This window comes from Microtus pennsylvanicus, chromosome 5 (assembly GCF_037038515.1).
Source record: "Microtus pennsylvanicus isolate mMicPen1 chromosome 5, mMicPen1.hap1, whole genome shotgun sequence".
Classification (NCBI taxonomy): Eukaryota; Metazoa; Chordata; class Mammalia; order Rodentia; family Cricetidae; genus Microtus; species Microtus pennsylvanicus.
This window is the reverse complement of record NC_134583.1, coordinates 38,102,224-38,174,312: the sequence shown is the minus strand read 5'-3', so window position 1 is coordinate 38,174,312 and position 72,089 is coordinate 38,102,224. Positions and strand designations below refer to the sequence as shown.

General features: G+C 34.3%; 1 protein-coding gene and 1 pseudogene across 1 annotated transcript; both read right to left on the bottom strand.

The window, feature by feature from the left end:
* Positions 1 to 29,681: 29,681 nt before the first annotated feature.
* LOC142850748 (large ribosomal subunit protein eL39-like) lies at positions 29,682 to 30,029 on the bottom strand. Its single transcript, XM_075974660.1, has one exon. The coding sequence runs from the start codon at positions 29,981 to 29,983 to the stop codon at positions 29,828 to 29,830; it is 156 nt and encodes a 51-aa protein (XP_075830775.1). The 5' UTR covers positions 29,984 to 30,029; the 3' UTR covers positions 29,682 to 29,827.
* A 10,714-nt stretch (positions 30,030 to 40,743) lies between these two features.
* On the bottom strand, positions 40,744 to 41,010 carry LOC142851243 (guanine nucleotide-binding protein G(I)/G(S)/G(O) subunit gamma-11 pseudogene; annotated as a pseudogene).
* Between the last annotated feature and the right edge of the window lie 31,079 nt (positions 41,011 to 72,089).

Genomic DNA, 72,089 nt, shown 5'->3' with positions numbered 1-72,089 from the left:
AGGGTCTTCTATTCAATTCCATTGGTCGACTTCTCTGTTTTTATGCCAATACCAAGCTGTTTTCAATACTGTAGCTCTGTAGTAGAGTTTGAAGTCAGGGATGGTAATGCCTCCAGATGCTCCTTTGTTGTATAAGATTGTTTTGGCTATCCTGGGTTTTTTGTTTTTCCATATAAAGTTGATTATTGTCTTCTCCAGATCTGTGAAGAATTTTGATGGGATTTTGATGGGGATTGCATTGAATCTATAGATTGCTTTTGGTAGAATTGCCATTTTTACTATGTTGAGCCTCCCAATCCAGGAGCAAGGAATATCTTTCCATTTTCTGGTTCCTCTTCAATTTCTTTCTTCAAAGACTTAAAGTTGTTGTCAAATAGATCTTTCACATCCTTGGTCAGAGTTACCCCAAGATATTTTATGCTATTTGTGGCTATCCTGAAAGGTGATGCTTCTCTAATTTCCCTCTCTGTTTCCTTATCCTTAGTGTATAGGAAGGCCACTGATTTTTTGGAGTTGATCTTTTATCCTGCCACATTACTAAAGGTGTTTATCAGCTGTAGGAGTTCTTTGGTAGTGTTTTGGGGGTCATGTAGCTTTTTGAGACAAGCTGATACCATCCTAAACAAAGTGTCAGGATATGTTAATGCTGCTTTTCTCTTTCTATTGTAATTTGGTAGATCCCCTGGGGAAGAGGTGTTAATTCAGTCTGTGTGACAGGGCAGCCATAGTTGCCAACCTGACCTAAGTCCCCCTACCCAGGAAAGGAACACTAAAGAATTTCTCTCTCGGTTTACCTTTTGATATTTTGGATAATAAACGCAGGTGACTTTCAGCATGTGAACTCATTATTTCATGAGGGATCCCTGAAAACATTCTCCCCAAAAAGTCATGTAAATTGTGCCTTTATTTCCACAACTCCACTCTGGATTGAGAAATGATTTATGTTGGGGCTGGACCCTGACACAGAGGGAGAATACCACTGTGCCCTTCATGTGCTATAGAAACCCCACAGTCTACTCCCAGTGACATAACTCCTCTAACAAAGCCACAAGCACTCTAACAAGGCTATAGCAACCAAAGTCTCCAAACAGTTCTTCAACTGTGTGCCACACATATGAGCCTATGGGAGCTATTCCTATATCAACCTCAATAAACAGAAGTAAAAGTGGGTGGGTGTTAGTTTTCTATCTGTATCACCCTATTTCTTGTCTCAAATCTCCTTGACTCATTGGAAAGCTCAGTTTATAGCCAGATTTTCCACTGTTTCAGAATGATAGTAGACTGTTATCAGCAGGAACTAGGCACAAGAGTAAAATAAAAACATACATGCCATATGGCAGATGCCATGAATCCCTCAGATGCCTACCAAAGGACCCATGCCATATGGGTGATGTTGTATAACCCTGCAATACCCACCTATGAAAAAGAGGTGGAACTTATCAAAAAAAAAGGCATTTCTGCAGTGGGCATGGTTTACCTTTGATTAGAGAAGAAGACTGAGTCTCAAGGCATTTGGTGTGTGAATGTACATGATATAACGTTTTCAAACATGAAGAAGGCGACCTTTGCTGTGGTCTTGGAATTGACCAGATTGGTAGGCAATGTTGGAGGTGAGAGAATGAATCGATATGGTGGGCCCCACAGGCCTGTAATAATCCCATCAGATTGTTGAGTCAGCTTGTGTGGCTACAAAGTAAGAGGTCTAGAGTTCTAGAAAAGAAAAAGAGGGAGAAAAACTTGTGACCAGAGGGAGTGGTCTTGATCTTAATTTTTTCTGAATTCTTTTTTATTTTTTATTAATACAGTTATTTTAAATCTCTAGAATTTTTTTCTTGTTCTCCAGAGATACTTTAATTTATTAAAAAATAGAATATAATAGGATAGAATTAAAGTCAGGATATCAAAGTTAAACAAGGCAAACCAACAGGAGGAAGAAATCCCCAAGAGAAGGTACAAGAATAAGAAACCCATGTGTTCACACACTTGGGAGTGCCATAAACATACTAATCAAAAAGGTATAATACATACACAGAGGATCTGACTACCCTGTGCTTACTGCCTCAGCCTTTGTGTGTTCATATGAGTTTTACTCAGTTCACTTAGAGGACCTTCTGGTGTCCTCTCTCACCTTTGGTTCATATACTCACTCTTTTTCCTCCTTTTCCTTTAGATTCCCTGAGATCTAAGGGTTGGGATTTTATAGAGAAATCCTGATTTCATGCTCTGTGTTCAAGGATATCTCTCATTCCCTGCATGATGTCTGGCTATCGGTCTCTCTATTTGTTCCTATCTGCTGAAGGATACAGCCTTTTCTGATGAGAACTGAACAATATACTGAGCTATGAGTATAATAGAATATCATTAGTGTTTACCGTTCCTTTTTCTTTTTACAAGGATTATTTGATTTTACACTACGTCTCAGGGATATCTGGTCTATGGTTCTCAGTCACTTAAGCAGTGTCAGGTGGGCTTAAGCCAAATTAGACATTGGTTGGTTACCCCCACAAGCTTTGTACCACCATTGCTTTGGTATATTTTGCAGGCAGGACAAAACCTTTTTGTTGATTAAAGGTTTTGTGGCTGACTTGGTGTTTATGTTTTATTTTTGGTACCTTACAGAGCATCTTCCAGCATCAAAGGCACTAGATCTTGGGGCTGAAGGTTTTGTGTAGGTACCAGCTATACATCTCCAAATTCAATTAATTATGTACATGTTTTTCTGTTTTTTGTTTTTGTTGAACAAGTATAAAGAGAATGGAAAAAACCTTAAATTATTCTTGATTTCAGTGAAATTGTTTTTAATTTTTCTCTATTAAATTCATGCTGGGTATGAGATTGCTGAAAACTGCATTAATTATGCTTAGATACGTCAACTGTATTCCTTGTCCCTGTATCCCTGATGCAGGACCTTTATTATGATGGGTGTTGAAATTTGCTAAAGGATTTTTTTCATTATCTAATGGGATGATCATGTTTTCATGTCCTTCAGTTTGTTTATATTTCTAATAATATGTAATGCCTGGATTACTCTCTCTCTACGGTACAGTTTGCACTACTGTACTTTTCCTTGAGTGGGGTCATTCATGAGAGAGAATGCCGAATGCCTTTATTTAAGCTTAGAAAAAAACCTTATATACCTAGCTGCTGCACAATGGAATTTCCCCTAGGCAGGTGGGAAATTAGAACCTTCAAGAGTATACAAAACCCCTAAGCTAACCATCAGTGGGAGCAGCAGGAGCACAGGAAGCAACTGGGTGTTGAGCCGAAATGCAACAAGATGTTTGGCCAGAAACTGCAAACTATCCTCAATATGAACTCCGGGAGGAGGGGTAGATCTGTGGGACCTACAATAACATTTATTGATTTTAATATATTGTATTATCTTAGTATCTCTGTAATGAAACCTTAATCATGGTGAGTGATCTTTTAATGTATTCTTGAATTTCATTTTCATTTTGAGCATTGAGGTAAATTGGTCTTTATTTGTTGGATTTCTGTGTGATTTGTGTATCAGGTGTACTTTGACCTCATAAAATAAATTGAAATTTTTCTTCTGTTTCTAGTTTGTTAAATAATTTGAAAAATATTGGCATCAACTCCATTAAAACTATGGTAAAATTTTATGCTAAATATATCTGGCCCTGTTTTTGTTATTGTTGTTTGTTTTGTTTTTGTTTTTTGTTTTGCTTTTTTTAAGTTAAGAGATTTTTAGACCAGTTCTATTTCACTAGAAGCCTATTTAAATTGCTTTTCTGATCTTGATTTAACTTTGATAAATAGAATCAATTGAGAAAATGATCTATTTCTTTCATATTTTCCAGTTTGTTGGAGGGTTTTTTTATTTTATTTATTTATTGGTCGATTGATTGATTGATTTTTTTGAGAGAGGGTTTCCCAATGTAATAGTCCTACCTGTCCTGGGATTCATTTTGTGTATCAGGCTGGCTTTAAACTAACAGAGATCTGCTTGCTTCTGCCTCCCAAGTGCTGGAATTATAGACATGTGCCACCATGTCCTGGCCATTGGAGTTTTTTAAGCATATAAATTTGATTGTCTGGGTTTCTTCTCAGTCTTTTGTTATGCCCCCTTTTAATTTTTGATTTGGTTAATTTGCATAAACCACAGTTCAGAGCAAAGCCTCTTACTAAGGCTGACAGTTGTATGTATAGGAACATAAGCATAAATATTTAAAATAAATTTGATATTATAACACCTTAGCTAAACAACAATATTGACTCTTGCATGGGACTTATGATTTCCTCTGTATGCTTTTTGGCCAAGGTTATAGCACCAGGCATTTAATTACTCCTGGGACATGTTTAAAAAATCCAGTCAGAGAGTAGTTGTTGTCTGAGGTTTTCTGTCCTGCCTGGTTTCGGTCCTCCCCCCAGGTCCCACAGCGTTTTAGCCTTAAAGAAATTACACAGAGGTATATATTAAATATAAACTGATTGACCCATTAGGTCAGGCTTCTTATTAACTTTTATAATTTATATTAATCCATTATTCTTGTTTATGCTAGCAACATGGCTCAGTACCTTTTTCAGCAGGGTAGGTCACATCTTGTTTCTTCTGTGTCTGCACAGGACTGCAGAATGAGCTTCCCTTTTCCCAGAATTCTCCTGTTCTTATTGACCCTCCTTTACTTCCTGCCTGGTTGTCCCTCCTGCCGGGCTACTGGCCAATCAGCATTTATTTAAAACATAATTGACAAAATATAGACAATTGTTCTACACCAGTTAGTTACTGTTGTGCCCAAGTTGCGATCCCCAGAGAGACAACACCAGAATCTAGTCAAGTCCAGAATTCAAAGGCAACATTTATTCAGTGCACGTGCACAAGTTCAGCTAGCTGGGAGCTCAAAGCCCCCACTCATGACTCAGCACAGTGGGTCCTCCTCATGTGTGGTTGACATATATAGGTGAATACTGCAAGCCAGGTTTACTCAGAGTGAAGAAGGTTGATTTTGCTAAGTACAGTGTATGGATTATTCTGCATACCCTCTCCTCTTTTAAGTGGCACCTTCTGCTTCTGTGCATGCCTCCCGCCCTTTTGCAAAGCAGTTATTTTCTGCTCCTGTCTAGACCAAAAAGCTGGGTGTCCAGAAGGGGCTAGCTGTTAGGGACAGTTGGTCAGCACTTTTACAATGGTTCCTGCTTCCATCTATCTCTTAATGCTGCAAAGAGCTTAAAGCATGTGTCTTAACCAGCCCCTAACCAAGCAAAGCTTTTTAAAATTTGGTATGTCTTTTAGTACTTCTACAACAGATATGTTAACATTGCACCAGTGAACAGATTTTGTCTATCAAGATGATCTCATCCATCACAGGTTTCTCAACTGTATAAGATTATTGATTCAATTTCCCCCCAAGTTGCTGTGTAATAACTTCCAAGACTATGGAAGCATTCCTGATATGAGGAAGCTTTTGGCTCAGTTCCATATTTTTTAAACTGTATCATGCAACCAAGATTTTTGACAATTTCAGTAATAATATTCCAATTGGCTTTTGTTAATGATCCAAACAAAGGCAGATTTGGGTAGATAAGAATCTTTTTTTATTGATTATATTGAGCTCTACATTTTACTCTGCTTTCCTTTCCCCTACTCTCCCCTCCCATTCAACCCACTCCCATGGTCCCCATGCTCCCAATTTACTTAGGATATCTTGCCTTTTTCTACTTTCCATGTAGATTAGATCTATGCAAGTCTCTCTTAGGGTTCTCATTGTTGTCTAGATTCTCAGGGATTGTGCTTTTTGGGATGGTTTTCTTTGCTTAGTGTTTAAAAACTACTTAGGAGTGAGTACATATGATAATTGTCTTTCTGAGTCTTGGTTACCTCACTCAAAATGATGTTTTCTAACTCCATCCATTTGCCTGTAATTTCAAGGTGTTATTATTTTTTCCTGCTGTGTAGTATTCCATTGTGTAAAGGTACCATATTTTCCTTATAATTTTTTGGTCTAAGGACATTTAGATAGTTTTCAGGTTCTGGCTATGACAAAAAAAATGATGCTGTTAATATAGCTGAGCACATGTCCTTGTGGCATGGTTGAGCATTCTTTGGATATATAACCAAAAGTGATATTACTGGATCCTGTGGAAGGTTGTTTTCTAATTTTCAACTGGACCTTGGAAACTCGGTTAGTGCTCTAGAATCATGAAGTATAGGCACAATGTCTTTTGTTTATGACTAGTATCCACTTATGAGTGAGTACATACCATATTCATTTTCTTGGGTCTGGGTTACCACACTCAGGATAGTGTTTTCTAATACCATCCATTTGTATGCAAAATTCAAGATGTCATTGTTTTTTACCACTGAAAAGTACTATAATTTGTAAATGTGTCACACTTTCATTATTCATTCTTCAGTTGAGGGGCATCTAGGTTGTTTTTAGGTTCTTGCTATTACAAATAATGCTGCTATGAACATAGTTGAACAAATCTCAGGCACTAAAGAAGGTGTAGAGGAGATAAACTCATTATGAAAATTCTTTACACAAAACATTCAGGAAATATGAGATATCATGAAAAGACCAAACCTAAGAATTATAGGCCTGTTATGTTTATTGGTTTCAATTCACAATAGCTAAGAAATAGAAACAACATGATTATTTTTATATGATAAGTGGATAATGAAATAAACCTTTTCTTCCCCGTGTATGTGGGATTCCTCTCTGTATGCTGTGATTACCATTAATGAATAAAGAAACTGCTTTGGACCTATAGCAGGGCAGAACTTAGCTAGGCAGGGAAAACTAAACTGAATGCTAGGAAGAAGGCAGAGTCAAGAAGAATCCATGGAGCCACTGCCAGAGACAGACATGGTGAAACCTTGCTGGAAGGCCATGAGCCTTGTAGTGAAATATAAAATAATGGAAATGGGTTAAATTAAGATGTAAAATCTAGCCAATAAGAAATTAGACCTAGTGGACCAAGCAGCAATTTAATTAATACAGTTACTGTGTGGTTATTTTAGGTGTCTGGGCAGCCCGGTAGCAAATAAGCAGCCTCATACTACACAGAAGAAATCAAACTAATATATAAAGGTCATTTATTATATCCCCCACTGTATTTTTATTTCAATATCAAAATTTGCAACAACTGTTAGATAAAATGTTCATATTTTTAAAATAGTCTAAATGGTTGTCTCACTTTCCAAACTTATTCTGTATTTTTTAAGAATTTATAAAGCAATAATATGATAGCAAAGTTATTGTAAGTTATTGATAGCTATATTTTTATATGACATTATATTTTAAAGACCAAATTTGAAGAATTCAATCCTTGACAATACAATTTAATGCAAATAAGTAAACATTGTTAATTGACTGTATAGTAAAAAAAATCTAGATAAAATTGGTGATAATACTTCAACTAATATTATAAAAAATATTGTAACACCTTTAACCTGTGAGAACCAACATTCCCTGGTCTCTTGAATTTTACATATACACAAGCAACGCAGAGAAAAAATAGTGATAGAAACTCTAGAAATCCAAATGAATTTTCACGTAAGATAACAACTGTAAATGTGACAAAAACAAAATATGTGCACCTGTGCACTCTCTCTTTTAAGGATAAGTGTAAAATATAATATGCATTGAAAACTTGTCAAGAGTTCCATATGCTAATAAGAAACCTGATATTTGCCAAAAATATTTAATTTCAAAATTAAATATACTGTCATGTTTGTATTATGTGCAAAAAAATTAAAGATGAGAAAATTATGAGTTTCTATTTCAAAAATATTTTTGTAGAGAATAAATGAAAAACCAAATCAGATTGTTAATAAATCTGCAGGGCACAAAGAAATTATATTTATTTGGCTTCATTTAAAGGTACATGTTGAAACAAGGAACTGAGACCATTGTGATATACATGTTCAACTCTATGATTGTGGTTATAATTGGTTATTGTAATAGTGAATTCCCTAATACCTGGAAACAAGAATAAATGCATTTCAGCAAAATAAATAAAATAGACACCAATAAATAACAATACATTGGTAAATGAACAGCAAGGATTCATATCATGTTATTTTAAAGTAATTTCAACTATGCTAGCTTCACATTTGCTTGTGTTTTTTTTTTTCAAATATATCAAGGAACAAACACACATCTCACTTGATACAAGCCCCTACTTACTGAAAAATTATTTTTACCTATAGAAATGAAATTTTAGTTTTGATTTGCCAGATGAATTTTACTAGTTTGTCATTAATCATTGTGAAGGATTTGACACCTGGGAAATGATTTAGTGGAGTTTAGAACATTCACACATAACAGAAAAAAGGTTCTATTCATATGGCTTTGTGGTTGCTGAAAAATATTTCACTACATAATAGTTTTGATGCTTAATAATTTATCCAGAAATTATGATTATTAAGCATATTACTACCATACTTTGTTCAATAAACTCATGTTGCTCCCTTGATAATTATTAAATATAGCATAATTTAGCTTTTAAATAGTCACTGTTCCTTATATAATACTGAGCATTTAAAAAGTGTAGTTTAATTTTATTTCATTTCCATTATTAATATTTTAACTACCTTCTTGCCAATAGAGAAATTTCCTTTTCATAAATAATTTAAGTGCTAATATTAAATTGTATCTGGATAATAACATTAATATAGTTAACTTTATAACTTTATGTTTTACATATAGAAATGTAAAGACATACTTGGGTTTTTATCATGCATTTTACTGTGATTTTTATTATTAGCAATGACAACTAATTAAATATTATATTGCAAACTGTATGGCATGGCAATAAAATTATAATGAAAATAATATAACAGTAAAAATTTTTTACTTGAATCTGCATTAGCCAAGCCCTCCCAAAAGACTCCCAAAAGAGTTTATCTATGGTAACATTACATGTTAGCTATGTACAACACAGTGCTAGCAAACTTCTACTTTGTAATACTGTCTGCTCTTGAAGCGGAGAGGGCAATTACTGACTAAAAGTGTAGAATTGACAGTAATTTTAAACAATACATGCATTTAATTCTAGAAAAGAAATTTAAATATTTTATATACTGACTTCTCCTTACTATCCTGCTATTAAGGAAACCAAATGTTATTACTGGCAATGGCTCAGATTGATCATGCTAACCCCAATGTCACTGTTGTCCTGCATATGTTACTACCAAGATATGTCCTAATAAATGGCAATTGTTCATCATTCTATTATCTTAATATCCCCACACACATCGCATTCCAATTCTCAAAGCATGATAACATAGTAATAGAAATAAAGAGTATGAAAATTTTAAAACAGGCTAGCCGTCAGAATAAATCACTGGGCTGCATTTCAAATTTTAATAATAAAACATCTTTAGATTTGCAAAAAATGTCTCTTGATAAATTACTTTAATTTTTTACTGTAATCTTTTAAAATGTTTCAATAGTTTTTGAAAATCCCAAACAATGTATTTTGATCATATGCCCACAAATTCCCAAACTCCTACCATACCCACCCTCTCCAGCTGTCTCTTCCTACCTTCACAACTTTGGTTTGGCCTTCTCACCTCTGTCCCACAGAATCCAGTTCACCTGAAACTTGGTGTTTTTATTTGGAAACACTATTTTAAATCTAATATTTTGTTAACAAATCTTAATTATGGCCTAGGTATTGAGCAGACTTAGATTCTCTTTTAGATTCAGAAAATTAAAAATACACAGTTTGAAACTCAGCTGCATCTGAGGTGCCCAAGTACCTGAATTGATTTTGTCTTACTTAGCTATCTTCTATACTAGCTGCTTCTCATCTGATATTTAATGTTTCTAAATTTTAGTTTCATTTTCTTTGATAGTTTCATACATTTATTTAGAATGCTTTGATTTGATTAATTAGAGTGTATAGATGAATCTACTGCTTCGTGGGGTTTTTGTCACTTGTATTACTGTTTAAGAGTATTGTTATTTTAATAACTATTCCATACTATTTATTAGTATTTTTATCTTATTCCTGTTTATGTATTACTATCTTTTAATTTTGTGTTGTGAAAGTATTTTTTATTTATTGCACTAACAAAAGAATAATGGGCTGTTATTGTTTCACTTGTACATCTTTGTTTAATGCCAACATTCTCCTGAATTATTGTAATATTTCATTAATTAATAAAAAATTAATAAAATACTCTTAAGTCTGAATTGTGTTGAATTTTATTTCTGTTAGTTTGGTCTTTCAACTTTAGCATCTAGTGTGCTCTAATTATTTGGTGTCTTCTTATGATATGCTCTATGTTTCTCATTTTATTTTAAATTCCTCAAAAGTGATTTGTTATACAGTTTATATCCATTTAATTCATTGGAATTCTGAAAACTACTACTAATTCTTCCTTTCTTCTTCTTCTTCTTCTTCTTCTTCTTCTTCTTCTTCTTCTTCTTCTTCTTCTTCTTCTTCTTCTTCTTCTTCTTCTTCTCCTTCTCCTTCTCCTTCCTCTCCTTCTTCTTCTCCTCCTCCTCCTCCTTCTTCTTCTCCTCCTCCTCCTCCTCCTTCTTCTCCTCCTCCTCTTCCTCCTTCTCCTCCTTCTTCTCCTCTTCCTCCACCTCCTCCTTCTTCTTCCTCTTCTCCTCCTCCTTCTTCTTCCTTATAATCTATATAAATTCCCTGAATATGTTTGCTTTCACTTACTTTCTGGAGATAGCATTTTTTCTTTAACACTTACAAACTGATATAAAATAAATGGAAATTTGGCATGAGAACTACTGTACAATAATGAAATAAAAAAGATAATTTAAGTGGATTAAAGAAAAAGAACTGTTTGCCCATCCTTCTCCCTTATGTTGTTTAAGAAAATAACATATTGACTATTGGAGGCAAGGCAGACCTCATAGAGAATAACCTTTTAATTTTTTCATTAAGGGTGGTATTTCCCTGGAAGAGACTCTGACAGGAAAATAACAATTAAGTTTTCATATCTTGAAATTTTGGTTGCTTACTTCAAAAAAAGAACCAAGGGAAATATTCTTAACTAAATTGTGAATTGTATTGTATTTCTTTTCTGTTAGGTTGGTCTTTCAACTTTATCATCTAGTGTGCTCTAAATCTTTGGTGTTTTATTCTTACCTTGTTTTTTAATGACCTTAACATTTTAAAGCCAAGGGATCAGTAATTTTATAGAAATATCTCTTAATTTGGTTTTGCCTGATATTTTCTCATTATTAATGTGGGCTATAGATTTTTGAGACTAATATCCTAGAGCTAAAGGAACCTTTTTATCACATTATGAGAAAAGTTATCTGGTATTGGCATGAATGTTGAATGGCGTCACTAGCCTGATGATATGCTGAAGGCAGCATCTGTAGTTTCTCTAATGCAAGCACTGTCCAGGTTGTATCAGTGTTAAGCCATTTTTCTTTGAGTTTCTGAGGTGATAGTCTGAGAGGATTTTTACATACATAAAAATATATAGCTCAATAAAATCAATAAAAATAAAAAATAAAAAAATGCTTTTAAAACACATTCATTTGCTCGTGCTCCCTCTCCTTCTGCTCCTAATTTGGACCTTGAGATTTCTGTCTGGTGCTCCAATGCAGAAGGAGAAGGAGCACGAGCAAGGAACTCAGGACCGCAAGGGGTGCACCCACACACTGAGACAATGTGGATGTTCTAGCGGGAACTCACCAAGGCCTGCTGGCCTGGGTCTGAAAACGCATGGGATAAAACCGGACTCCCTGAACATAGCGGACAGTGAGGACTACTGAGAACTCAAGAACAATGGCAGTGGGTTTTTGGTCCTACTGCACGTACTGGCTTTGTGGGAGCCTAGGCAGTTTGGATGCTCACCATACTAGACCTGGATAGAGGTGGGTGATCCTTGGGCTTCCCACAGGTCAGGGAACCCTGATTGCTCTTTGAGCTGATGAGGGAGAGGGACTTGATCGGGGGAAAGGGAGGGAAATGGGAGGCGGTGGGGGGGGAGGCAGAAATCCTTAAATAAATAAATAAATTTTAAAAAAACACATTTATTTGTGCTGGGATTGAGTAATACTGTTTTGTTTTCTATTTATATAAGGCGAAATTTTGCTATAGAAAGTGTTTCTTTTTCTTCTTCTGATTCATTCACATGCTGGTTTGTAAAGATTTTGTTTTTTCTTTCATTTTGGGATGTATTTTTAATAAGAATGTGTAAAACTGCTTATCAACTTGCTCTTCCCAATTCTTTGCTACGGTCAGATGATGTTATTCTTCCTTGAATGTGATGCATTGTGAGACTCTTAAACCTCTCTATTTTCCTTCTTTCCCATCAGTGCACACTACTGATCTGATATTTCTCCCTTCTACAATTTCTAGAGAGTGTCACTTTTCCAGCAGAGTCCCCTGAAATTTTAGAATTCTTCCAACTTAAAACATTCTCACCTCCAACCTATTTAATGGATTCATGGGTTTGGTTCTGGTAAGTTGAGTTCATTTTCTACTCAGTTTGTAATTTCACTTTTCTGAATTCCTTTTCTAAGACATAAGCGTGGGTATTTGTGTTCCTTTTTCGTGTTGTTCACTGTGATATTTTTGTAAAATGTACCAGAAATCTCAGATGTAGAAGACTGCCAGTGTAAGCTTCCTTTACTTATCATCATCCTTTATTTTCTAACAATAGGCAATCTTTGAGGACAGAAGAAGTATTATATTAAAAATAACAATGGCATATTCTGGCATTTTAAAGACAGTAATTATGAAGACAGTAACTTAAAAACAGACTTTAGGGAGCAAATTCAAAGAAAGAGAGTCTGATTTAACCTTGATTATTTTTTATATTTCAGAGGTAAATCATTAATACATTGTGCTGATCTTGTTCAATCAAGATTCTTTATTCATCAGAATGTTTGGAGGTTTACTGTCAGGATTCAAAAGCTAGTCATGAGACTTGAAAATAAAAACTCTGAATTATCCTGCAGTTCATTTGTTAGGTCACCATACCATCAGGCACTATTGAAGAAGCCTGATTTTGTGTGTTTTGGTATTTATTTCTTTCAATCTAGTGTTCTACAAGTTTGGTTGTTGTGGGAACTCCTAAGTCTAACAAAACTATGATTTGGAAAGAAAATACCTTCCCTCTTTTAAAACTCTATCCGTATTAGTGTAATCAGTGACCATTAAAAGGTCTCAGAAAATAACATTAAGGCTTTGGTACACTTGAAGATATCTAGACCTGATTGACAGATGTGCAATGAGCTGGTTCAAGAGTATTTTGGCTTATTAATTACAAAGGGTTATTATACTGTTTATGTTAATTATGGAAAATTTTTTCTAACTTGGGTAGCACAACATATATTTCATTACTAAGGCATTAGATTTCTGTTATTGCTCAAACATAGCATGTTAGAAGTTCCTTTTCCATTTATTTAATGAACATAAACAACATTTTTTCCACTTGCTACAGAAAACACGATGATAAATAAGACAGTATTCCAAAATACAGGACTAATGAACTCATAATGTTAATGTAAGATGTTTGATGTAGTAATCTAAAATATATTAAAAAGAAAAGGGAGTTTCAGAGATTTCAGTCATATATATATATATATTCTTGGAAGATACATTTGTTTATTGTGGATTGGGCACTCTGATAATCACAAACTGAATAATGTTGCTCTATAAATAATGAATGACATTGGGCAAAGAACTTACTTCTCAGTGAACTTAGAGAATAAAACTATAGCAGCAGAAGGCCCTAAAAATTGCTATGTCTTCTCAGAGAAGATTTATCAATTCTGGGGTATAATCTTTATACAATACTTCCAGGAAGCATAAATGGGTGACACAAAAGGCTCCTCAGAATAAACAACAAGATACATCTGTTGATGAGACCTCTGAGGACAAGGAAAGTTGAGCTGAATGCCCAGAGAAATAAATCATTTACAGAACATTATAGTTTCAGCTTTACAGGTTGTTTTATATAGGTGGCATTATTATGGAAACAGGGTAGAGTTCCAGGCAACAAACAGTAAATCAAGATTCAAAATGCTCATGAGTAGCAATTTTTACTATATTGAGAAAAGTGGATGAGAGATAGGATATAAATATAAAAAGTAGAACAATTAAAAATCATCCAGAGAGGTAAGATGCTGTTGACAAATATGTTTAAAAGCAGTATAGATACAAGATTCACAAACTATTTTAAGTATAAAAATCAATTTAACTGACTATATTTACTAAAGTTATGTATGTATAAAATGTAGGAGGTGTGCCACAGTGTGCAACAGAGGTCTTCTGTATGACATGCACTATTTTTCTCATTTTATTTTAAATTCCTCAAAAGTGATTTGTTATATCCAGGTGAATATAATACATTGGGATTCTGATAACTACTACTAATACTACTTCTTCTCCTTCTCCTTCTCCTCCTTCTTCTCTTCCTCCTCCTCCTCTTCCTCCTCCTCCTCCTCCTTCTTTATTATAATCTACATCAATTCCCTGAATATGTTTGCTTTTACCTACTTTCTGGAGATAGCATTTTTTCTTCAGCACTTACAAGATGATATAAAATAAATGGAAATTTGGCATGAGAACTACTGTACAACAATGAAATAAAAGAAAGTAATTTAAGTGGATTAAAAAAAAAGAACTGCTTGCCCATCCTGCTTCCTTGTGTTGTTTGAGAAAATAACATATTGACTGTTGAAAGAAGAGCAGCCCACCTAGAGAATAGCCTTTTAATTTTTTTCATTAAGGGTGGTGTTTTTCTGGAAGAGATTCTGACAAGAAAATATCAATTAAGGTTTTGTATCTTGAAATTTTAGTTGCTTACTTCAAAAAAAAAAAAAGAACCACAAGTAAAGACTGTCTGAGGAATTACTTTAGTTGAATTGTTAACCATTGAAAATAGAAAGGATTTCATTATGTATTCTTATACACTTAAGTACATTTTTTTTCTAGTCACACATTTTCATGGCCTAAGAAATGAAACAATGCAAGACACAGGAAACTGGGATGCAGTGTGACTTTTGTTGAGTCATATGGATCACAGACTGGAAATCACTGAAATTAATCAGAACTGAGTAGATATCTCCCCTGTAAAGAAGGGGGTGTGAGTGCATTTATACTACTTTTTGTTTGTCAGTGGTAGCCGGTACAGTTCTATACTCAGGCTAGTCATAAAGTTTGCACAGAGCTTTCTGTATATAGAGCATGGCTTTCTCAAAGCTAGATGTTAGATCTGCATTCTCTTGCCACAGTTTTCAATAATTACTGAAAAGGAATATGGATTAGGCTTTCAGAGCGTCAAGATATTTTATCTTTCTCTTCTTCTTCTTCTTCTTCTTCTTCTTCTTCTTCTTCTTCTTCTTCTTCTTCTTCTTCTTCTTCTTCTTCTTCTTCCTCTTCTTTCTTCTTCTTCTTCTTCTTCTTCTTCTTCTTCTTCTTCTTCTTCTTCTTCTTCTTCTTCTTCTTCTTCTTCTTCTTCTTCTTCCTTCTTTTTCTTCCACATTTTTACCTCCTCCCCTCCTGCCATTTCCCCCTCCCCTTCCCTCTCCAGTCCAAAGAGCAGACAGGGTTCCCTGCTCTGTGGGAAGTCCAAGGTCCTCCCCCCTCCATCCAGGTCTAGGAAGTTGAGGATACAAACAGACTAGGTTTCCACAAAGCCAGTACTTGGAGTAGAATCAAAACCCAGTGCCATTGTCCTTGGCTTCTCAGTCAGCCCTCCATTTCAGCCACATTCAGAGAGGCCAGTTTGATCACATGCTCCCTCAGTGCCAATCCAGCTGGCCTTGGTGAGTTCCCATTAGATCAGCCCCACCTTCACAGTGGATGGGCGCACCCCTCTCAGCCCTGACTTCCTTGCTCATGTTCTCCCTCTTTCTGCTCCTCATTTGGACCTTGGGAGCTCAGTCCAGTGCTACAATGTGGGTCTTTGTCTCTATCTCCATCTTTCGCCAGATGAAGGTTCTATGGTGATATGCAAGATATCCATCAGAGTGGCTATAGTATAGGGTCAGCTCAGGCGCCCTCTCCTCAGCTGCTCAAGGAACAATCTGAGGACATCTTGGACACCTGGGAACCCCTCTAGAGTCCAGTCTCTTGCCAACCCTAAAATGGCTCCCTTAATTAAGATATATACTTCCCTGCTCCAATATCCACTCCTCCTCCATCCCAACAGTCCCATTCCCCCAAGCTCTCCTAATCCTCTCCTTCTCATTTCTCTCTCCCCATCTCCCCTTACCTCCATCCCACCCCACCCCCAAGATCTCAATTTTTTGCCTGAAAATCTTGTATACTTCCAATATCCAGGAAGATAACTACATGTTTTGTTTTGTGTGTGTGTGTGTGTGTGTGTGTGTGTGTGTGTGTGTGTACCATCTTATTTAGCTTCTCTAGGATATGAATCATAGGCTCAATGTCCTTTCTTTTTGGCTAGAATCCACAAATAAGTGAGTATATACCATATTCATCTTTTTGGGTCTGAGTTACCTCACTCAGGATAGTGTTCGATATTTCCATTCATTTGCATGCAAAATTCAAAATGTCATTGTTTTTTACCGCTGAGTAGTACACTAATGTACTACTTTCTATATCCATTCTTCCATTGAGGGGCATCTAGGTTGTTTCCAGGTTCTGGCTATTACACATAATGCTGCTAAGAACATAGTTGAACAAATGCTTTTGTAGTATGATAGGGCATCTCTTGGGTATATTCCCAAGAGTGGTATTGCTGGATCCTGGGGTAGGTTGTTCCCGAATTCCCTGAGAAACCGCCACACTGATTTCCAAAGTGGTTGCACAAGTTTGCATTCCCGCCAGCAATGGATGAGTGTTCCCCTTACTCCACATCCTCTCCAGCAAATGTTATCATTGGTGTTTTTGATTTTAGCCATTCTGACAAGTGTAATATGGTATCTCAAAGTTGTGTTGATGTGCATTTCCCTGATCACTAAGGATGTTGAGCAGGACCTTAACTGTCTTTTAGCCATTTGAATGTTTTCGGTTGAGAAGTCTGTTCAGATCAGTATCCCATTTTTTATTGGGTTAATTGCATGTTAAAGTCTAGTTTCTTGAGTTCTTTATATATTTTGGAGATCAGACCTTTGTCTGTTGCGGGGTTGGTGAAGATCTTCTCTCAGTCAGTAGGTTGCCTTTTTGTCTTAGTGACAATGCCCTTTGCTTTACAGAAGCTTCTCAGTTTTAGAAGGTCCCATTTATTCAATGTTGCCCTTATTGTCTGTGCTACAGAGGTTATACGTAGGAAGTGGTCTCCTGTGGCCATATGTTGTAGACTATTTCCCACTTTCTCTTCTATCAGTTTTAGTGTGTTCAGATTGATATTGAGATTTTTAATCCATTTGGACATGAGTTTTGTGCATGGTGATAGATATGGATCTATTTTCATTCTTCTATGTGTTGACAACCAGTTCTGCCAGCACCATTTGTTGAAGATGCTTTCTTTCTTCCATTTTTACTTTTAGTTTTTTTTCAAAAATCAGGTGTTTATAAACTTGTGGGTTAATATCTGGGTCTTCTATTCGATTCCATTGGTCGACTTCTCTGTTTTTATGCCAGTACCAAGCTGTTTTCATTACTTAGCTCTGTATTAGAGTTTGAAGTCAGGGATGGTAATACCTCCAGAAGTTCCTTTATTGTATAAGATTGTTTTGGCTATCCTGGATTTTTTGGTTTTCCAAATAATGTTGATTTTTGTTCTCTCAAGGTCTGTGAAGAATTTTGTTGGGATTTTAATGGGGATTGCATTGAATTTATAGATTGCCTTTGGTAGAATTGCCATTTTTACTATGTTGATCCTCCCAATCCAAGAGCAAGGGAGGTCTTTCCATTTTCTTGTATCCTCTTCAGTTTCTTTCTTCAGTGCCTTAAAGATCTTGTCAAATAGATCTTTCACTTCCTTGGTTAGAGTTACCCCAAGATACTTCATGCTATTTTTGGCTATCATGAAAAGTGACATTTCTCTGAATTCCCTTTCTGCTTCTCTATCCTTTGTGTATAGGAGGGCTACTGATTTTTTTTTTTTTGAGTTGATCTTGTAGCCTGCCACTTCACTGAAGTATTTATCAGCTGTAGGAGTTCTTTGGTAGAGGTTTGGGGGTCACTAATGTACACTATCATATCATCTATTCCTTCTGGATGAGTCTGCTTTTTTTTTTTGAATTTTCAGCTGTGCTGTTAAGTTTCTAATGTGAGCTTTCTTTGTTTTTTTTTAATGTGGACACTTAGTATATGAACTTTCCTCTTAGCACTGCTTTCATAGTGTCCCATAGGTTTGGGTATGTTGTGTCTTTATTTTCATTGAATTCAAGGAAACTTTAATTTCTTTATTTCTTTCCTGACCCAGGGGTGGTACAGTATTTGACTGTTCAGCTTCCAAGAGTTTGTAGGCTTTCTGGGGGTAGAATTATTGTTAAATTCTAACTTTAATCCATGGTGATCTGATAAGACACAGGTGGTTACTAATAGTTTTTGTATCTGTGGAAGTTTGCTTTGTTACCGAGTATGTGGTCAGTTTTTGAGAAGGTTCCATGAGCTGCAGAGAAGAAGGTATATTCTTTTCTTTTGGGGTGATATGTTCTATAGATGTCTGTTAAGTCCATTTGATACATTACCTCCATTAATTCTCTTATTCCTCTGTTAGGTTTCTGTCTGATTGACCTGTCCATTGGTGAGAGAGGAGTGTTGAAGTCTTCTACTATTAGCGTGCGTGGTTTGATGGCTGCCCTGAGTTCTAGCAATGTTTCTTTTGCATAAGTGGGTTCTTTTATATTAGGGGCATAGATATTCAGATTGAGACTTCATCCTGATGAATTGTTCCTGTTATGGGTATAAAATGTCCTTCTCCATCTCTTCTGATTGATTTTAGTTTGAAGTCAACTTTGTTAGAGATTAGTATGGCCACACCTGCTTGTTTCTTAGGACCACTTGCTTGATAACCCTTTTCCCAACCCTTTACTCTGAGTAGATGTCTGTCTTTGTGGTTGAGGTATGTTTCCTGTAAACAGCACAATGTTGGATCCTGTTTTCGTATCCAATCTCTTAGCCTATGCCTTGATATAGGTGAAATGAGTCCATTGATATTAAGTGATATTAAAGACCAGTGGTTGTTAACTCCTGTTATTAATATTATTTTTTGTAGTAGAGTTTGTGTGTTTCCCTTCTTTGATTTGTGTTGGTGAAGGGTCTCTAGATGTCTGAGTTATTGTGGGCATTATTGGATTCCTTGGATTGTGAATTTCTTTCTATTACTTTCTGTAAGGCTGCATTTGTGGCTACTTATTGTTTAAATCTGTTTTTATCTTGGAGTATTTTGTTTTCTCCATTGATAGTTAACAATAGCTTGGCTGGGTATAGTAGTCTGGGCTTGCTTCCATGGTCCTTCTGGCTTTCATGGTTTCCGTAGAGAAGTCAGGAGTAAGTCTGATAGGTTTACCTTTATAGGTTACTGGCCCTTTTTCCTTTGCAGCTCTTAATATTCTTTCTTTAATCTGTATATTTTGTGTTTTGATTATTATATGACGAGGGGATATTTTTTTTGATCCAATCTGTTTGGTGTTCTGTATGCTTCTTGAATATTCAAAGAAATATCTTTCTTTATGTTGGGAAAGTTTTCTTCCATAATTTTGATAAAAATATTTTCTGGGCCTTTGAGCTGTGACTCTTCTCCTTTTTCTATCCCTATTATTCTTAGGTTTGGTCTTTTTATTGTGTCCCGTATTTCCTGAATGTTTTGTGATGAGAATTTGTTGGCTTTGCTGTTTTCTTTTATCTGCGTTTATTTTCTCTATGGTGTCCTCAGAATCTGAGATTATTTCTCCTATCTCTTGTATTCTATTGATTATGCTTGTTTCTGTAGTCTCTGCTCGTTGACCTAGATTTTCCATATCCAGCCGGTAGTCAGTTTGTGTTTTCTTCCTTGCTTCCATTTCAGTTTTCAAGTCTTAAACTGTTTACATTAGCTGTTTGATTATTTTTCCTTAGTTTCCTAGGATATCATTTATGGATTTACTCATTTCTTCAAACTTTTTGTTATTCTTCTCATCCATTTCTTTAAGGGAGTTTTTCACCTCCTGTTTTAGGGACTCTATCACTTTCATAAAGTCAATTTTTTTCTACTTCTTCTTGATTAAGGTGTTCAAGTCCTCCTGTTGTTAGTTTGCTGGGTTCTGATGTTTTCATGTTGTTTTTCAGATTGCTAGGTGCTGGGTGAATTCTTGCATTGGCACCTGCCCATCTCTTCCTCCAAATACTCCCATATGGATCCTTCTGATGGATCTCCTGGTTCAGGATCAGGTCCCCTTGCTGGCCAGGGACCCCTCTGATAGATCTTCTTCTGGTTCAGGATCAGGTCCCCTTGCTGGCCAGGGACCTCCCAAGATATTTTTCTTAAGTGATAAAAGAACTACATTATTTGATGGGTTTGGTCTTAGTTCCCTGACCAAATATTTACTCATAGAAATGTAATTATGTTATAGTCTTCATTTGAACTGCGGAATAGGTAAGAAGTTACATTGTGTTTGTTCTTTTTTCTTTTTTTATTGCTTTATAAATAATACCATTCAAAATTTCCACTTCTTGCCCTCCTCCTACTTCCCCACTCACACTTCCCCCTCCCCCTCTAGTCCTAAGAGAGGGCAGGGTACCCTCCCCTGTAGAAGTCCAAGGCCCTCCCCTATCCATCCAGGCCGAGGAAGGTATGCATCCAAACAGACTAGGATCCCAAAAAGCCAGTGCATGCAGTAGAGACAAATCCCAGTGGAATTATCAAATGTGGGTATTATAAGGAGTTATTTTCTGTGCAGTGACATTAATGAATTCTATTATAGTATATAAAATACTTGGTAATGTACTGCTAAATAAATGAGCTATCTTTTGCTTTTTCTTTAACTCAAAGTACTAAATCAGGGTCCAGCTCAGTTCGTTGTTTTCAACCTTTCTAATTTTGTGACTCTTTAGTACCTTTCCTTAAGTTCTGGTCACCCCTAATCATTAAATTATTTCTTTGATATTTCATAGCTAAAATTGTGACATGTTTATGAATCTTAATATAAATGTATGGTGTACAGGATATAAGATGTGTGACCACCAAAGTGGTTGCAACTCAACTCAAGTTGAAAACATCTAAGCTAGATGGCTCAGTACTGAGGGAGCTTGCTGACAATATTGAAGACCTGATCTGAGTTCCATTATCAGAATCTAGGTGGTGCAAAGACAGAGTCAGCTCCAGAGAATTCTCTGACTTAAAATTCACACATAATGATGCACATGGGTATGCCCCCACAACAACACTCAAATAAATGTAAATGAAAGGAGTTAAATCATTCATATTCTAACAAACTTTGACATAACTTTGGGTCATTTCTCAGCACTGCACTGAATGCAGATACAACTGCAGTGAATTTCTGTGCTGGCCAGGAATGGGATTTCAGTTACAGTGTTAAGTTTAGATAGTTCCTAGGAAAGTAGCGCAATAGTCTAGACCACGTCATACTGTGCCTACCATCTGCTCATCCCTGAACCAATAGCACAACTCTGGAAAGCATTGTCCATCCACAAGCCTCTGTTAGACACAAGTCATGTGACTTAATTTCATTTGTTTCTAAATTACACATGAAATTTTATTATTTGAAGATTTCAAAAAAATCTCTGAAACAAGGAATTAAAATCATGTAGTGATGACTTCATTAAATATTTATTTCATATTTATTAAATTCAGATCATTTGGCAAAAACATTATCTTATTTTGAAACATATGTGAGTATGAGATTCAGTAGATTTTCTGTTGCCGATATATAAGCATATGTAGGCATCAATTCACTTAATCATACAAACTCAAATCTTAGCTTTTACTTTGTTATCATGACAAAATTACAGAAAAGATAATAAAACTAGTAATATCAAAAAAATTAAAGTGCTATAATGTCAATGTGAAACCAGTTTTAGATAGAATCTTAAAATATTTTTTAATTAATATGATAGTAAAACATGTCACAAAACATCATACATTTTTAAATTTTAAAAAGTAAGAAAAATTCCATGAAGTTGAAGTTGCCTTCAAAACAATAAATGACAGATAGCTGTAAAGGAGACACAAATTAAATCTATAATTAAATGTGCTTGTCTTTTTTTGGTAGCTTATTTAAATAAAAGAACACTCTATTTTGTCTTCCTGGGAAGAAAGATAAATTGACCTTAAAAACAACTTTATGTCTAAATATAACAGCTTTGCTAAGAAATGGAATCATTAAATGGAATCAAAATTATAGTAGCTCATTAGATGTGATGTATTTATCTGCTGCCATCATGAAAGAAAAAATAAGCTGAAAGAGACAAGTTGTGGTTTATGGAAAGTGACTCAGTGACATTAGCAGAAGATTGTGAAGAAAAACATGACATTAAGATAGTCCGTGCATATTGATATTCATTTATTTTTTTTTTTTACAAATGGCTTACCCTTTACATTGTCCCATAAAGTCACTTTTCATTTTATGATGTGGTTATCTCTATTTTTTTCTCCCATTAGCAAACTCAAAGAGTAAATATCATTGATAAGCAGTGACTGAGATTTGAGGGACACTCTCCCATGTCTTCCTTACAAGCTCTACAGAGATGTGCTTTCCTCAAGCAATTGCTTAAGGTAAGGATGAAGGTCACTTAAGTCATGGGTTTTAAAAAGTATCAAACACTTCATTAAGTATTTAGCCATCTTCAATTTGGAATTGTACCACTTTGTTATCACATTGAAAAAAATAGTTTAATTTTTAAGGTTGTGAAAGTCATGTAAATGTATAAAGCAGCATGCCTTTTAGAAAACATATATGTGACCAAACTCACAGCAGAGCCAAATGAATGGACAGAATTGTCTACATTCAGACCACCAATAATAATAACTACCCACTGGTGAGTTACCGTTGCATCATCTTTTTAAGAATTTTAATTTTGTGCAAGGGACATTTTGAACTAAAATATGTGGCAAACTGTCTGACATCTTGTTATTTACTTAAGTATTCTAAAATTGCTATACATCATAAAAAGATACTTCTTTCTGTAAAATTATAAAAAAAAACCAATTAGCTGTCTGTAGATGAGTAGACTTATGTATGAGTCTTCAATTCAATTCTGTTAATCAACAAGTCTGTTTTGTGACAATACCAATCTGATTTTATTACTATATTTTGATAATACAATTTGAAGTTAGGATTGTGATACCTGAAGTAGTTCTTTTATTAGTTATAATTGCTTTAGCTATCCTGACTTCTTGGTGTTTTCATATAATAAATATTGTTCTTTCAAGACCTGTAAAGAATTTTGCTGGAGATTACATTAAATCTGTAGATTGCTTTTTGTAGGATTGCCATTTTTACTATATTAATCCTATTGATCAATAATAAGGGGAGATCTTTCAATTTATTTCTTCAAAGTCTTAAAGTTTTGTGTGTGTGTGTGTGTGTGTGTGTGTGTGTGTGTGTGTGTGTGTACAAGTTTTTAAAGCTTTCTGCTTTAAAACTGTCTGGCTCTAGACCTGTTATATTTTGACTGGAAATCTCCATTACTGCTTCTATTTCTCTGGTGACTATAGATCTACATAAATTGCTTATTTGATTTTGAGCTATCTTTGGTAATTGGTATATATCAAGAAAATTATCCATTTCTATTAGATTTTCTCAATTTGGTAACATATCAGGTTTTAAAGTATGTCCCCATGATTCTGTAGATTTCCATGTTGTCTGTTATGTCTTCTTTCTGTATCTATGTTTTAAATTTGGATCTTTCTCATATATCTTTTCATTAATTTGGCTAAATGTTCATCAATCTTAATGATTTTCTCAAAAAAACCCAATTATTTCTAGCATTGACTCTGTGTTATTTTTCTTTCTATTTTATTAATTTAAGAAGCAAGACTGATTATTTCTTACTATCTACTCCTATTAGGCATTATTACTTCTTTTCAGTTTAGAGCTTTCAGGTTTTATTTTAAGTTACTAGTATGAGATCTCTCCAAATTATTTCATGTAATCACTTAATGCTATGAACTTTCTTCTTAGAAACATCTTGATTGTAAATTATAAGTTTGCTAAGGTTCTGTTTCCATTTTCACTCATTTCTAAAAAGTTGTTTTCTTTAAATTTTGTCTTTAACCACATTTGATTTAGTAGTGAATTATGCAATTTCCATAATTTGCAAGCTTTCTGTTTTTTTCTGTATTTATAGATGTCCATCATTAATTTATGGTGCTCAGATAGGATATGGGATGCTCTTTCAATGTTCTTGCATCTCTTGAGATTTGCTCTGTGTCCAAGTATGTGGTTTGTTTTGGAGAAAGTTCCATGAGGTGCTGAGAACAAAGTATATTTATTTTTATTTGGGTCAAATGTTTTGTAAATATCTTTTAGGTCTATTTGGTTTATAATGTCATTTAGCTACAGCGTTTCTCTGTATTTTGTTTTTCTTTGGATGGCCTGCCTATTTATAAGAGTCAGGTATTGAAGCCCCCTACTATTATTTTATGGTAATCAATATCTTATTTTAGTTATACTAGTGTTTTTCTTATAGACTTTCATGTCTTGTGTTTGTGTCATAGGTGTTATGAATTGCAATATCTTCTTGGTGGATTTTTTCCAATGATGTGTTTCTTCCTTGTTAATTTTAATATGAAGTCTACATTGTACAATATTAAAATGGCCACACAAACTTGTTGCTCTTGTCCATTTACTTGGAATATCTTTTTTTATCCTTTTACCTCGATCTGTTGTCTATCTCTCATGATAAGGTGTGTTTCCTGGATGTAGTCAGAGAATGGATCCTGTTTCTGTAACCAATCTGCTAGTCTTTGCCTTTATTTTGAAATTGAGATCATTGATGATGAAAGTTTATTAGTGAGCTGCTTTTGCTGATTCTTGTTAATTTGCTTTTGGGTTGTGGGGTTCCTCCATCTTTGATTTGATGGTTAGAGATTATTCATTTTTTTGTAGTCTTTGATCTGGTTAAATTCTTCATGTTGAAGTTTTCCTTTTAGGCCTTCTATAGAGCTAGATATATAGAAAAGTGCTGCTTATATTTTGTTTGGTTTTGGAATGTCTTCTATATATTGTGACTAAATTCTTTCCTGTGGATAGGGATCTGTACTCTCTTAGAGTTTGTACAACATCTGCTGATGCTCTTGTGGTTTTTATAGTTTATATTAAATTGGCAGTTGTTATTCTAACACACACACACACACACACACACACACATATATATATATATATATATATATATATATACGTCTTTTTGTTGCAGCTTATTTATCTTGTACAATTAGTAATTTGAATATTATGTGCCATTGAGGGTATTTATCTTCTGGCACAATCAATTTATTTTTCTGTATGCTTTTTTTGTAACTTGAGAGCAACTGTCTTCTTTAGATTAGGGCATTTTTCTTCTAATTTTTGTTGAAAATATTTATGTGCTTTTGATCTGGGTTTCTTCTCCTCCTCTATTATTTTTATTTTGATCTTTTTGTAGTATCCCTGATTTCCTGGATGTTTTATGCCTTGATTCTTTTAGAGCTAATCTTTTCATTAACTGAGATATCTGTTTTTTTTTATTCCTTGTCTTCATGCCTGAGATTCTCTCTTCCATTTCTTGTGTTATTTTCATGATTGTTACCTTTGAGTTTCTTACTGAGTTCCAAATTTTTCCATTTTCAGTTTTCACTCAGTTTAGGTTTTGTCACTGATTTAATTTCCACTTTCATATCTTTAACATTATTCTTCATTGTATCTACTGTTTGTGTTTATACATTTCATGGATAGGTTTATTTATATCTTCTTAAATGGCCTTGATCAGACTCTGTGAAATAACCAACCTGATTATCTGCCTGGCTTGGCCAGTGGGTTTCCAAGAAGAGACTGTTATAGGTATTGTTGGGTGAGACTTTGTTTATATCGTCATGTTGTGTGTACATACATGATTTTTACCTAGCATCCTGGAATTGCATAGGAGAGAAGGCAAGGTACTGATACTGGCTTTTCTGGTGATTTCTCTTTGTATCCATCTCCCTCAAAAATATCATTTAGTTCTTTTATCCACTCTCCTTTTATTGAACATCTAGTTTGGATCTCTAACTTATATATTGTTGATTATATGCTCAGTAGTACCAATCTCCAAGTTATACAGTAAAATGTTGAAGTCCTTAAAGCAAAGATGTCTTATTTCATGCCCCAAAGTGAAAAAAGAATAGATATATCAGTAAGCCTATCAAGAGTCTCATATAAACATGCTTCATAAGGATGTATTGCTTTATCCAAGAAAGATAATTCAATGGTGACAAAAGAACAATAGTTAAAATAAGAATTTTAAAGTGTTGAAAGTGTGTTATCCATCTACAATAGGATTAAATCAGAAACAAGTAATAGAAGCAAACTTGGGAATTAAGTATTTATATGAAATAATTGTTATATCAAAATGAAATCACGGTAGAAAAGATAAAATAGCTGTACAAACATTGAAAAGAAACCAGTTATGATATTGTTAATTAATACTGCTGCCACATCTTGGTAGCTGTGTTTTCTGATAGTCAGTTTTCTGATTTCTTAAAACATCCTCCAAGTACACCTAGATTTTTCAAATATATAAGAAATTAAGGAGAAAGAGCATTCCCTCATACATGAGTAGGAATGAAGGTCTATATCTCTTTCAGAAGATCTGGCATCATCATATCACTTGTATTGTGATTTTGATATACTCTATATTGATAGAATCATGGAAAGATATAAAAAGCATGAAAAGATTACCTTAACCCTTAAATATGCCACACTCTTCATGCATATTTGAAATTTTTTTGTTTTAAAGCCTAATTCCAGAATCACCTGTGTAGCTCTATACTTTTGTCAGGCTCCACTAAACTCTTTGTAGAATGTTTGTTCTCTTTTGCTAAATAAACAACCACTTATACTGTTCATGGCTTATGATTCAATTCTCTCCTTCAAAAAGATAAGGATACAAAGACTGCTAACATATTAGTATATTAGTATTAATTTATGTGCAATTACAGCATACAAACAAGGCAGAATAAATAGGATAAAGTTGAATGTATAACTTTGGTTGAAATTTATAACTGTATGCATCAGAAATAAAAAGAATAGTGTCAAAGTAGTGGCTATGCTCTGGCAGCATAATGTGCACATGTAGAATGCACTATACCCCAGGGTGTGAATCTGTGTAAGGCAGGAATAAACACATAGTTTTTAAATTAGATTTAAACTTACAAACTAATTTTACAGCACCAAGTGTTTTAAAGAACAAAGAAATTTTTGCTAAACTCAGTTCTGTCTGCCTTATGTCATATCCATACCTATCAATTTTCAAGGAAATGACTGAAAAAGAATAAATAATTAATTTGATAAATGAGCTTTCAAATATTTTTACTATATATTTTAGGTATACATGCCAGCTTCTGGGGACCATAGCAGAGATCAGAGACATTGAAGTTTGGTGTGTTACTAAGGGTTACATGTACACTTAAAATACAAATATACATGAATACAAGAATGAGGTTTACCTTGTAATTGCTCTATTTATTTACTTCTGAAATTTTCTCCTTTGTTTGTTTAAAAATTTTAACTTAAGATGTACAATTTAAATGTGTCCAAGAGAGCAGGGATTGTGCTGAGAGGAAGATCTTATGTGGCTGGAACTCTGTTCCCTGCCATTGGTGTAATACAACACATTGATAATTTAACACTGAGAAATTTTCACATTTAATATCTTCAAATGGCTTCAAAGCTTGTCTTCATCCAATTTAAAGTTGAGAGGTTCTATGAGCAAATTGCTTCAGCTCCATCATAACGCACACTAAATTAAATCATATGAGTGTAGATAAAATACCTGTCGACAGCTTCCTCTGTCAGCATTTTAAGAGATTATTGATGAAACAAATCTAAAAGGAGCTCAAGGAGAGCTGGGAACACAAAATGATAGCCTTAGTGGAAAGGAAAGCTCTCTCAATTCACTTTCCATGAATTAGTGGGTAACTGGAAGCATGTCAACGTTAGATATTATCAAGACAAAAAATTCTCTGCTGGAACTTAAGAGCTCACGTCTACATAAAATATGTATTTTCTCTACAAGAAGACATTTTTAAGTGAAATAAGTATATATATATGTGTGTGTGTGTGCTTATATATACATCACACTTTCCAGTCAGATCTTTTTCAGATATATATTGCATTTTCGTCAAATATATATATATATATATATATATATAATTTTGTCAATGTTTATATATATACATATATATGTATATATATAAACATTTTACCACCAGATATATATACACACATATATCTGGTGGTAAAACATTTAATCATAGCACTTGATAAGCAGAGCCATGTATAACTCTAAACATTCCAAATCTGAAGAGTAGAAATATCAGGGTTGCAGGCAAGGAGCAATCTTTATTGAGACCCACTCTCAAAAAACAAAATATCAAATACACAATCCTAATAATATTTTTAAAACCCCTCCATCCTAACATGTTTTAATAATGTTATCTTTGGCCTTTGTTTACATTAATTTCCCCATAATTCTTACTTACTTACTTAATTCTCATTTAATCTCCCCATAATTCTGACTTCAAATTCATATTCATCAGCTTCAAAATATGCTCAACTATGTTCATAGCAGCATTGTTTGTAATAGCCAGAACCTGGAAACAACCTAGATGCCCTTCAACGGAAGAATGGATGAAGAAAGTATGGAATATATACATATGAGAGTATTACTCAGCAGTAAAAAACAAGGACTTCTTGAATTTTGCATACAAATGGATGGAAATAGAAAACACTATCCTGAGTGAGGTAAGCCAGACCAAAAAAGAGGAACATGGGATGTACTCACTCATATTTGGTTTCTAGCCATAAATAAAGGACATTGAGCTTATAATTCATGTTCCTAGAGAAGCTAAATAAGAAGGTGAATCCAAAGACAAACACATAGGCATCCTCCTGAATATTAACCTTCATCAGGCGATGAAAGGAGACAGAGACCCATATTGGAGCACCGGACTGAAATCTCAAGGTCCAAATCAGGAGCAGAAGGAGAGAGAGCATGAGTAATGAACTCAGGACCGCGAGGGGTGCACCCACACACTGAGACAATGGGGATGTTCTATCACGATCTCACCAGGGCAAGCTGGCCAGGGTCTGAAAAAGCATGGGATAAATTTGGACTAGCTGAACATAGCGGACAATGAGGAAGAATGGGAACTCAAGAACAATGGCAGTGGGTTTTTGATCCTATGCACGTACTGGCTTTGGGGGAACCTAGGCAGTTTGGATGCTCACCTTACGAGACCTGGATAGAGGTGGGCGGTCCTTGGACTTCCCACAGGTCAGGGAACCTGATTGCTCTTCGAGCAGATGAGGGAGGGTGGCTTGATCGGGGGAGGGAAATGGGAGGCGGTGGCGGGGAGGAGGCAGAAATCCTTAATAAATAAATAAATTAAAAAAAAAAATTAGCTTTCGTGAGGTGATAAGTTAAAAGTGAGTAAATTTTATTCATGCTTGTTTCTGACAAAATATATTTTTAAATCTTTAAATAGTGGATTTATTTATAAGAAGATATAATGGAGAAAATATATATGCATATACATATTTATATGTCTTACATGAGATGATAATATTCATTTTTAAAACTTGATAGAAAGAAAAATAGTCTTTGTACTGTATTTCAAATCTTTTTTTTTCCCAAAAGGTTCTACATTTTATTACTGGAGAAACCACTCCCAACTTAAACATGATCAAGTCTCCAGATTGAAAATGTTGAACTTCATCTTGTAACACTCATCAAGGATCACGATTCATCATTAATTGTTTTGCCATTCATTGTTGACTCCTTACAGACCCAGCTTCGTTCTCCTCCAGTGTCTTCTCTTGGAGTTGTACCTGATTTTGTTGCCAGTTTTCATCCGAATCCACTGAGGAATAGGATGATTTTGCTTTTGTTTCTTAGCCAGGAATCGCTTGATTCTGAAAGTCTTGTGAGAAGACATGGCGAGAAGGCTAGGCGGGCAGGTGGCACAAGATGGCGAAGGAAAGGCGAAGAGTATTTCAAATCTTTTAAAAATCAAAGTTAGTAATGATGTTGATTGAAGGAAATTGCTTCTGCATGATCATTTTATTTTCTAAAGAAACAGGTGCTTCCAAATTTTTAAGTATCATGCCTTATAGCATACTAGAATAATATGAAAATATATTTTAAATTTTTCCTTCTATTTTGTTCCTTCTTTTATTTTCTTCTTTATTTTACTTGAATCATTGAATATTTTGGGTCCCAAAGAAATTATTTCCTTTTGAGGAATATGTGAATAGGATTGACCCAGACTGGTTTAAGTATCAAAATCAATGACGCATTCACAAAAATACAAGAGATATCTAAACAAGGTCTGACTGGAAAGCTTGATGTAAATAAGATTTCTTTCTCTGAAGAAGTTGATGTGTGAATTTATCCAATTTGTCACAATATATCCTGATTCAGAGAAAAGTACAAGACATTGCTGATACATACTCAAATGTATCTCTGTGTCTGGTCCTAGTACATTAGTGGCATTTTTCTACATGCTTCTAATTAGGAGATAGTGATACTAACTCTCTTTAGAGCGTGTAAATTACTGCCTTATAGTAGTTGGGTTAGGATCACTGACTTTGTTGAAGGGACCAGCCTTGATATGGGAAGCTATTTTATTTTTTTTAATGCATGTAATTGTGAAAACCACATAAAATATTCCTTTAAAATCATGTAACATCAAAAAAGTTTGTTGAGTGGTCAGTTTTACAACATTGTCAGTGTTCTTTAGCAACAAATACTACTTCTTCCATTCTAATCCTTTGAAATTATATGATTTTTAGACATTTCTATCATCATGAAAAACAGATTATATTTAAAAATATTATTTAAAGTTTTATATTCTTTTCTTCTATAGTTTCTTTCATGTATATTTTGAAATATATTCTTATTTACTTTAACTTTCTAACTTTTCACTTCCCTGTTTTGCTCCAAAATGTCACATTCACTTTTTTTATTAATCCACTAAGCCCAGTTACTGCTGCATATTCCTATATAGGTGTGAGGACATCTAGTTGAGCATGGGAAACCAACCATTGGTCAAATCCTCCAGTAAGAATGATCCTTCCTTCCCAAGCAGCTCTCCAATGTCAAGAGTTCCTCAGTAAAGAACAGTGTTGTAATATCATCTACCCCAATTTATTGCAAAAATTATTTATTTATTAAGGATTTCTGCCTCCTCCCTTCCACTGCCTCCCATTTCCCTCCCCCTCCCCTGATCAAGTCCCCCTCCCTCATCAGCTCGAAAAGCAATCAGGGTTCCCTGACATGTGGGAAGTCCAAGGACCGCCCACCTCCATCCATCTTTAGTAAGGTGAGCATCCAAACTGCCTAGGCTCCCGCAAAGCCAGTATGTGCAGTAGGATCAAAAACCCATTGCCATTGTTCTCGAGTTCTCAGTAGTCCTCATTGTCCGCTATGTTTAGCAAGTCTGGTTTTATCCCATCTAGTAGAATTGTGAAGAAAAACTATAAATAAATTTGTATGTTCGTAGAGTTGAAGCATCATCATGATACATTGTTTCTTTAATAGGTACAGATTATTCCTTCTTATCTCTTCAAACTGGTATTTGTTTAAAGTTAGTTTTGTTAGAAATAAGTAACGTTAACCTTCTGCTAGAAATAATGTGTATTTTACAAAGCCTCCTTTGAGAAGAAAGGCTATTTTGATGTATGCATACCCTCTACACTGTAGATTCACAGTGACCTGGCTAAAGAAGTGCATGCTTAGTTACATGTTAACTATCAAAAAAATATTCGTAGCAGACTTTTATTTTTTATTAAGAAGAAAATAATAGTCAAATTACAGCATTCTGGAGAAAGGGGAAGGTGTATTTCTGTGAGTTTGAGGGTAACCTAGTCTACAAGCCAAGTTCAAGGACAGCCAGAAGTGATACAATGAGAAACTGTCAGAAAGAAAAAAAGAAAGAAAGAAACAAAGAAAAGAAAGAAACAAAGAAAGAAAGGAATAGAATTCCTAGGTTGTCTATTTTTTTTTCCTTATTCACACCAACCATGACTGTGGTCAGTATGCATTTGCTTAAATAATTATCAATCCAAATGGTAAAATATTTGTTGAAGCTTGACAACTTTTGTAACTGATCATTAATCATTTGTAGTTCCTTAGTTTTATGTACATAATCTTGGTTTATATTTCATTTGCTATATCACTTAGTTTATATTGTTCTAAATTAGTGCCGTGCATATGTCTACTAAATTTTTAATTACTACTAGATGTTCTTCATGTCTTATAATTTAATTAAATTGCTTATGTAATTCTTTTATATTGGAACCACGTTTTTTTTCTGTTTGATGGTCTATCTATACATTCTGCTTAATGAAGTTCATAGCAACATTGCATATTTTACTCACTTATTAGATGTTAATGTAATATTTACAGAACTGTTGGTATTAAAGCTACTGGATTATAGAAACGATTTAGGAAACTTTCTGCAGTGATTAATCATGATTTTAAAATAATTACTTAAGCCATTATGTCATAATTTAAAAACTGAATAGGTCTACATAATTGTTTAACGTTGAGACAAGTGACTACTGATTTACATGAAGAATGTTTGCTAAAACTTTTTATAGCAAAACTGGTAACATAATGAAAAGCAAAAACCCATCCACTGGCAATTGCAACAAAATCTTTAAGGTTAGATTAACAACAAATTTCATTATATAATAGATGCTTCTGAGATAGGAATGTTTTTTTTTATAGAATAAATCAAAGGGAATAATGATGTACAGGACATGTCTGCTTACATCTAGAGTAAATGAGAAGGGATGACTTGGTGCTTATTTGGAAAATATTTCTTCTACCTTTTACATAATCACATAATCAGAGTAAGGAACCAAACATGCAGATTAATACTTTTCAAGAGGTGCTGTTGCTGTTTTGTAAGTTGTAGTGGTGAACAAAGTGGAATTCACAGGAAGTTCCTCTTTGGGATGATACAATTTCCACAACTACAAAAGGAATCTAATTAGACAAATGATTTTAACAATCTTAGGGATTTTTGTTACACGGTTGTTTTGTTTTAAAATTAGCATAATATATGCAAATTTTAGATTTTACTTCTACCTTCCACAATTAAAAAAATGTAGTATTTTATAAGCTATAAAATGAACTATCTTGAATTTATAATAATTTAGGAGTATTAAAAAAATCTCATCAAAAAATAGCTGAGTCCTGTGTTGTACACTTAAATATCAGCACTTTGGACATAGTAAATTTAATGTCAGTAAGAAGTTGTCTCAAAAACAAACAAAAAATTTGACAGACCAAAGACAGAATTATAAGATGAATAAATCTAGCACTGGTAGAAGTCAAAGCATCTCTTCATAATCTTGAACTTGTGCTAACTAAGGTATTTCTGCATTAAATAAGTTTACATGATAGAGAAAAGAATTTTTAATAGGCAAAAATGTGTCCTCCCTAAGTTTACAATCCTATGTGGCAAAAAAAAAGAATCAAAACTATAATTGTTATGAGTATAAAACCATGAGTATTCTTACTTATTTTATGCATTGTCATTCTTTTTAACACTGAAATATTTATTACAAAATAAAGAAATCCTACAATGAAAATAAAGGATGGAGTTACGGATTTTACTGCACTGTGTTAGTGACAAAATTATTGTGTCATCAGATTATAGATGTTTTTACATTATGAACCTTGGGTCAAGGCTGTTCATTTTTTTTTCTCATAATATCTCCTTATCTATAATCCATGTGGTTATTCTGATTGAAACATACGTATCTAAAGCTTAAAGCTAAACTAACATGCACAGATAAGAGAAAACATGAAATATTTGACTCTGAGGTCCAGGTTGTAGAATAGGAGTATTAAATGGAGAGGGAAAGGAATGATAACATAAGGAAAGTGATATAGGAAAGGACAACTAGTACTGAAGGCTTCCTGAAAACTAATACAGAAACTTACCATGGTAAAACCTTCCTAAATATGTATACGTATAAAATAAATTAAAATACATTCACCATGTAGTGGGAGATACAGTGTTCCAACTTGACATATTATGCCACTAAGTAAAACCCCCAGTGTTATGAATGGCACATCTAGTTGAGATTTTGTCCAAAAGGGATCTGTAGACATCCCCAAGCATCTCAGATTCTTGACTATTTTGCTGAGGGTGTTGGTTGCTCTTAACAATCTAAGAGTCAGATAGTTTTGCTAAAGACACAACTATTTTATCTTGTTGAGCATGGAGAAACCCCAGTTAGGAGTTTTACCCCTGATCACTAACATTGCTGTTACTGGGTGTTGCTTTACACATACCAGATGAGAAAGATCACCACCTATTTGATCTACACCAGTCAAACTGCCTGTAACATATACTAGTGCCACAGGGGAAAAAAATGTTGAACAAGTAACAAATCACATATTGATTGAATTTGAGGAAACTCACTAAAGTGACAAAGAATCTGAGACTAGATAGGACATGGACTGAAGGCAAAAGGCTACTACTATTCTGCTAAAGTAACCCTAATAATAGGGTAATAGTAATAAAATGACCCCTAATGTAACTTATTGTTACATTCATTAGATCAACTCATCAGTCAACCCACATCAGACACGTTCTTCTTGTACTAGATAGTAATTAGCACAGTGACTCACAATAGAACAATGTGCAAAGGGTGAGAATTTGGAGAACTCAACCCTAAATGAGATGGCTTCATCAACCCCTTCCAACAAGGCTTGATAATCTGTGTTGAAAAGGGTTATAAAGAGCCACAGGTGATGAATGACTGCAAGGAAACAGGACCTTTATGACACAACAGAACTGATAAGTGACTTAATTTATAGACTCATTGTGTGCACAAGTTCAAGCCAGAAAAAAAATCTCAGCACATCAAACAAGAAGTAGACATAAAATTCAGTTCCTAAAACCAAAATGCTATTTGTAATTGATAACTGGGAAAGAAAAAGAACCAGTCTCCTCCAATAAGGTGTCACTGGGTATTACTGGGTATTTCAAGCAATTTTCATGTCATGGGCTATGTGTAGGAGTGTCTGTCCAACACAAAAGGAAATCTACAAAATTGATTTCACTCTGTGTGTGTGTGTGTGTGTGTGTGTGTGTGCACATGTGTGTGCATACATGTGTTTTGTTTTGGATTAGTTTGACTTTTTTGATTTTTAGTTTGTTTCTTTGAGTTTTGTTTGTTAATTTTTGTTTTTGAAATTAGAATATTTAGTGGTTAGAAAGAAAATGGCTCCCAAAGGGAGTGGCATTATTAGGAGGTTTGGCTATGTTGGAGGAAGTGTGTCACAGTCCTGTCAGGCAGACATGAGGTCTTTTGTTGACCCTCCAAGGAAGGCCTAACTCCCTATGAGGAGTGGGAGGGGACTGGAGCTGGAGAAGATGCGTGGATGGGAGAAGGGAGAACTTGGGTTGGTATGTAAAATAAAAATTCATTTTTTTTTAAAAAAGTCTTACTGTAGTCATGGTGTTTCTTGACAGTAGTAGAAATCTAGACAAGTGGGGAGGAAAGAGTCTAGGAGATGTGACGTTATGACCAAATCAAAATACCTTTTATGAAAAAAAAATTAAAATAAAAACATTTAAATTAAAATATATACATATCATTTATATGACATATTAATATATATGAAATACCATGAATTAAAGATATTTAATACATGGTATTAAAGATAACTCAACCTTTCTTGGCTTACTTTAGTTTAAGTATTAAAAGTAATTGTTATAGGAAGAAAACTAAGGCCAAATACAATGCAAGTAAGACACCAGGATATAAGAGAAAAACTATGTTGTGTAATGATTCTACATTTAATGTTCTCTTTCTTTAAAAATTGTTCATTTACTACATGCACATATTTGCTGCTTAGTTTTCTGTATTTAACTTCTCCCAATGAGGACTGACTGATGTTTCTAATAGTTAATGTATCCTCATAAGAGACAAAAATTGTCACCTAACAATGCAATTTATATGAAATGTATTTTTGTTGTCTCATGCTAAATAATGGTTATTATTGCACTTGATCTCATCCTGTTTTCTTACAGTTTATATATAAGCATGTGATTCAAAATATGCTCTTTTGTAGTCAGGTATATTTAAGGAAAATAAACACATGTATTTGAAGATATTTGAAAGACTTCATTTGAATGTGTTGAAATAAGCTACCATATAACTGTAGAAAATTCAAAATATAAAAATATAACACTCTAGATAATTATGCAAATGAGCTGTTGTATTCAGATATATTATCTTTGCAGATTTTTGGAGGTGTGTTTATTTGTAAAGATAAACAATAAAGCAGTAGGACTATTGTCTTCTGTCCATCAAAGCAAATGTTTTAAGAAGTCTAACCATTTGAATTCAATCAACTTGGTTCTGGGAACAGCTGCAATATGCCTTTATAGAACACCATAAATTCAAATTAATTAATCCAAAATGAATTACAAATTATTTTTTGTAAACTGCACATTGATCCTTAAGGTTTATTTCAGCAGCTGAACTGGATGTCATTTGCTCCATCTGCCACAGCAGATGCTTTATTCCAATATGAATATTAGATGAATTCTGAAAGAAGTCTACATAATTGTAAGAAACATTTGCAAAATGGAGAAAAGATGATAGTTTTTCTCATTACTGGAAATAATTTCTTCTTATATTTCATGGTGAAATGCACTAAAATATAATTCATTACACAAATCTAAATCTAACTTCAGAACACAAAGACTTTAAAGAAGCCATAATGAAGAAATGTTTAGTATTGCTCTCATCCATTGATTAAGCTCCACTTTGCTAATGCACATTAGTTTTTCTTGTAAGAGTCCAAAGGAATATAACACTTTTTTTTTCAGTGATGCATTTAGGGCCATAACATATGAGAATTATGTTAAATCTGACTTCAAAACTGTTAGAGAGAGCAAAAGTGTAGCCACGTATGGAATCAAAACTAAGTTAGAAGGTTGATGAGGGCTGTTATAAGTATTAAAGTCACTATGTGAATTTCTCAGAATTCAGAAAGCAAAAGTTTGAGGCAAAAACACATGCATAAAAACTCATTCACTCTCCCACACACAGACATATATATTCACATACACAGAAACTCACAGAAACATACAATCTTAGAATTTAAAGCACACCATAAACACACACACATACACACACAAACAACAACAAAAATACACACAAGATAATATGTAAAAAATGCTATTTTGTATTGGCAATTTGAGGAATATAGATGGTTAGTTGTGAATAATGTATATGAAAGAATAAGGGAGACAGCATTAATAAAAGCAATGATGAACCGAAGAGGTTTATGAAGAATCTGGTGTTCACACAATTTGTCAGATACATATTTAGGAGTATACACCTTTGTATCATGTTATCTACATATGCTTTATGATATAAAACCAAACAAAAATGTTATTTTAAGCAAACCGATGTCTGAAGTTTATAAGTGATAATCACAAGGGTGTTTTTGAGATGGATTTTGGTCAGTGAGTGTTCATAAACCCTTTCCTTGACAGAATTCCTAATTTCTTACACATGGATTTTCTTATCATACCAGGGTAACTATGTAATTTTATTCTTAGTTTGCATCCAAGGAGTCTGTTGAAAGACTATTGAGAGGTACAGCCTAATTTGAATGCCTAAAAAATATTTATCCTAATAAACTATTACCATTTAATTTGATAACTACAATATACCACAGATAAACATCAAACAAAACAATACAAAACTTAACAACAACAACAAAATCCTAAGGGAGCAAAGAGGAACTAACAAAATAAACAGAAAACAAGTATGACAATATTGTGGTCTTACTTATTTGTAACTACTATTAATATGGATAGTATAATTTTATTAGGAAAAAATAATGACAGGATAAAAAATGATAATAAAGAAAACAGGCCCATGCATATGCAGCAAACAGGATATACTTCAGTTCTAAAGGTATATATAGACATAAAGTGAAGGATAAGTAATCACACTTTATGAATTGAAAGCACAGACAGAGATAGCTTGGCTTATGTTTGACAAAAATATTAATACTTAAAGTAAATATTTTTAAAAATAAATAAATGAAATTATATGAGTCCATTTATCAGGAGGATAGTACTCTTATAAACAAATATACACTGAGCACTGGTACATATAAATATATTAAACAAAGAATCTGAAGAAGATACAATAGCAACAAGGTACCCTTGCATACCTTCAAATAAATCAATATATTTCAAATAACCAAACATGTAAGAAAACACTGAACTTGAATAATACATTAGAGGCAGCGAGCCAAACAAATATCTATAGGGTAGTACAATTTACAGCAACGAAGTATGGATTCCTCTCAAATCCATGCAACAGATTCCAATAATAGAACACAAAAATAAACCTAAAAAGTGTAAAAATTGTGTTTTCTGAACACAATGGTATAAGTTTAGAAGTTAACAAAACAGAGAATGTTTGAAAGTTTAAAATTCTTGTAAATGAATAAATGGCCTTGAATAACAAATCATATAAAAAGGAAATGTAACAAGAAATATTAAGACATGAAACAACAAAATTGTAGTTTGTAATGCTTCTAGTAGATAATAAGTCAATATAAAGAAATGGTATATAGCACTACATTTCAATTTCAAACTCTATAACTTTATCCAAGAAGTAATTAGTTATTTCACAAAGGAAATAAAAAATCAACACAATAGGGACACAAAACTCAATACAGTAGGGACAGCCCACATTGACTGAGTTTAAGAAACCAATGCTGTTTCTCTGCTTCCAAAGCAATAAATATGATATAACAGAGTAGCAGAAGGAACAGCAAAACATCTTTTTAACAAATATAAAGAAGGGATCAGCACAATTAAAAACACTCTCAATCATGATAAAATGTATTAGAGGCTGCTAAAGAATGATGAATGAGGAAAAAATATACTCAATAGTTATCCAATGCCAAATGGACATTTTTGAGCAAACACATTTTAGTAACATTATACAAACAAAGCAGGTTACATTTAGTAATATATGTGCATATAATAAAAATTAATGAAACGGGTGCCATGTGTTAGAAAGAGCAATCAGTAATATACAGGAGACATTTGGGGGAAGAAAGAGAAGGGGAAGTAATATGACAATATTATGGCCTCAAACTTAAAATAGCAATAAAACTAAACAAATTGGAAAAACACAGGGAGTAGGAGTCTTCTCACAAAACTGTGTGTTAAAGGAATGAGTATCAACACAGTCAAGTTTCTAAATGATTGATCTAATATACATTTTCTTAAAGCAAATAGGACGAGATTATTCACATCTATTACTTAATAAAATACTAAAATCATAGGTGCAGGTATTGGTGAGAAGTGATAACCTAAAAGACAAATGAATAAAATGAGAAATAAAATTGTCAATTGTTTCATGATATATGAATATATTATATATAAAATTGGAGGTATATGTGTGTGTGTATGTCTGTGTGTGTAAACATAGTTGGAATTGTGAAAGCCAGTGAAAACTAATAAATACTAGAGTGACGTGGTGAAGTCCAGGCTTACCTCACAAATTAATTTTATTTCTGTACAATATCAGTGAATAAGTCATAAAAGAAGTGGGAAATCAATAGCATTTAAATGGCCAGAAAAGCAAAATACCCAGAGTTAAATTTAATCAGAGGTCAAAAAAATTCTATATATTTAAAATTTAGAAGACTAGTGTGAGAATTTGAACAAGACAAGTCAAATGAAAAGACATTCCACATCAATGGATTTTAAAAGTTAGTAATATCCAATGCTCTCAGTGCAGTCAGAACAAAATGGAATCAAAATGCTAATATAATTTTAAAATAAAAGGAAAACTAGTAATTAAAAATTATATGCCACCATAAAATTAAAATAAAACAGAAAAATGATCAGATCAGAAAACAAAATGTTTTAATGCTATTAATACAATGATGAATGTCAAATTTGTCCCCAAAGTGATAGCAAGTATCATAAAATAGATACACTGACTAATGAAGCAGAATACACAGCCCAGAAATATACCACCACACCTATGTTCACCTGACATTTTTTTTCAAAAATAACATAATGAGAAAATGATAACAAGCATAAATATCAGTAAGAAAACTAGATATCCATCCATATGTAACATGATTAAATACAGTATTTCCTCATATCATGTTAAATATCAAATAGAAATGGGTTGAAAACTTTCATGTGAGATAAGGAACTTTAAAAATATTGATAGAAAATGCAGAGAAAACCTTTCAAGTAAGTACTCTGCTTAGTGATTCTCTTCTATATGATTGGGTCATAGAGAAAAGGAGACAAATATAATTTTATCAAACTAACAAGCTTCAGTGCAGCAAATAACACTGTTTAGAGACAATATAGAATCTGGGAGAAAATATTTACAAAGTGTATTTTTGACAAGGGGTGCATGCACAGATGCACAGACACAGAAGTCACTAGCATACTTTTTTCCCCCAAGACAAACTTTATTGGAAGCAGCAAGCAGCTCACTGTGTGCCTTTGTCCCACAACTGCCCTTCGAAGATGGGAGTATCTTGAACCCGGGTCAAAAGCAGGCACACGTCACAGTGGCACATAAACTTCCTGGAGAGTGCCTGCAGCAGTTTTTTTTTTTCTTTTTCTCAGTTACATTTTTACCTTCTTTAACATACACTTGGGTTTTATCGGAGAAAATGAAACAAATAAAGGAACAACTCGCCACGAGTGAGAATAGAGTTTTCCCTAGAGTTAGGAAACGACACAGTGCCCTTTTCTTTGAAGGGATTCTTGTCTTCTTGGATCCCCTTCACCAGAGGATCCTCTCCAGAACGTTCTTCAATATAGTTCTTTATTTCTTCAGAACATTTAGACACTTCTTTGCGAAGTTGCTCAATGTCCATCTTCAGCTTTTCCTTTTCCGGCAGATCCTCAATGTGAAGGGCAGGCATCTTTGCCCCAGAACTGGCCCAGGAGTCACTTGTGCAAGGCAGCCACTTGTCACTAGCATACTTTAACAGTAAGTAAAGAAAAGTTAAGAATAGGCTAGCGATCTCATTATACATTATTTTTAAGGAAAATATGCAAAAGGCTAATTAACATACATGAAAAACTAATCAACATGGTTAATCATTAGAAAACTAAGGTTAAAATTGAAAAGACAATATTTTACTCTTGCAGAATATCTAGTGTCAATGTGAGAGAAGCTGACTAATATTTCGGATTCGGAGCATAGACAATACTTGTATACAATCTGGTGGGAATTTAAGTTAGTATAACTCCTTGTAGACAGCTGATTCATATTTCCTCCCCATAATCAAATGGACCTACTACATGATTCAGTAATCAGTGTGTATATATTTATCCTGAAGATTTGAAATCACTTTGACAATAACCAAGTAATAGTATCTATTAGTAGATAGATAAATGAAGCAAATGTCACTTATGAACATGCAAACAATACTACACAGCCTTTACAGAAGAAAAAAACAGTCTTTCTTTTCAGAAAACATAGAAGTAACTGACAATCAAAGAAATGAAGTAACCAAAAACAGGAAGAAAAAGACATGATCTCTCTGTTACTTGGACAAACTCAGAAGTATTGTATTGTATTCAAGGTTCCTCATGATAATGCAGAAAGGCAATGATGGACAAGAAAATACAGATGCTCAGAAAGTGAGGAAGAGTAATGCCCCTTTGTGAGTTCTACTTTATTTTGACAATATATAGTTAATTATAATGTATGGCATATTTTTGTATTTTTCACTGTTTCTGAGAGTAAATTTCAGATGATTTATAATAAATAACAGATGTTTGAGATAATAGAAATGTGATTAAGTTTGAAATAATCATTCCACATTCCATTCAAGACTCATGACAACATATTTACCACATAAACAGTACAGTTATAATAATAATTTTACAAAACAATTAAAGTATCTCAAGCACTCTTAAATCTCTCCAGTGTTTCCTTTATTTACTTTAAAAAAAACAAGTTATATTTTGTAATCCAAACATCATAATAAATTATTATTATAACATCTCTCCCTTGGTACCTAGACCTTCCTTAGCTGAAATTCTGTGGGAAGCTTGTATGCTAGTTTCCTGAGGTGTGGAGGAACCTATTTGAAAGGACAATCTTAATACCTGCCTCCAAGTGCTTACTGGGAGTAAACTGATTAAGACTAAGTTATGTCAACAAAATGCAGAATCACCCCTATTAGTAATTAAGTGGGAATGTAATACACGGCTAGCAATCAGACAAAGTAAAAACTCTTTAAAATGTGTGAAGGGAAACAGTATTTCAGTGTTCTTTTATATAAAATATCCAGCATGCAATAAAATAATAAGTGCACATATAGAAACAAAACCAACCATACTTGCATGGAAAACTAAATAATTATCAGAAACATGGGCAAAAGTAACCCAGATTTTGGAACTTAGAATAATAATTTATACCTACATTTCACTAATTATAATAATTATATAATACTGTAGAAATGGAAATTTCAGCAGATTTAGGGGAACATAGTTAAAATGCATTGGATTATAAAGAAGATGGTGATATAATATTATGAATAACAAAATGCAAAGGACTGGCTATGTAAAATTTATTCAATCCTTGTTGACAAGTTGACTGGTATGGTTCTTATGCATGTCTTGGTTAGGAAACAAGTGAGCTTCATTGTTATGTTTAGAAGATACTTTCTCTCAGCAAACATATTGGTCTCTGGCTGTTCCAATCTTTCTTCCCCTTCTTCCTTTATGCTCCTTGAGCCTTGGGTTCATTTCTTTTATTGGAGATGTACTAGTTGTCTCTGGAAACTGTACTGTAACTTACACTCTGGATTTTCACAAGTTGTTTCTTTCTATATGATCCTCTCTATCTGCTGCATAAATAAACTTCTTTGTTGTGGTGAGAGCTACAGTTTCTGAGTATAAGGACAAGTATCAAATGCAAATACCCTCCTATTCAGAATGCCTAAGCCCAGTTGGATAACTGCTGGTTAACCTCATTATAAAGTATTATTATTCCATTATAGAGGATATCTTGACATGCTGGTCATTGTGATTCATTGCTTCAGAATTGGATAGGATTATTGATTATATTTTATCTTAGGATCTTGCACAGCAACTTAAAATCATAACCAGTACTGAGGTCCAGTAATTTGAGGATTCTTCCAGAGCAGTTATGATTCTATTCATCCAGGCCCCATGTCTGAAATATGTGGCATCTTCAGCAATATGTTCTTTACCTACAAGTTCTGAAAGGCAATCAAGGGTAGTGTCAATAGCCTGTATTTTTTAGGACTCTCTTAGAAGCTCCTGACCTTGATGGAAATTTTTCAGTCTGGATTTGAGGCTTTTGCTTAATAGTCTATGGTTCATTTTGAGGCTAGAATGAAACCTGGCACCAGGTAAATTCCCAATAATCCACAAGGAACCCCAGAAAAGACCCTGTGCAATAGTGGAGAGTGCGCCTGAGCTGGCCTTTCCCTGTAACCACATCGATGGGTACCTTAATTATCATCACAGAACCTTCATCCAGCAACTGGTAGAAGCAAATGCAGTGATTCACAACTAAACACTGGGCCAAGCTTTAAGAGACCAGTTAAAGAGAGGAAGGAGCAATAATATGATGAAAGGGGTCAAGATCATAATGGGGAAACACACAAAAACAGCTGAACAAAGGTAGTGGGAGCTCATGGGCTCTGGATTGATATCTGGGGACCAGCAAAGGACCAAACTAGGACCTCTGAATGCGATTGACAGTTGTATGGCTTGGGAAGTCTGTGGGGCCACTGGTTTGAGACCAGGATTTATCCCTAGTGCTTTAACTAGCTTTTTGCAACCAATTCTTTTTTGAGGGATACCTTACTCAACCTAAATATAGGGGTGAGGGACTTCGTCCTGCCTCAAAATTATGCATCAGACGTTGTTGAGTCCCCATGGGAAGCATTAGTCTCTCTGAGGAGTGGATAAGGGTTGGATGGGGGGGAGAATAGGGGAGGAGGAGTGGGAACTGGGATAGGTGTGTAAAATGAGAAAAGATCATTTTCAAATTAATTAATTAAAATAAAAAGCAGTCTATGGCTATTGGATGGAATATTAGGAACAAATCTGTATATACATTGATAATCCAGTCACAAGTCACTAAACTCATGTGCATAAAACAATATTTAATAGACATATATAAATATATATATTGTTTGTAAGAAAAAAGAAATCAATTTTGAGAAGGAATGTGAAGCAAGAAAGTGGTTACAATAATGAGGAACAGTAGAAATAATGAAAATAGATCAGTTATGTTTAAAATTCTCAAAAATGTATTTAAAAGAAAAGGAATAGAAAGTACATTAATTTAAGCATTCTTATCCTGTCATAACTATCAAGCAGTGTAGTAACAGAATGACGATGGATATAAAGTTTAAAGAAAGAGATTGATGTAAAGTTCATCTTATTTGATATTATCTAGTCAAGTATATGTTTCAGCCAAAGAATAACTCATTTTAGTGGTCTTAAAAATGGTTGAAATTGAATCCTGACCATTCAAGCAGTGTTCAGGTTTGGTTCCATTTCATGAAATGGTCTGAAATTGAATCAGATATTGGTGGGTTACTCCCACATTCTCAGTATTTCACACACATGTCAGCAGACACAGTAATGCATAAAATATTGTACCACTATTTTACTAGTGCATCTTTCAGGCATTTCATTGTTGTAGATCAATGGATTTGTAGCTATGCTGGTGTTTCCTTTTTCTCCTTTGTTAGCAGTGTGTAGAGTACTATTGTGCTTCCATTAACACTAGTTCTTGGAGGTGATGGCTTTAGGTAGGTAGCAGCTCTACTTCTCTGTATTCAATAAGTTTTGAAAGTGTTGTTTTGGGTGGAATGTTTTCAGCAATATGTCCTTAACATCAGTTTGTGAAGCACAATCGTTCACTAACTTTGACGATAGATTGGCCATTTGAGGGTACACATGGGACCAGGTTGACCAACAGCATCATTGGCAACCAACGTAGGGCCAAATCAAATCCTGTTGATTTGCTAAAGGAATATAGCAATAAAATGACTCCTATTGGCATTCTGGTATACTAATAGATTTTTATTTGATCAACCATTATCAGAAAAGCTTCATCTTGTGGTAGATGGGAACAATTACAGGGACCCACAGCTGGACAATGTACAGCATGTGAGTAACCTTGCAACACTAATCTTAAATGGGACATCTCCATCAAATCTCCCTCCCAGTGTTCAGGGAACACTTCAGAAGAAGATAAGGAAAGGCTTTAAGAGTAAGATAAGACAGAAAACACCAACAAAACAAAGCCTTCTAAACATTTGAGGATCAATATACATATTAGTATATGTGTATTGAGAGATTGCATCAGCATCCACCAGACTTTCATAATTCTGGGACAAATAGGATTTTGGAGCTGAGAGGGGAAGTAGAAAAAATCCCTATGCCAACACAGAAACTATATCTGATTGATAACTGCTTGGAAAGGAAAAATAGTTTTTTTTTCTATGGAATGCCACTATATATACAAGCCACTCTTAATGAAAGGCCCCCTGCCTAGTTTTGTCTCATAAGGCTTTGTCAGAACATTGTTGTTGTCCTTGTGGGTGTGGGATTTTTGTTGTTGTCTTATTTGCTTGTGGTTTGCTTAGGGTTTTGTTTTTATTTGTTTTTGATTTGTTGCTTTGTTTTATTGTTGTATTTTTTGCTATACCTTATAGAAATTTTGTGTATATGATTTCTAGTTTTGTGCATTTATAGGATCTGTGTGTGTATGCATGTGTGTTTCTTTGTCTATATGTATTCCTTGAGATTTCTCTTTTGCTCTTTTGCTTATGTTTCTTTCATTGTTTTGTTCTATTCTAGTTTGTTTGAAGTCTTCAAATCGTGGGACTACAGCAGGATCTCATTATATTTGCTACAAAACCCGAGGTGCTGGAATCTTGTTGATGACGAGTAAAGAGAAAATTTCCTACCCCTACTTAAATGTTCTGTGTATCTTTCTCTCTTACTAAAAGTCAAGCAACATCTCTAATTCATGAGGCAATTGTTCAGATTAATTGATCAGGAGCTGGTAATGATAAATCGAGCATAGAAAACTTTACCTTGGAGGATATAAATTTAAGGTCAAACTCTCAGACAAAAATAAAACAAAACAACAACAACAAAAAAAACAACCAAACACAAAACAAAACAAAAAAATGCTGCTATTTTACTCAGTGTCTGATAGAGAGATGATGAAACACTACAACCCTGATCAGCATTCCTTGTTATTTCTAATTAATCATTTAACAAGACCACCTGAAAATACAGGCAAGAACCAATAATATTTTTGTCACATTCTCCTCCAGCTTTAAGGGCTGGCCATTCAGATTCCTACCTCTTACAAACCGTTTTCTTTACTATGACTTTTGGAAGGTAAACAGTTAAATTCTGCTCTAAAGCTGTCCTGTAGCCACCTATTACTTATGCTTCTTATTTAAATAACAAAGCAGGTTTTACTGACATGCTTAAAACATGAGACTGCGTAAATAGACTTATTTCAGCTGCTTTACAAATTCTCAATACTTTATAAAGTATTCCTACTGCTACACTAAAAATATGCCTTTCTCATTTTATGGATGAGACTACTCCCAGTACTGGTTTGTTTACAAAGAAACATGGCCACATACAGGATCTTCTGGTTAGCTTATCTGAAAATAAATTCTGGAGAGAGAATGCTTTTTCAGCAATTTGTAAAAACTATACAGGATTATTTCCGATTTATTGGAGACGTTAAAAAACTAAACATTATATGATAAACTTCAGTTTATGATGTTTATTAACTCTATGTGCCTCTGCCTTTAATAGCGCACACTCTCTACCTTTACTTCATTCAGCCAGTGTCTTCATTCCTCCCCTTTATCCCTCTGATTTAGAGTGGCCGGTCAAATCAGAATGGACACGCTGCTGCTCTTCCCTTCCAGCCTAAATCCTATAAACTTGATTTAAATCCTAACACAGGGTCATTTCTTTAGCTTTCTAATTGTCTTATTAAATGTCATTTACCTTACAGGTATAGGTAAAAATACAGCCACAAAATATCTGTCTTTTCTAAGTATTTTTAATTATATATGAGCTCATATGTTCTCTGTTATCCTGCTGACAGTTTAAAATACATTTTTAGAAGCCTATTTGATGAGGCATAAAATTTATGGTTATCTGTATTTAACTGAACTCTGGGATATATTGGTTAAGGAAAGTGGAAATTATGCAATCTGTTCCACAATCAGAGGTTTTGCTATGCACAGATGGTTACTATTTGGACAGTATTACCTAACAACAAGGAGGCATAGCCACATACGCACATAGCAGAGTTGTCCTGAATACAATGGATATCAATATCATCAGTTTGCACACATGCCTTACCATAGTTTGAATTTTCTTCATAGTACACGTTCTCTGCCTAGGATTTTAATATCGAAACTCCTGAATTCTCAGCAATTCTTTAACAGAGATTGGATTTTCACTCGAGGTATTTTTCTCAAGTTAATATTAATAACTATCATAGTAATCAAAGGTCAAAGTTGGATATCTGAAAGAAAGGCAATATAAAACTTGATTAGCACTTGTTGATAAATCTTCAGGAAAGAAAATCTAAAGGGAAAATTTAGATATGTAAAATAAAAAGGTGAGGGCAATAAAAGAAATGAAAGCAGTTTATCAATGAAAGAAATGTTCAAGTAGACTAAAGTAGACTGTAGGTTGATTGAAGTAGACAGTGCCAACTGCTACTGAGAGAGATTCCTATTTCCTGTAATGATAAATCAGCGCTAAGATTGACTTTTTAAAGTTTCTTGTAAACTTAGCCCTGAATGTGAATGTGTGTGTGTGTGTGTGTGTGTTTGTGTGTGTGTGTGTGTGTGTGTGTGTGTGTGTGTGTGTGTGTGTGGCCATATATGGTCAAAGACGGTAGAGCAGTAGTTCTCAGAGATTCTAATGCTTTGACCTCATATTATGTTGACCTCCAACTATAAAATTATTTTCTTTGCTACTTCAAAACTGTAATTTTCAACTGATATAAATAGTAATATAAATATATATTTATAATACATTTATACAAACATAATATAAATATATACAAATATAAATATAATGTAAATGGTCTTAGATGACCCTTATGAAAGGGTCATTGGACCCCCAAAGCGTTGTGCTCCATGGGTTGAGAACTGCTATGGTAGAAGTTTCCCCAAGAATCAATCTATTAACCTGTTCTTAACTAGCCACTTGATACAGATACTTAGGATATTTAATAAGTTGAAACCTCTAAAATGAAATTAACAGCAAAATAAACCACTCTAGTAACTTTTATTTATACAACGGATGCCAAATATTTAAGGGCTTATCTGAGTCTGTTTTGTCTTCTATTTGATACTTTTAAGATAGCATATTTTAGTTATAGTTCAACTTAATATTCATTATTTCTCATTATAAAAATATTTTTCCTTAATGCAACCAGGTAAAAGTATCCAATGACACAAGCAATTTTTTTCTATACACATGCATAAACACACAGCTTAAATGTACTCAGTGGGTTCAAATAGGAGTTCAAATGAAGTTGAAGATAAAAGTGATGTAGAAGTTAGAGAGGAAAATGGATGAGATAAAATAGGGAAGGCATTTGAACCCATATTTATATATGAAGTTCTCAGTAAAGTAATTTGAAAATTCATCAATATTTAGAAGATATTGAAAAAGGTAAACATTAATCAACACTAAAATTACAAACAAAACCAAGTAAGAAAAGATTCCTTGTAATATACTTATATCTGAGATTGGAGTTTGAAATAATTTAGTAAAATTTTATTGTATTTTCTATAGAGATGACTGATAAAGACAAAAAATAGAGATTAGTAGTCAGAATATCCCACCTCAGTGTATTTTAGCTGAGTGCTTTAAATATATAAACAATTCTCGTTGAGATTTTGACTTGAGTTAAGAAGGATACAATATACTAAAAATGGCTTAGTGTGATTCACTTTTTCTAAGTGAATCTAAGAAAAAAATTCAATTGTTTTCTTAGCTATTATCATGATTAATGCTTCAATGCTGAGCTTCTTTTCCAAGCTTAGACTGGGGCAAAAATAGGGTTGTTCATTTTTTCCTACATTTAACTCTAGTGAATTACAGGCTGTGTTATTCACATTAAAGATACATAGTATCAGTAAACTGAAATGTCATGCAGCAATTAAAGTAACAAAAAAACTTTTATGTATTGGCAATTTATTTCTATTAGTGCTTTAGCTATGTGATTTTTCTAAGGAATGGCACAGTATAAGATAGGACACAGTCATGTGAAAAGAATATTAATGCTACACTCCAAGTGTTATAAAATACACTTAAAAGTATATGAAATTCTCAAATAACTTATTTATATATAAGTTCAAAAAAAGTACTAGAAATGTGACATTTTTTTGCAGTTGACTTTAATTCTTTTTGCCATATTCTGTAGCCAAATTATATGGAAGTTGACTTAATTTTCAAGTAGGACTCTGCTCAATATTCAGAATTTGATACTGACTTTGAACTTAAAGTTGATATTGAAATGTTTACTAATATGATGTGTGAAATTAGTAAATAATGGAAAATTGCAGAAATAAGGAAGTTTTGTAGCTGAGTCTTTGAAAATTAGCTCTTGGAACACTTTCTTACCTCTGGGTGTCTTTGCTTCTCATTACCAACAGCATCAGCAAAAGCTATGCATTTCTATCCCAAGCTCTTAAGGAAGTCCACCTCAGTTGTCCTCCCTGAGGCAAATAGGTGTACAAATGTGCTCACACTCAGTGCATAGCACCTCCCATGGTCCAAAGTCACCTAGAATTTATGCAGTTTAATTTAATATTTAATATCTTTAATTTACTATTTAATATATTTACTCTTTTTGAGAAAATTATGACTAAAATTCCTTTTTTGTATTAGGAAACATTTTTCTTCTACCTCTCCTTCTTAATAAGTATGTTTTACAGATGTCTTCTTAAGTCCTCTGATTTCAATAATCATTCTGTCGCATATTTACATGAAGGAAATTTTGACAATGATAATTTAGGATTGAGATGAAAAATAGTTTAAAAATATCCTAGTATTCTCAAACTTCTCATCAATGGAATTCATTCAATTTTATTTTAAGATATCAAAATCTATTTCAAAGTCTTAAGCATTTACTGGTCTGACATTAAAAGTAATATATGATAATTATAAAATACTAAGAATGTATCATCCTGGCTTTTATTATTTTAAGTAAATAATTTTATGATATTCCATTTAAGAATTTATTTTTTCAACTTACTGATTCTTGTGTCAACATCACTAATTATTATTAACATTCTTTATTCTAATTAGGCAATAATGTTCCAGATTGGAATTCTGATGGCTGGCTTTCAATGGTACTGTAATATGCTATTCAGGCAATTGGGTGAGAAAAATCACCAAATATACCTAGCTGTAAAGACAATGGTCCCTAATTGTGAGCAGTGTGTTTGTTAGTGCAATAGTGATATGACTTTTACATGACAACCAACTGATTTCTGATTAAATTGAAGGTCACTTCACAGGAAGAAAAGCAAGAGGGTATGTAGAATAAGTGGATATGGAGTTCTCTTCCATTTCTAATAGAATATCTGTGACAAGCAGAATCCTTTTCTAAGCCCCAACAAAAACCTGACAATGGAGGAATTTTTCTTTTAATAAACGAATTTCTGTTTTTAAGTATATCAAAATTCTAGGAGTAATAATATATATATATATATATATATATATATATATATATATATATATATATATAAATTGTTTTCTGGTTCTTGTTTTTATTAGCTTGTATGATGGTAAAAAAAGTAGTGAATATTCGTTTATACATGATTCATAATGGAGATGGAGTGATGGGATTGTTGTGTTCATGAACTCATAATAGCTGTGGTTGCCTGCACAACATCAAGGTCTTTAATGTCAAACATGGACACAGGAGTGACTCATATGTAATCACCTCTAATTGAAGAATCATTGGTTACTACTAGGCAACCCTGGTCTATGCCCCTTCATTATGTATCGTCCTATACTTCATGCCCATACAGGCATTACTAACTTGTGTCAGTTCATTATTATATCAGGGGAAGGGCACAAAACCAATAAAAATTGTACTAAAATTCTTATAGTTTATTATTTTCTCCTTCTTGGTCTTTTAATATATGTGTGTATGTATGTGTATGCTTTTTTTATATGTGCCTTTATTTTTTAAAATATGTGAATTATTATGAAGGTAGAAAATTTTACATTGATTTGTTCCAAGATTTCACTTTTATTATATCATATGTTTATAATTAAATTATTGAAGATTAAGTTTTTTAAGACTCAATGTATATAGCAATAGTTAATTTAGAAAGATAACCATTTAAGACTGCTTATGTTTTGTATTTACTCATTTAACCATTTCCTTGATAGCATTAAGAAAAATTTCAACTCCATGAACACAAATAATCTTATCATTATATATTAAAAAAGGACATTTGCTTTAAAATTTGTGAGTTTATTTTGGAGGGTAAGTTGCATGTTCTCAGGACCAAGAGCATTAATCAAATTATAGTATCAATCATTTTTTTTAATTTTAATCTTTTCTTTGCTCCTATTTCTAGTTTCATGATTTACAACTAAAGCATCAAGAATATTTATTATTATTAATTTGAATCTGTGGAAAACATATAGGATTTTATAGATGTAAAATTAATTAACAGAAATGGCAATGTTTTAATGTTCATTTTCTATGGTATTTTTCTTTTAAAAAATCAAATTCTGTTTTTAAGTACATTAAAATTCTAGGAGTAGTATTAAATATAAATTGTTTTCTGGTTCATGTTTCTATTAGCCTATATGGTAGTATAAATAGGTAGTGAATATGCTTTCACACATGGTGTAAAAATTACTGAATGGGCCTAATTATTTTATAATATTTTTAAGTAAACCATGGAGCCATTACATTATTGAATTATACACATTAATAATATTGGTCAAGCTATCAAATGATTTCTGCCTTCTTTTGCTTTGTTTTATAATTATATATTCTTTTCATAGAACTTGTTTTTATATGCTATAAAATTTTGTTTCTCAACTACATAATTTTGTGAAAGATAGAAACTGTTAATACTGAATTACGTTAATCACTCTTCCTGATATGCAGCAATTTTCCTTACACAAGTCATGACTTATTGCTACAATGCCTTAACCATATACATGGAATGCTAAATTTTATTTTTACATATTGTGGTTGGTCATCAGCTACATGACTTATTTTTCTGTATATGTGGATGGTTTTGAGAGGTGATTGGCAAGAAATGAGAGTTCAATGATGTGATAGATGATGTTTGTGCTGATTTTCAAATTGACAGTACCTACAATCACCTTGAAGACAAATATCTGGGTATATCTGTCAGGAATTATTAAGTTAGGGCAATTGATTTGGTAAGATAAACCCTAAATTTTGAAGGTCATGGGAGTTGCAGCAGGTGACAACTAGTATTCAGATGTCAACCCACCAAAGGAATGATTCTCTGATGAAGGTTAATCTCATCCAGGATTGGCCTGTGATACCACCAACTCTGGAAACTGTTGCTTTTGTTTGTAATTTCATATGTGCAAAATTAGCTATGGTGGCTTTCTAACACCTGCAATTATAATGTATAGTTTCATGAGATTTGTATATGTAATCTCATGAAGGCATCTCAATCTTATTGACATATATATCCATGGATGGTTAGGAAGATGACCCCCTATTTAGTTGTATAATTTTGATTTAAAGAAAATATACTAGAATTTGCTTCATAACTAGAGCTATTGTACCATGAGGACTATTAAATACTTAAAATCTTGCTTTAATCTTTTTACTTCACCTACACATAATTAGCTATATTTACTTCAGAGAAAGTTAAAACTAGACTGAGTTATCCTGTAAATCAATCATAAGTTAAAATCTTTATAGATTTGTACAAAATCAGAGTTGAAGATGTCTAACCAAGGTTATTAACACAAAGCAATGACCCCCCCCACCACAATCATGCTAATTCTTTACTTGTCAAGTCTGACTGATAAAACCTATGTCTCACATCATGTCTCATTGGGCACTGTGCCCCTAGCCTATGGTTTTAGTCTTATCCAAAACACCTTGAAACCTTATGTTGATATGGTAAATTGTTCTGTTCTTATCTTTTATCCAAGGAGATGTAGCTTGTAACATTTTTCTTATTGCTTCAACCCTCCTGTAAAAAAAAGTTTTTAAGCCAGGTGACTAAAGAAACAAGAGAAAATTGAAACAGAGGAGAACTAGAAAAAATTAGAAATTAGAAGAAAAATAAATGAGAGAAAAATAAGGAATATGACCCAAACAGCACATGTGTGAATTTATTCTGTACCCCTCAGATGGAAAACTCTTAAATTCAGTTTCACTATGATGTGGAGCTTTTTTTTAAAAAAAAAAAAAAACTTGGTTATAGCTTTCAGAGCTGGTCTCTCAGACTACTAATACAAAATGTGGTCAGTATTCCCTAGGCTAAGGTGCTAGACTACAGGAGACAGAGAATAGAGCTAAACAAGCAGACCTCCTCCCTTCATTTGCTTGGTGTGGATGTGACACCAACCGTAGCCTCCAGCTCCTCTTTCCATTTCCTTAGTGAAGATGTGCTGTGGGACAATGGTCCATTCCCTGTCACTTATATTTTAAACAATTACTGATTTGCCAGTAGACCAGGCAGGAAGTAGAGGCAGGAAAATGCGAATTCTGGAAGAGGAAAGCATATTCTGCAGTCATGATCCATCCACAGAAGAAGCTATATGTGACTGTCTCGCCAAATATGGTACTGAGCCACGTGGCTAACATAGACAAGAATAATCAACTAATATAAGTTATAAGAGTCAATAAGAAGTCTGAGATACTAGGTCAATCAGTTTGTACGTAATGTAGACTTCTGTGTGATTTCTTTGGTACTTAAAAGACTGCAGGAACCAGGCAGGACAGAAACCTCAAACAACAAAGATGTGAGAGGGTCATCTGCCTCTGGTTTCTGCCCCTATTTCCTTACCTTGATTTGTTATGCCCTAGAAATGTGAGCAGAAAAAAATGTCTCTTGTTAGATATCATAGCATAATAAAATGAAAAAAATAATACAGGTAATATCATGTTCTAGCATAGAATTTTTTATGTGTGTTTCAATTAGTAATTTCTTTTAATCTCTATGGTGCAAAGTATGGCCTTTAGAGTCTTATATCTTCAATAATGTATTCACTACCATGTGAATTCCCTTAAGTGAAATACCAGATTACCAACACATCATTCAGATATTCATTTAGATATTCTATCTAAAATTCTCCAATAACTTTTTGCCCATCAGTGAGTTTGTGAGGTGATGATTCTATGCAAACTTTGATTATCACATGATTTTATTTCAATAAATATATACCATTTCTGGAAAAGATACATACCAAATATAAGTTATAATTTTCATTTCTGTGATTCAGCAACATGAACAAATCAACTAGTGGAGGAAAGAATATATTTTATTTTACAATTGGTCATTGATCACCCAGAAAACACAAGGAAAGAACACAAGCCAGAGTAATAGAGGCAGTAGCTGGTGTGGAGGTCATGAAGGAGTGCTCATTACTAGTTTACGCCTCATGGCTTCCTCAGCTTTATAAAAGCTAGAGATAGTAGTGCAGGAGTGGCCCTGTAGCATACGGGCCTGCTTTGGGGTTTCTGTCCTGCCCAGTTTCCAACGCTGTTTAGCCTCCCAACATCACATAGAGGTCTCCGTAACTTATAAACGGATTGGCCCATTAGCTCAGGCTTCTTATTAGCTCCTGTAGCTTACATTAACCCATTTTTCTGATCTGTTAGCTACATGGCTCAGTACCTCTTTCAGTGGGACAGATCATATCCTGCTTCTTTGGTGGTCTGGGCAGGACTCTGGAGGAATGGGCTTCCTCCTTCCCAGCATTCTCCTGTTCTCATTGCCACGCCCCTACTTTCTGTCTGGTTGACCAGCCTATACATCCTGCCTGACCAATCAGAATTTATTTAAAACATAATTGACAGAATACAGACAATTCTCCTGCATGAGGCACCACTCACAGTGGCATTTATTTTCATATCAGGCATAAAGTAAGAAAATGCAGCACAGACTTGACTGTTGGTCAATCTTCCAGAGAAATTTTCTCAATGTTCTTTCTTACAAAAATATTTTCATTTTGTGTACAGTTGAGATAAAACTAGTTAGCACTTCTCTGAAGACATTAGTCACAAAAAACTCCTCCATCAGTTTGGAAGTATGATTAAAAAGGGTTATTTATTTAAAGGAAAAATTTATAGATCACCATCCTAGACAACAGCCTTTTGAAAGAACAGGAACAAAGTCTAGTAGCAGGAAGTGGGAACTGGAAGAAAGAGAGTGAGATCAGGGCTACCATTGCTTTTAAAAGCAAAGGGAGACCACACCCAAGTGGGCAGGTGTCTTAAAGGCTATTGATTAAATGAGTGGAAGGAGCAAGCTCCGGCAATGTCTCCCCCTTTTGTTTAAGTAAGAGAGTTCCAAACCCAATGCAAAAGAATATACACTAGGAACAGATATCAAGTATAAGATTAGAATTGCAATCAGTATAAATAATATTAAGCAAGGAACATATAAGAAATGTTTTAATAAACATTCTATCCTAAGGTGTCTAAATCTTGTATTGGAAATAGCTTGGCTAGATCATAAGAGGATGATAACTATTACTATCTAATCTTCAAACCTATTGAAGACCTGAAAATGGAGATAATATTACTTGAGCAGGCAGGAAGTACAATCAAGTAGCTTCCAAAGCAAGCAATATATGACAGAGATAATTAGCTACCTGAGCAATTACCCAAAGTCTCATTTTGCAACGTTAAAGCAACCAACTTTGGCTATGGCCTAGAGTAATTGACAGACTATTTTCAGAGGCAGGAAAATTTTCAAAACTATCTTATCCTGTCTTGGCAAGATTTGACAGTCCTGCTTATCCATTTCCAGCTATCATGTAACTTGTCAGTGATTGAGGCATTGTCAGTTCCTTGCCCAAAGGCCAGTTTTGCCAAGAAGAAAACAAGCTCCAAGTGGAGTGTCTTTAGTGCTCAGCTTCCTCTTGGAAATAGATTGGTCTGTCAGAATCAATCATGTCTCATGTCAACAAAATCTTAAGTTATTTAAATGCCATGTTCTACAGATCCTTGAAGTGGTTGAAGAGTCCCTATCAAGACAAAATAAAATCTTTATATATCTAAAGAACCTAACTGATCTGACTGCATGAACAACAAACATGAACAACTATTGACCTATAATAATTAATACCTGTATAACTTAAAGGCTACAACTTCATGTTAGAATATTAAATAATCTGTAAATAAATGTGCAATAAATGAGGATAGTGACCTAAAAATGTAAACAATCTACAAGCATTTTGATCATAGGAAGGACTAATATATAATACAATATTAAAATATATCCTAAAACTTGTATCAATATATAATATATCCTAAACCAAGATAGAAACATGCATATATATAATCTGACAAAATAACTTTGCATAGGTGTACAAATAAAAGCAAATGTAACAGATATAATTTGAACTTGTGTTAATATAAGAAAACTATACCAATGTTAATTATCCATAAATAATAGTTCACAAGTTATTACCCATTATCTCACCCCCCATTTTTCTTTAAACAAACACTGTTTTCACCCCAAACCTCTATCTAGTACAAATAATAATCAATACCCCCTAAACAGTGTTCCCAAACCTATGGACAAACTTTTTTTGGGATGGGGGCGTTGTCTTCTAGACACTGTCATGAAGGCAATGTTCTCTTAATGGGATCCTGCAAAAATTAAATGGTGGTTAAGTTCCAGAATTACTGTCTAGTAGAGTTACAAACAATTTCTGAGCAGTCAATAGGTTTTTGTTGTTTTTGTTGTTGTTATTGTTGTTGTTTTCAAAGTTCTCATTTGGAGTTCTGGCCAGAAAATGAGAAGGTGCACCATTTCAGCAGGTGGTACCCAAAAAGAGTTTTATAGTAGTGCTGTCTACATCACTATGTCATCTCAACTACGTGGATTTGTTGTTGTGGGACTCCATCTTCTTACTGGAAACTTCAAAAATATTGCAGGAGAATCTGTAGGAAAATCTATGTTCATCATGGAAAACTTAAACATTGTTCATATAAAAATACATTCAATGAAGAATATGATATAGACAAAATAAGCATGGAGAACGTAAAACTTTTCTTAAAGTCTTTCTTCAGTCCCATACCAGATGGCTCCTGATATGAGACAGAAACTCTGAATATTCCTTTTAACAACAAGCTTGGACTTAAAGGAGTACAGATCATTGTTGATCCTCAAATCAAGTTGAATATACTAATATGTGTGTATGTGTGTGTGTAAATTTAAGTGTAACCCATACCTGGATTCATAAACTATGTTCTGTTTCCTAGATGGTCCTTAATGGATAGTTATTTTCTTCTCTAAGCATTCAAACATCCAGGGTGTCTTGAATTTTTGATGATGTGTGTTTTCTTGTAAAGATAAGAGCAGAGCCCTGCCCTAACCCTTATGTATGATTGTCACCATTGTGGATGAGGTATCATTTCTCTTTTTCAAGAGGATTCTCCTTTTCAAAATGAATCTTTATTAACTTTGATGGCATACATAATTTTCTTCTCCTTTGGAAACAAGAGCAAAACCCCTTCCCCAAAATAATACATCTCCTGGTTTCCATTATGAGGTCAACACATCCTTGAAATGTACTGGTTGATTCAATTTAGAAGTTTTTTCCCACTATCTAATGTCTCTCTGCTGCTGTTTGATGTGGGAGTCTTCTGTTTTGTGTTGATTTCATTGGTTAAATACAGAAACTGCCTTGGCCCTTTAATAGGACAGAAAATTAGGTAGATGGAGTAAACAGAACAGAATTCTTGGTGAAAGAAAGCCGAGTCAGGCAGTCACCATGAGTCTCCTCTTTGAGACAGCCACAGGTTAAGAATCTCCCTGGTAAGTCACCACCTCATGGTGCTACACACATTATTAGAAATGGGTTAATCCAGATGTGAGAGTTAGCCAATAAGAGGCTGGAACTAATGGGCCAGGCAGTGTTTTAAAAGAATACAGTTTCCGTGTAATTATTTCGGGTAAAGCTAGCCAAGCCAGTGGCCGGGAGCCCTCCTGGGCGGTGGGAAGCAGCCCACTGCTCCTACTAGAGCTGTTATTCCTTTCTCATTAGCGTTAAGAAAATTAAAGGATTATGCCATCTATTTATTGGAGAATTTTCATTCTCTTTCTGTTTTGTCAGCATATCCTTTATAGTATGATTTGACCTTTCTATAACTGCCTGACCTTTAGGATTATTTAATATACCTGTAATGTGTTATGTATTATAATAAGCATAAAGCATTTCATTTTCTTAGATATATATACTGAACCATTATCTGTATTTATTTGTGCAGGTATACCCATGAAGGCCATAACTTCCAATAAATGTGTGATTACTGAATCAGCCCATTGAAAATCTGAATATGTGTCTACGGTGTGCTGTACGTATTTTAATTTACCAAATTCTGTAAAATGGAACACATCCATTAGCCAGGTTTCATTTCATTGAGTTCCCTTTGGATTACTCCCTGCAGGCAAATGTGTTTGATTATAGAAAGAGCAAGTAAGACACCTGTTTATAATCTTAGCTTGTTGCCATGTAATAGAAAACTCTTTCTTTAAACCTTTGCTATTGACATGATATTTTTATGAAATTCAGAGGCCTGTAACACACTTTCAAACAATAATTGATTAATTTTTGCATTATCTTGTGCTAGAGGACCTGGCAGACTCAATGGTCAGATGTGTTTTATGTATATACAACAAAGCCTATTCCTGATTATGTCTTCAACCTGGATGAATAATGAAGGCAATTTGTACCATCTGGTATAAATTCAGCAGTTTCAATATGCAAGACAACTCTGCACATTACGGATAAGTATATGAGAGGTTCTTTAAAATTCCTTAGTACCATAAGAATAGCATATAATTCTGCCCCTTATGGACAGAATTATAAGGACTTTGTTCCATCTTACTAAATTCTTCTGATTTGTAACCAGGCTTCCCTGATTTATTAGCATCAGTATAAAATGTATGGGCTCCAGTTATTTGTGCATCATGTACAATTTGGAGAAGAATCCAATAAGTTTTCTTTATAAGGTTAAGTCTACCACTCTTAGGATAATTGTTATTTATTTCTCCCCAAAAATTAGCACAAGCCCTTTGTCAGGGTTCATTGTCTTCCCATAACTTTTTTATTTCATCAAGAGTAAAAGGCACTATACTCTCTTCTGGGTCTATACCTGCTAAATGATGAAGTCTCAATTTACCTATTATAATTAATTCAGAGACTTTTTTCTACATATGTTTTTAATTTTTTACTTGGTTTATATAGTAAAAAGATCCATTCTAAGATAATATTGTTCCTCTGCATTAAAATTTCTGTAGGAGAAATTCTGGAAGGAAATAGGAGTAGAGTACAATTAATATTTGGATTCACCCTATCCACATGTTCCTCATGTAATTTCTCCAAAACAATCATCAATTCATTTTTCAATTCAGCTGTTAATTTTCTGGGATTATTCAAGTCTTCTTCACCATCTAAGGTTCTCTTTAATTGTTAGATCAAGTGTTATCCCAACAGCCAGTCATAGACTGAACATGTCTCCTAATAATCTTTGAAAGTCATTAAGAGTGCACAATCAGTCTCTCCATATTTATATTTTTTGTGTTTTAATTTTTTGTAAGCCTATTCTGTAACCTAAGTAATTAGCAGAATCCCCTCTTTGAATCTTTTCAGTAGCAATTTGTAATTCTCATATAGACAAGACTTTCTTTACCTCTTCAAACATCCTTTGTAATGTATCCATATTTGAATCAGATAACAAAATGTCATCCATGCAATGCTGGATTATAGATTTAGGAAATTGCTTACAAATTATTTCCAATGGCTGGCTGACAAAGTATTGGCACTGGGTGGGGCTATTGAGCACCCCCTGTGGGAGGATAATGCATTGATACCTTTTAGTAAGCTGAGAATTATTATAAGTAGGCACTGTGAAGGCAAACTTTTCTTTATCCTTTTCTTATAAAGGTATAGTAAAGAAACAATTCTTTAAATCAATAACTATAAGAGGTCATCCTTTTGGTAACAGAGAAGGAAGAGGAATTCCAGATTATAGAGAGCCCATAGGTCGAATGACCTTTTTGATAGCCCTTAGATCTGTCACCATTCTCAATTTTTGAGATTTCTTTTTGACAACAAATACAGGATAGTTCCAAGGGATGGTAAATTCTTTTATATGTCAGGCATCTAGTTGTTTTTGTACCAATTGTTCTCAAACCTCCAACTTTTCCTCATCTTGAGGTCACTGTTTAACTCATATTGGTTTCAGTTAATCATTTTAAAGGTAGGGCTGTTGGTACCTCTGAAGTTTTATCAATTGCTTTGTGTTCTTGTACAGCCAGAATGGCTGGTGTCTGTCATCTTTAATTTCTTCTAATATTTTCCTTAGAAACATAAGTTTTTGGGGCTGCAGGAATGTTAACCTGGGTATTCCATTGCTGCAATAGATCATGACCCCACAAATTCACTGCAATATTGGCTATATATAGCCTTAGTTTTCCTATTTGCCCTTCTGGCCCTATACATTCGACCCATCTTGTGCTTTGTTTTACAGGATATAGGGTTCCAGTTCCCAGGAACTGAACATCTACCTCTTGAAGAGGCCAATTCAGATGTCAAGATTCTGGATCAATGATACTTACATCCGCACCCATATCTAGTAAGCCTTAAATAAAAATTCCATTTACACAAACTCTTAGCTTTGGTCTTTGATCATTTATAGAAGTCTGCCAAAATATACATTTCCTCTGTCCTACTGGAGTTTTGACTCCTACACATTTAATCTATCAATCAGACCAGTATTGCTTTTTACAGCAGGAATTGATATTTTAAATTTTCTTGGTGAGACATTTTCTCCACTGTAACTAGTAATGACTGGATCACATTCATCATGGCGGCCTGTGAGAGTTCCCCCATGGATTTCCCGATGGTATCAGGTTGCCTATTCTATCTTTAGTTAACCTACATTCATTTGTCCTATGTTGGCCTTTGCCATGCCTCCTACATTCACCTGAAGGCTGAGTCCTCCTATTTCTGCCATTCCCAGAGGAGGTATTATTGCATGGAATGCATTGTCTACAATCCCTCCTTACATGTCCCATTCTACCACAATTAAAACATTTAGTATTTTGATGTCTTCTCTTACAATTGGAAATTGCTTCTCTAACCCATGATTCAGTACCATAATCGAGTGTCTCAACATTCATTTTATGCAAGACCCATTCGTCCATGGGTGCTGATCTGATCTTTAAAGGCCTAGGGATCCATTTACACTCAATGTTGGCATTCTCATAAGCCAAAGATTCAATTATTATATGTCTAACTGCTGGGTCAGTTACCCCTATTTGTATAGCCCTAGTTAGTCTTTGCAAAAAATCACTAAAGGTTTCTCTCTGACCCTGTTTAACACTAAGATATGATTCCATTCTCGTTCCTAGTTCTTGAATCCTATCCCAAGCTATTAAAGCTGCTGTGCTACATAGGTACAAGTTGTGGTCATCATAAAGATCTTGATCCTTAGGATCAGAGTAAGGAGGAAGGTCCTTCACCTAGAATTTGATCTAGGGAAATCTCAAGTCCATTTGCTTTTCCTTGATGCTTTAAAATTATTGCCTCCTCTTTTAAAAATCACCTCCAAAGTAAATGATGTCCATTTTCTAGGACTTCTGAGATTAACTGATACATTGCTTTGTTACTAAAAATCCTAGGTTCCCATCATCGCTCTAACAAAGGATGAATGTAGTCCATTGTTTGTTTAATTTCCTTCAGATCAGTCATATGTGTGGGCTCCCATATATATTCTTTGACAGCCTTAGGGTACTTGGGGCCAGATACATTTTGTGTTGTTATTACTGGAAAGGCAGGCAGAACTCTGGGGAAGCTGTCCCAGAGATTTTTATCTACTAACAAGGTTAAATTTTGCCTTTGTACCTTTTGTTCCTGGTCATAAAATTTGATAATATCCTCAATTTTTTCAAATCTGTTTACCATTGCCTTTTTAATGTCTGGATTTCCTGTCCAGTGTTCTCTTCTAATGCCCTCATTGAGATTTCCAAGTTGTGAAGTATGTCCAGTAAAGATAATGTCTCATCCTTGGACATAATCTTTATAGCATACACATTACCTTCCTGTAGAGACATTTTATCAGTTAATCGGTCATACCCCTTTGACAGAGTTTAATTAATACATTCAACAGTGTGAATTCTCTCAAATAATATTTCAGCACTCACTGTCATTTATTGGGTTTTATGTGCCAAGTCATCTGTTTCCTTCTCCAGAGTGCTTAATCTTCTGCTAAATGAAGTCATATTCTTCTTCATATTTTCAAACTCTTTCTTGAGAAATGTGGTTTTAGTCTGTAAAGACTGTACCATTTCTAAAAATGCCTCATTCTTAGCCCTATTGTCAAACCATTTTTTAAGAAAAAAATACTGAGGACAAAACTAATTCTCAGAATTAGGATTAATGATGTAGAAGGGACATCATATAATTCTTGTAAAACCTCACTCATGCTGTAAGTAAAGAAGCTATTGAAACCTTGAATGGTTAGGTTGTCTAACATATTGCCCTTTTAAATTAGCAACTTATGATCTATATTTAGGATATTAAGTCTTACCTGTGGATTAATTAGTTGGATTAGGTGCAATAACCATAACCTTCAAGTAGGTGCCACAGGTCACTTACAAAACTAACCTAGCTGGGCCTAGTAATTCAGTTGGAGTCATATGACTGGTATGAGTCTGATTTTTAGTATGAAATGCTAAAGGATATGCTTAGATAAAAAAAAATTGGTTATTAATAGTAATCACAGACTCGGTGTACCTCAGTGGGCCCTGATTGGTCAACAGCTGCAGTAGCACAGAGATAACAAGATAACAGCAGGCACCCAGGAAAGCCCATATCCCATCTGAATTTACATGCAGTGTGCAGTGGCAGGAGGACTTTGAAGCTGCTCTGAAGTGAGTAATGAGATAATATAAAGAACCATGGCCGATCTCCTGCAAGAAAAGCCACCACTTTGTGATAATTCTATATCCAAATGAATGCTGGCTCCATGCACAGGCTGTGCTGGCTGAGGGAGAGGCTAGCCAGGTGCACTCTGAGCTTTCACCAGAGGAGTTCTAAAACCAAATATTTGTTGGGTGCCAGATGAAGGCATAAGTCACAAAACAATCCCACACAAGTTTGGAATTATTATTAATAAAAGGGTTATTTATTTAAGGGGAAAACATATAGATTTCTGTCCTAAACAACAGCCCACTGAGTGAATAGTAACAGAGTCTAGCAGGTGGAAAAAGGAGCCAGAAGCAAGAGAGCAAGAGCAGCGCTACAGCTGCTTTTTAAAGCAAAATAGACCATGCCCAAGTGAGCTGGTATCTTAAAGGCTATTGACTGAAGGAGCTGAAGGAGCTCCCACAGCACTTCTCCATTTGTTGAAGTCTTATCTGAGGGTATCTATACTGATCATGCATACATAAAACAGAATAAAAGCAATATACAGCAATCCAAAAGTCAACATTAAATTAAATAGAGCTAAAATCAAAGTGATTCCACTAAAATCAAGAATAAGACAAGGCTGTCCACTCTCTCCATATCTATTCAATATAGTATTGGGAGCTCTAGCTAGAACAATAAGACAGCAAAAAGAGATAAAGGGGATGTAAATTGATAAGGATGAAGTCAAACTTTTGCTATTTGCAGATTATATGATAGTATACATAAATGGCTCCAAAATTCTACCAGTGAACTACTACATAGCTAAGAAACACCTTCATTAATGTTGTGGGATCCTAGATTAATTTAAAAAAAATAGTGCCTTTTGTGAGATTTCCTTCTCCATGCTGTGAAAGTAAAGTGTTTATTGCCATTAATTAATAAAAAAAACTGCTTTGGCCTATGGCAGGGAAAAACATAAGTGATGAGAAAACTAAGGGAGAAGGAAGTTCAAGTCAGACTGATGTCATGTACCCGCTGAAGGTGAAAGATGCAAGAACCTTACTGGCAAGTAAACCAAGAGCCTCGTCATAAAATATAAAATGATAGAAATAGTTTAATTTAAAATGCAAGAACTAGCTAGGAACACACCTGAGTCAGTGGTCAAGCAGCGTTGTAATTAATATAGCTTCAGGTCCAGGAAACCAGGAAATAAAAGTGTGTGTTCTGGTTACATAATGGCACCCAACATGGGACTTGAACACTTGACCATAAAATTAAGAGACTCATACTCTACCTTCTGAGCTAGAAAGTACAATTTCTATTTACAAATGCCACCTACCCTCTGGCATGGATCCACACAAGACCTTAAAAAATCTTTTAAAAAGAGGGCTTATAGAACCCCCCAAATTGGAGTTAAGCACAACTTCTTGGTAGTCACAATATTTTCAGATAGGCTCCATTTGTTGTCAGTGAGCAGAGGCATGGATCTTTTAACAAAAAGCTTCCTGACTCAGTGTGAGCAGCAAAAATTGCATGATTTCTTTAAAAGGCAGCTTCTTGGTTTGTGCTGATGACACAAATGACTCTGGCTCTTTCATGAGGTTCTGTTACAGAGCACGTGAATGGGGTTTGTGGGTAGTGTGCTGTGGGTTACCTGGTGGCAGCATGGGCCAACTGCTTCTGGGAGTTGGGGTGGCAAATGCAGCTACCAGAACGGTGGTAACCAAACTTCTGTCTTGTTGGAAAACCGAGCAGTTGACCAACAAATAGAGCATCTGCTCTGGTCCTAGGCATGCCTGCTTAACAATTTAAAGCAGTCAACAAAATAAGGAGTGCAGATATGCAATAAAGACAAATTCAGACAAAATTAAACATCTAGACATGTCATAATGTATTTATTTTATTTTATTTTTTTTTAATTTTCAAGACGGGGTTTCTCCGTAGCTTTTGGTTCCTGTCCTGGAACTAGCTCTTGTAGACCAGGCTGGCCTCAAACTCACAGAGATCCGCCTGCTTCTGCCTCCTGAGTGCTGGGATTAAAGGCATGCACCACCACCACCTGGCATGTCATAGTGTATTTAAAAATATATGTCAGTTTGAGTAAAAAATAAAATGGGAATAAGAGGTTATAGAAAGAAATAGGTTTAAACAATAAAACAAAGTCTTTAAAAAGACAGTACAAATAATATAAATGAGTAGAGACAGTTGTAGATTAAATATATTATTTAAATACAATAAAAATAAGTATTAAAAGTAAAAGAGTAAAAATAATAAGCCGTGTAAAGATGGAATATACATAGAGAGTCTGGATTTTTTATATTATTGTGGTTATTGGGGTTTTTGATTGTTAATGAGCTAACTGCTGAAAAACATTTGAGGGATTACTAAGAAAAACTAAATATATTTTAAGTGTATCTTGACTTCAAATTTTGAGTCTAAGTTAATGTTACTTTGGAAAAAAGGTTCTGCTTTTGTTTTCATATATGAAAACCAATGGATTCCTAATGGGCTAATGTGGTTTGATGGAACAAGACCCCATGAAAAGTCTCCATAAACTCTCAAATTACTTCTTCCAACAAACAGTAGGAAGTAGTTGGAGAAAACTACACAGAGATTCCAAAAATAATTGTTAATAAATGTTTATTTTTGTTTAAAAACTTGGTTATAAATGATTAATGGTCACAGTCAATTTCTTAAAAAATGTAAGGGGTATATGATATAGAGATGAATACCTTGCAATGGTATGGATCTTGGTTTATTGATACAAATTTAAGGTCAATTTTGTTATATGTATATTTCTACTCTTTTTAAAGGTATTATGTTTAAACAGCTCATTTTAAAATGTATAAGTAAAATACCAATTAATAGTCATTTATAATAAACAAACTTGTAGTCATGTTTGTTAGGTTTTCTAGATATGCAGAGATACATTTCAGTTAGATAAATTTCAACATGTAAATGCCCACAGAATATGGCATTTAAAATGTTTTAAGAACTTATATTTTTCTCAATAATGAGATATGCCTGCTTCTGGCAGCACCAATTACTTCAGAAATGATGATGGACCTTAAAGAAACTCATTATGGAATTTGCCTTCAATGTGACAAGACTAGCCATTTGAGCAAGAAACTTCTCTTGACTAGACTACTTGATGGTATGCTGTATGATCTGGATATGCAGGACCCAGAGACAAGTGACTCTTGCACTTTACAAAAGATGGGATAATTCTTCAGGGTACTTGCTTCATAAAAGAAACTGCCAGACATTCTGCTGGACACAAAAGAAAGTGACCAACAAACTGCCAATATAGACAAAAGCATATTTCAAGTTTTCTGCTTCATGGAAACATTTGCCAGACACTATGAGGTGCAGACTGAAATTGGGTGCCCCAATATTGCAGAACTTTGAGTAACTGTCTATGTAGCACAATGTCTCTATCAATTCTAAAGTTTTTGAATTTGCCTACAATATACTTCCTGCTTACTTAGGCAATATTATATCCTTCTGGGGTCTTTGATAAAGTTGAAGGCTTCTAGTTATAGTTATAATTTTCATGAATTATAATAAAAGATAAATTTGTATAAAACTTTATACACAAAGAAATATTATAAATATAATTCTTGATTGATAACTATTTTGTACATGTAATTTTACATGTTAAAGCTAAAACTTTTCTTTTTATTTAGACAGAAATGGGGATATGATATGAGATTACATTCTGTATGTTGCAAATATGTTTTAATACTATTTGTTAATAAATAAGTTGCTTTGACCTATGGCAGGGTAGACTATCGCAAGGTGGAAAAACTAAACTAAATGCAGAAACAATAAAGGTGGATTCAGGCAGATGCCCTGTAGCTACTTAAGGAGAAAGATGCCAGAAACTTAACAGTAAACCATGAACCTCATGGTGAAATATAAAATAATAGAAATGGGTTAATTTAGGATTTAAGAACTTGTTAGGAATATGCTTGAGCCATTGATCAAGCAGTGTTGTAATTAATATAACCTCTGTGTGATTATTCACATGTGGGAAGTCAGAAAACACAAGCAAAAATAGTTCTTCTATAAACAAAAGATAAGCGGACTGAGTATTGTAGTAATATGAGCGGCAGGGCTGCGTCCCCAACACCCCAGCCACCTGCTCGGCTAGCTTATGCCCCGAAATAATTACACAGACACTGTATTCTTTTAAAGACTGCTTTGGCCCATTCCTATCTAGCCTCTTCTAGGCTAACTCTCGCACCTGGACTAGCCCATTTCTTATCATCTGTATAGCACCGGTCTTACCGGGAAGATTCTAGCCTAAGTCCATCCTGGGTCGGAGCTTCATAGCGTGCGTCTTCCCTGGAGCAGGTAGCAAGGCGTCTCTCTCTGAAGCGTCTGCTCCCCAGCGGAGAGCTGTCGAGTCTGCCCTCACTTCCTCCTCCTCCCAGCGTCCTGCTCTGTTTACTCCTCCCACCTATCTCCCAACCAATGAGAGCCAAGCAGTTTCTTTTAATTTAACCAATGACCTTCCTCCATCAGAGTATAAAATCAGAGAATCAATATTCTTTACAATAGCCACATATAACATAAAATATCTTGAAGTAATGCTAACCAAACAAGTGAAAGACTATATGACAAGAACTTTAAGTCATTGAATAAAAACCCAAGATAGCTAAAACAATTATGTAAAATAAAAGAACTTATGGAGTTATCACCATCCCTGACATCAGGCTATACTAGAGAGCTATAGTAGTAAAAGTGCCTGATATTGGCATAAAAAAGTCATATGGATCAATGGAATGAAATAAAGACCATGACACTAATCTATACTCTCTATGAACACCTGATTTTTGACAAATAACGCAAAAATATACAATGGAAAAAAGAAATCTTTCAACAAATGGTGCTGGTATAACTGGATGTCAACATGTAGGAGGTTGAAAATAGATCCTTTTTTATTGTCCTGCACAGAAATCAAGTCCAAGTTGATCAAACAAAGATCTCAACATAAATCTAGTTACAATGAACTTGAGAGAGGAAAAAGTGGGAAGTAACCTTAAACACACTGGCACGAGAAACTACTTCCTGAACATAACACCAGTGTCACAGACATTGAGATCAAGAATTAATAAATAGGACCTTCTGAAATTGAAAAGCTTCTGTAAAGCAAAGAGCACTGTCAATAAGACAAAACAGCTGTTTAGAGTGGTGAAAAAAATTCAGTAACCCTACATGTGATAGAGGGCTAATCTCCAAAATATATAAAAGACTCAAAAAGCTAAACATTAAAATATCAAATAATCCAATTAAAACTGGAGTACAGATCTAAACAGATAATTCTCAATAGAAAAACCTCAAATGGCCAAAAGACTCTTAAAAGCTTATCATCCTTAGTCAACAGGGAAAGTCATCTTACACCTGTCAGAATGGCTAATATAAAAAAAAAAAAACACTGATGTCAGCTTATGTTGGAGAGGATGTGAAGTAAAGAGATCACTCATCCATTGCTGGCAGTAGTGCAAACTTGTACAACTTTAGGAAGTTAATGCCAACCTGGAGTCTTTCTGGAGCTGTCAAAGGTCCTATCTGTCCCTAGCCAATAAGGAGCTATCAAATGGTGTTTTCTGAGTGTCTAGCAACAGGTGCTGTCAGAGGTCCTGATTGTGCATAGCCAATGAGAGAGGAGCATGAAATGTCAACTGTTAATAGAGCAGAACACCTGGGTGCTGGGAGGGTTTATAAGTTTTCGCTGTTGTTAAATAAGTGAGTCTGCTGTAAATCATCTACTGACTCCTGGCGTCTATGGCTGTTGATGTTTCTTCTTTCCATCTCCTCTAAGGAAGATGTTAGGACCAAGCAACATACAACCACTTTGGAAATGAGTCTGGTAGTTCCTTAGAAAATTGAAAATCAATGATCCTTAAGAGACAGTAATACCAGATTTGAGCATATATCTAAAGGATGTACAATCATACTAAAAGGACACTTGCAGAATTATTTGTAATAGCCAGAAACTGGAAACAAGCTAGATGCCCCTTAAAAGGAGAATGAACAATGAAAATGTGATACAGTTACACAATTAGCAGTACTCAGTTGTAAAAAATGATTACCTCATGAATTTATAGCCAAATGGATGGAACTAGAAAAAAAAGCATCCTTTGAGAGGTAATGCAGACCCAGAAAAACAAACATGGTATGTATTCACTCATAGGTGAATATAGAATAACCAACCTACACTCCACAGTCCCAGAGAGTCTAGATAACAAAGAGGGCCCAAAGAGGGATGCATGGATTTCCCTAAGGAGGGGTAAGTAGAAAAGATCTCCTATTCTAATGGAAGTAAGGTGGGGAGATAGAGGGATGGAAACTAGAGGGAACAAGTTAGGTAGACTGGGGGACACAGGCAAATTTGAGGCAAGGTGAAAGAGAAAAATAACCAAAGAGACCTCTTAATTGGTGTCTTTTGGGGTATGAAAAATCTTGGAGCCAGGGAAACCCCCAGCAACCCATAGGAATGAACTGAATAAAGACTCCTAACAATAGTGGAGAGTGCAACCTGAACTGGCCATCTACTAAGGAGATTCAGTGATCTCCATAACTACTATCAGAGATACTCTGTCTAGTAACAGAGGGAAGCAGAGACAGAGGCTACAGACAAGTAATTCACTTCGCTCCGAGAGTCTTGCAGAGGAAAGGGAGGAGGAACCATGGGGGAACCTACAGATATAGGGAAGCTAAGCTCACAAGAACTCATGGACAGAGGAACAATAGGGAGCCTGCAAGGAACTGACCTAGGCCCTCTGCATGGGTGTGACATTTGTGCAGCTTTATCTCTTAATAAGATTTCTTTTTTATTTTGATATCATTTTACATTTCAACCACCTCCTGCCCAACCCCTCGTCTCTCCTAGAAAACTCCTCACCTACTCCTCCAAAAGTTTGGTGTAACTGTCTCTGTAAAAATCTCCTTCATGATGTTGACTTCTCTTGCTCATATATTTCCTTTTCCGTCTCTTCAACTGGATTTCCAGAGCTCAGTCTGGTGCTTGGATGCAGAACTTTGAATGTGGTTCCATCAGTTACTGGATAAAGGCTGACAGTGGGAGTAGCGCCTCTCCTTGGCATCTGGCATCTGGCAGGCTTTTTGTAACGTGTTCCCCATGCTGGGTTACTTTGTTGTAAGAGCAGGAGTTCAGTCCTGCTTCAAATTGATGTGCCCTGCTTTGTGTAAACCCACAGAAGGCCTGCCCCTTTCTGAATGAAGATGGAGTATAACTTGGGGAGGAGTGTATATGGGAAAAGGGAGGGACAGGAGGAGAGGAGGGAAGGGAAACTGGTTGGTTTGTAAAATAAATGAAAAGATGTTATTAAAATAAATTTAGAATAATAGAAGATAAAATGAAGTTTTAATAGATTTATTTAAACAGAAGTTTACAAGCAAACTTTCCAGAACTAAAATGACAGGTCTCTATTCTTGTCATCAAGCATATGCATTCCTTTGGTGTAGGAAGTCCTCTGTGTGTTGCTTTCATTGATTAATAAAGGAACTGTCTTGGCTTGTTGATAGGGCAGAACTTAGGTAGGCAGAGAAGAAAAAACTGAATGCTAGGAGGAAGAAAGAGTCAGAGAGAAGCCATGGATCCTCTGCCTGAGATAGACACTGGTTAGAATCTTCACCAGTAAGCCACTGCCACCTGGTGATATACAAATTAATAAAAATGTGTTAAATTAATATAAGAATTAGCCAATAAGAAGGTAGAGCTAATGAGCCAAGAAGTGATTTAATTAATATATTTTTCTGTGTCATTATTTCGGTTCTGGGAGGCTGTGACAAACAAGCTGCCTTCCTGTTACAGTACCTTCCTCTCCTAAATTTTTGTTTTGTTAGTAAGAAGAATAAGAAAAGAAATTAGCAATAATTTATACAATATCAAATCTAGAGCAAAGTATAAAGTGATGCCAAGGATCATCAGTGATTTATAGACCATACCAATTTCCACATACATATCCTGAGCTGAATTCAAGCAACCAACATGCTGTTGTAAAAGAATAGTTTAGAAAATATAGATATATGTACTTATTCATGTACATAAACATTGTGTGCATGCATGTGTGTGTGTGCATACATGTGTGACAACACAGCCATCTAATTAAAACTACAGTCAGGCAAACTTTATTTCTGCCTATTTTTCAAAAGTGACATCATGAAGCTGTTGTGCATGTCTTTTAATTCATAAGTATGAACTATGGGAAAAGCTAAAAATGATCCTCATCTGATAAGAAAGTACAGTTAATCAAGGAAAGTCAACTATATCTACTATACTTGATTACAACAAACAATACCTTGTATTAATAATATTTCTCAGAATATATCTTATTCTGTTTATATGGTTATGGGCAAATACCTACACATAGGTGCCTTTTTAAAATGGTATTTATTTTTCAATGTTCTTTACTCTGGTATATTCAGTACCAGTCCTATTGCTGCAAAAAAGTACCTCAAAAGGTTGCTTACAGTGGGTTTATACTCTTTCTAAATTGCAAGGTTCATTTCACATGGTAGCAAATTCATAACAGTTTGAGAGATTGACACAACTGTTTACCTTCATTTAGTCAGTCAAAAAATGATTTGTAATACAGTTGATTTTAAAAGTTCAGGCTAGAAATTTTAACGCACACACTAAAAAATCTTGTTTATTTCTTTCCAGATTATATTCTAAGAAACAAACACAGGATTCTTTTTTCTCTGAGAGTGAGGAAAACTCACATGTACTACTTGGATCACTCCCTATGCTAAACACATGTTATTTTGTTTCATACACTAGGATGAGTGAATGCTA

What these genes read in the sequence shown, in the direction of transcription:
- LOC142850748 (XM_075974660.1), bottom strand. Translation starts at nt 29,983, where the DNA reads ATGTCTTCTCACAAGACTTTCAGAATCAAGCGATTCCTGGCTAAGAAA.